The sequence below is a fragment of the Bombina bombina genome, chromosome 5 (genome assembly GCF_027579735.1).
Source record: "Bombina bombina isolate aBomBom1 chromosome 5, aBomBom1.pri, whole genome shotgun sequence".
NCBI classification, from domain to species: domain Eukaryota; kingdom Metazoa; phylum Chordata; class Amphibia; order Anura; family Bombinatoridae; genus Bombina; species Bombina bombina.
Genome location: NC_069503.1, coordinates 54,520,915 through 54,593,003, shown reverse-complemented (window position 1 = coordinate 54,593,003; position 72,089 = coordinate 54,520,915).

The window sequence follows — 72,089 nt, the reverse complement described above, 5'->3', positions numbered from 1 at the left end:
TTTTGTTTCGAATGCGCTGTTTTTAAAAACTACAAAAATCTTCTTCTCCGAAACCGCTTATGGCACAGACTTGAAATTTTGTTTATAGAGTTATCTTATGACTAACATTCAGATTTGTTCAAGAGAAGTTGATACGTCATGTTGTTTGGCAGCCATTTTGAATTGTTCAAAAATGCTTAACGATATTTTTAAATTAATAATAAAACAAAAACCGTTTTACCAAAATGCTTTATTTTTGCCATGCTTATTGACATCTATGGTGACAACTATTGTGCATAATATGGAGACTGTATATCATATATTCTGGCAGCCATTTTGTTTTTTGCGAAAATTTCGAAAATCTATTTTCTCTGCAACCACTTATGTTAGAACTGTGAAAACTTATGTATAACCTTATATTGTGACATACAGTTACATCTGTTCATGTTGAAAGTATTGGTCACATGGTATGGCCGCCATCTTGAATAGCGCAAACATTTCGAAAATGTGTTTTCTTTGCAACCGCTTATGTTAAAGCTTTGAAATTTGCTGTATAACCATATAATGTGACCTAGAGTTACATCTGTTCATGCTGAAAGTATTGGTCATATAGTGTGGCAGCCATCTTTAAAAACACAAAAATTTCAAAAATGTGTTTTTTTTTTCCAACTGTTTATCTTAGAACTGCAAAAACGTGCTTTATAGCTATTTTTGTGACTTACCTGCTTGTATGCCATTGCATAAGCATTGCACTTGGCCACCTCTATTGCTGCTTGCAGCTATATTATATTATTTGTTATTGCTTGTACTATTATTATTATTTTTCCGCCGTTTTTTTCAAATGCTTATAATAACCACAGCATAACTCAAAAACTTATGAAACTTGGCACATTGCTAGAGGTCTATGCTGTGCATAATCCTATGCAACGTAAATCTCATAGGTCATGTGATCTAGCAGCCATATTGCTTTTTGTGACAAATTTCAACAACTGCTTGAAAATCTTCTTCTCCAGTACCGCTCATGTTACAGCTGTAAAACTTGCTGTGTGTATTGCTGTACTGACCTAGAATAAAGTTTGTTCAAGAGAAGTGATTTAGTCACATGATCTAACTGCCATTTTGAATTGTGCGAAAATCTTTAAACATCTTCTTCTCTGCAACCGCTAAGTGCAATGAAGCGCAATTTTGCACATGTGCTCCTTGCAAGGTCCTCTACCAAGTTTGTTCAAACTGCGAATTTTCCATAATCAACATGGCTGCTATGAGCCATTTGCCTTTTTATCACTGTTTAATTGCGTAAATTTGCACTTTATGCATTATGTTTACACTATTTAACTATATTACAGTGTAGCAGACACATGAATACACATAGTCATGACCCCTAAAGGCAATATTGCATTAAAAATTCGCACTGCGCAGTCGCCTTCGTGAAATAAAACATTTGCAAATTTTCATAAAACTTATGCAAATTGTAGAGGTCTATAGTAAGCATTAGTATGTGCAATTTGAAAGCCATACAATGCATAGCTTGGTGGCCATTTTGTTTCGTATGCGCGTTTTTAAAAAACTACAAAAATCTTCTTCTACGAAACCGCTTATGGCACAGACTTGAAATTTTGTTTACAGAGTTATCTTATGACTAACATTCAGATTTGTTCAAGAGAAGTTGATATGTCATGTGGTTTTGCAGCCATTTTGAATTGTTCAAAAACGCTTAACGATATTTTTAAATTAATAATAAAACAAAAACCGTTTTACAAAAATGCTTTATTTTTGCCGTGTTTATTGAGATCTATGGTGACAATTATTGTGCATAATATGGAGGCTGTATATCATAAGATCTGGCAGCCATTTTGTTTTATGCGAATATTTCGAAAATCTATTTTCTCTGCAACTGCTTATGTTAGAACTGTGAAACTTGCTATATAACCTTATATTGTGAGCTAGAGTCACAGTTATTCATGTTGAAGGAATTGGTCACAAGCTGTGGCAGCCATATTGGTTTACGAGAAAATTTCGAAAATGTGTTTTCTTTCCAACCGCTTATGTTAAAGCTGTGAAATTTGCTGTATAACCATATATTGTCACCTAGAGTTAAATCTGATCGTGATGAAAGTATTAATCATATGGTGGGGCAGCCATCTTGAAAAACGCAAACATTTTGAAAATGTGTTTTCTTTCCAACTGCTAATGTTAGAATTGTAAAAACTTCTATAAAGCTTTATATTGTGACTTAGCTGCTTGTATGTCATTGCAATGTCGATGCGCATGGCCACCTCTATCGCTGCTTGCAGCTATATTATCATTTGTTTTTGCTTGTATCATTATAATTATTTTTCCGCCGTTTTTTTCAAATGCTTATAAAAACAACAGCATAACTCAAAAACTCATGAAACTTGGCACAATGCTAGAGATCTATGCTGTGCATAATCCTATGCAACATAAATCTTATAGGTCATGTGATCTAGCAGCCATATTGCTTTTTGCGACAAATTTCGACAAACGCTTGAAAATCTTCTTCTCCAGAACCGCTTATGTTACAGCTGTGAAAAATGCTGTGTGCACTGCTGTACTGATCTAGAATAAAGTTTGTTCAAGAGAAGTGATTTAGTCACATGATCTAGCTTCCATTTTGAAATGTGCGAAAATCTTTAAACATCTTCTCCTCTGAAACCGCTATGTGCAATAAAGCGCAATTTTGCACATGTACTCTTTGCGAGGTCATCTACCAAGATTGTTAAAACTGCAAATTTTCCATAATCAACATGGCTGCTATGAGCGATTCGCCTTTTTATCGTTGTTTAATTGCGTAAATTTGCACTTTATGCATTATATTTACACTATTTAACTATATTACAGTGCAGCAGACACAGGATTACACACAGTTATGACCCCTAAAGGCAATATTGCAGGTAAAATTCGCACTGCGCAGTCGCCTTCGTGAAATAAAACATTTGCAAATTTTCATGAAACTTCTGCAAATTGTAGAGGTCTATAGTGAGCATTAGTATGTGCAATTTGAAAGCCATACATTGCATAGCTTGGCGACCATTTCGTTTAGAATGCGCTGTTTTTAAAAACTACAAAAATCTTCTTCTCCGAAACCGCTTATGGCACAGACTTGAAATTTTGTTTATAGAGTTATCTTATAAATAACATTCAGATTTGTTCAAGAGAAGTTGATACGTCATGTGGTTTGGCAGCCATTTTGAATTGTTCAAAAATGCTTAACGATATTTTTGAAGTAATAATAAAACAAAAACCGTTTTACCAAAATGCTTTATTTTTGCCATGCTTATTGACATCTATGGTGACAATTACTGTGCATAATATGGAGACTGTATATCATATATTCTGGCAGCCATTTTGTTTTTTGCGAAAATTGCGAAAATCTATTTTCTCTGCAACCACTTATGTTAGAACTGTGAAACTTTATGTATAACCTTATATTGTGACATACAGTTACATCTGTTCATGTTGAAAGTATTGGTCACATGGTATGGCCGCCATCTTGAATAGCGCATAAACTTTGAAAATGTGTTTTCTTTGCAACCGCTTATGTTAAAGCTTTGAAATTTGCTGTATAACTATATAATGTGACCTAGATTTACATCTGTTCATGCTGAAAGTATTGGTCATATAGTGTGGCAGCCATCTTTAAAAACGCAATTTCAAAAATGTGTTATCTTTCCAACTGTTTATCTTAGAACTGCAAAAACGTGCTTTATAGCTATTTTTGTGACTTCGCTGCTTGTATGCCATTGCATAGGCAATACGCTTGGCCACCTCTATTGCTGCTTGCAGCTATATTATTATTTGTTATTGCTTGTATGATTAAAATTATTTTTCCGCCGTTTTTTTCAAATGCTTATAATAACCACAGCATAACTCAAAAACGAATGAAACTTGGCACATTGCTAGAGATCTATGCTGTGCATAATCCTTTGCAACATAAATCTCATAGGTCATGTGATCTAGCAGCCATATTGTTTTTTGTGAAAAATTTCGACAAATGCTTGAAAATCTTCTTCTCCAGAACCGCTTATGTTACAGCTGTGAAACTTGCTGTGTGTACTGCTGTACTGACCTAGAATAAAGTTTGTTCAAGAGAAGTGATTTGGTCACATGATCTAGCTGCCATTTTGAAATGTGCGAAAACCTTTAAACATCATCTTCTCTGAAACCGCTAAGTGCAATAAAGCGCAATTTTGCACATGTACTCTTTGCAAGGTCATCTACCAAGATTGTTAAAACTGCAAATTTTCCATAATCAACATGGCTGCTATGAGCGATTCGCCTTTTTATCGTTGTTTAATTGCGTAAATTTGCACTTTATGCATTATATTTACACTATTTAACTATATTACAGTGCAGAAGACACATGATTACACACAGTTATGACCCCTAAAGGCAATATTGCAGGTAAAATTCGCACTGCGCAGTCGCCTTCGTGAAATAAAACATTTGCAAATTTTCATGAAACTTCTGCAAATTGTAGAGGTCTATAGTGAGCATTAGTATGTGCAATTTGAAAGCCATACATTGCATAGCTTGGCAGCCATTTTGTTTCGATTGCGCTGTTTTAAAAACTACAAAAATCTTCTTCTCCGAAACCGCTTATAGCACAGACTTGAAATTTTGTTTACAGAGTTATCTTATGACTAACATTCAGATTTGTTCAAGAGAAGTTGATACGCCATGTGGTTATGCAGCCATTTTGAATTGTTCAAAAATGCGTAACGATATTTTTAAATTAATAATAAAACAAAAACCGCTTTACCAAAATGCTTTATTTTTGCCATGCTTATTGACATCTATGGTCACAACTATTGTGCATAATATGGAGACTGTATATCATATATTCTGGCAGCCATTTTTTTTTTGCGAAAATTTCGAAAATCTATTTTCTCTGCAACCACTTATGTTAGAACTGTGAAACTTTATGTATAACCTTATATTGTGACATACAGTTACATCTGTTCATGTTGAAAGTATTGGTCACATGGTATGGCCGCCATCTTGAATAACGCAAAAACTTTGAAAATGTGTTTTCTTTGCAACCGCTTATGTTAAAGCTTTGATATTTGCTGTATAAACATATAATGTGACCTAGAGTTACATCTGTTCATGCCGACAGTATTGGTCATATAGTGTGGCAGCCATCTTTAAAAACACAATAATTTCAAAAATGTGTTTTCTTTCCAACTGTTTATCTTAGAACTGCAAAAACTTTCTTTATAGCTATTTTTGTGACTTAGCTGCTTGTATGCCATTGCATAGGCAATGCGCTTGGCCACCTCTATTGCTGCTTGCAGCTATATTTAGGTGGCCAAGCACTATAGTGCTGGACACCTATTGTTTTTGCTCAGATTATTATTATTATTATTATTTTTATTATTATTATTATTATTATTATTATTATTATTTTTCCGCCGTTTTTTTCAAATGCTTATAATAACAACAGCATAACTCAAAAACTCATGAAACTTGGCACAGTGCTAGAGATCTATGCTGTACATAATCCTATGCAATATAAATCTCATAGGTCATGTGATCTAGCAGCCATATTGTTTTTTGCGACAAATTTTGACAAACGCTTGAAAATCTTCTTCTCTGGAACCGCTTATGTCACAGTTGTGAAACTTGCTGTGTGTACTGCTGTACTGACCTACAATAAAGTTTGTTCAAGAGAAGTGATTTGGTCACATGATTTAGCTGCCATTTTGAAATGTGCGAAAATCTTTAAACATCTTCTTCTCTGAAACCGCTAAGTGCAATGAAGCGCAATTTTGCACATATACTCTTTGCGAGGTCATCTACCAAGATTGTTAAAACTGCAAATTTTCCATAATCAACATGGTTGCTATGAGCGATTCACCTTTTTATCGCTGTTTAATTGCGTAAATTTGCACTTTATGCATTATATTTACACTATTTAACTATATTACCGTGCAGCAGACACATGATTGCACAAAGTCATGCCCCCTAAAGGCAATATTGCAGGTAAAATTCGCATTGCGCAGTCGCCTTCGTGAAATAAAACATTTGCAAATTTTCATGAAACTTCTGCAAATTGTAGAGGTCTATAGTGAGCATTAGTATGTGCAATTTGAAAGCCATACATTGCATAGCTTGGCGGCCATTTTGTTTCGAATGCGCTGTTTTTAAAAACTACAAAAATCTTCTTCTCCAAAATTGCTTATGGCACAGACTTGAAATTTTGTTTATAGAGTTATCTTATGACTAACATTCAGATTTGTTCAAGAGAAGTTGATAAGTCATGTGGTTTGGCAGCCATTTTGAATTGTTCAAAAATGCTTAACAATATTTTTAAATTAATAATAAAACAAAAACTATTTTACCAAAATGCTTTATTTTTGCCATGCTTATTGACATCTATGGTGACCACTATTGTGCATAATATGGAGACTGTATATCATATATTCTGGCAGCCATTTTGTTTTTTGCGAAAATTTTGAAAATCTATTTTCTCTGCAACCACTTATGTTAGAACTGGGAAACTTTATGTATAACCTTATATTGTGACATACAGTTACATCTGTTCATGTTGAAAGTATTGGTCACATGGTATGGCCGCCATTTTGAATAACGCAAAAACTTCGAAAATTTGTTTTCTTTGCAACCGCTTATGTTAAAGCTTTGAAATTTGCTGTATAACCATATAATGTGACCTAGAGTTCAATCTGTTCATGCTTAAAGTATTGACCATATAGTGTGGCAGCTATCTTTAAAAACGCAATAATTTAAAAAATGTGTTTTCTTTCCAACTTTTTAACTTAGAACTGCAAAAACTTGCTTTATAGATATATATTGTGACTTAGCTGCTTGTATGCCATTGCATAGGCAATGCGCTTGGCCACCTCTATTGCTGCTTGCAGCTATATTGTTATTTGTTATTGCTTGTACTATTTTTAATATTTTTCCGCCGTTTTTTTCAAATGCTTATAATAACAACAGCATAACTCAAAGACTCATGAAACTTGGCACAGTGCTAGAGATCTATGCTGTGCATAATCCTATGCAATATATATCTCATAAGTCATGTGATCTAGCAGCCATATTGTTTTTTGCGACAAATTTTGACAAACGCTTGAAAATCTTCTTCTCTGGAGCCGCTTATGTTACAGTTGTGAAACTTGCTGTGTGTACTGCTGTACTGACCTAGAATAAAGTTTGTTCAAGAGAAGTGATTTGGTCACATGATCTAGCTGCCATTTTGAAATGTGAGAAAATATTTTAACATCTTCTTCTCTGAAACTGCTAAGTGCAATAAAGCGCAAATTTGTACATGTGCTCCTTGCAAGGTCATCTACCACGATTGTTAAAACTGCGAATTTCTTCTGTTAAGTGTGATCAGTCCACGGGTCATCATTACTTCTGGGATATTAACTGCTCCCCTACAGGAAGTGCAAGAGGATTCACCCAGCAGAGCTGCTATATAGCTCCTCCCCTCTACGTCACCTCCAGTCATTCTCTTGCACCCAACGACTAGATAGGATGTGTGAGAGGACTATGGTGATATATTTAGTTTTTATATCTTCAATCAAAAGTTTGTTATTTTATAATAGCACCGGAGTGTGTTATTCCTTCTCTGGTAGAATTTGAAGAAGAATCTACCTGAGTTTTTTCTATGATTTTAGCCGGAGTAGTTAAGATCATATTGCTGTTTCTCGGCCATCTGAGGAGAGGTAAACTTCAGATCAGGGGACAGCAGGCAGATTAATCTGCAAAGAGGTATGTAGCAGTTTATTATTTTCTGACATGGAATTGATGAGAAAATCCTGCCATACTGTTATAATGTAAACTCAGCCTTGAATGCAGTAGATGTAACTGATATCAGGCTGTCATGTATGTATATTTTACACTTCAGTTTTCTGGGGAATGGTTCTTCTCTGGTTTTTAGACTGTATACATAGACTTAACCTAATTTGCAGGGACTTGCAATAGGTTTTAAATGACAATTAATTATTGAGGTAAAAGTTTTTTTGCTGGCATGTAAAAACGTTTTTTTTCTCTGAGGTACTGGGTGAAAAAATGTTTTGGGCACTAATTTTCCACTTGGCAATAGTTTTGATTTAAATTAGAGCAGTTCACTGATCCCTCTCACTGTTATGTGTGTGGGGGAGGGGCCATTTTTGGCGCTTTTACTATGCATCAAAAAAACTCAGTCAGAGGTTCATTTTCTTCCTGCATGATCCGGTTCATCTCTACAGAGTTCAGGGATATCCAAAGCCTTTTTTGAGGGAAGTAATCATTACAACAGAGCTGTGCTGATTGTATTGACTGTGATAAAAAAAAAAAACAAAAAAAAAAAAAACGTTTATTTGTGTATTTTTTTCTGCTGTCTGGGTTAGTTATCATTGCTGAGGGGAACAATCCTTTGCTAAAACTGTATATTCTGACAAAGATTGATGCTATAACTTAATTATTTTAACTGTTATAATTTTTTTCTGTGCTTCTTAAAGGCACAGTTCGTTTTCATATTATTTGTAAATTACTTTGTAAAGTATTTCCAAGTTGCTGTTTATTTGCTAGTGTGTTAAACATGTCTGATTCAGAGGAATATCTCTGTGCTATATGTGTTAATGCCAAGGTGGAGCCCAATAGAAATTTATGTACTAAATGTATTGATGCTACTTTAAAAAACAGTCAATCTGTACAAATTGAACATATTTCACCAAACAACGAGGGGAGAGTTATGCCGACTAACTCGCCTCACGTGTCAGTACCTGCATCTCCCGCTCAGGAGGTGCGTGATATTGTAGCGCCGAGTACATCTGGGCGGCCATTACAAATCACATTACAAGATATGGCTACTGTTATGACTGAAGTTTTGGCTAAACTACCAGAACTAAGAGGTAAACGTGATCACTCTGGGGTGAGAACAGAGTGCGCTGATAATGCAAGGGCCATGTCTGATACTGCGTCACAGTTTGCAGAGCGTGAAGACGGAGAGCTTCATTCTGTGGGTGACGGTTCTGATCCAAATAAACTGGACTCAGACATTTCAAATTTTAAATTTAAGCTTGAGAACCTCCGTGTGTTACTAGGGGAGGTATTAGCGGCTCTGAATGATTGTAACACAGTTGCAATCCCAGAGAAAATGTGTAGGTTGGATAAATATTTTGCGGTACCGACGAGTACTGACGTTTTTCCTATACCTAAGAGACTTACTGACATTGTTACTAAGGAGTGGGATAGACCCGGTGTGCCTTTCTCACCCCCTCCTATATTCAGAAAGATGTTTCCAATAGACGCTGCCACACGGGACTTATGGCAAATGGTCCCTAAGGTGGAGGGAGCAGTTTCTACTTTAGCTAAGCGTACCACTATCCCAGTGGCGGATAGCTGTGCTTTTTCAGATCCAATGGATAAAAAATTAGAGGGTTACCTTAAGAAAATGTTTGTTCAACAAGGGTTTATATTGCAACCTCTTGCATGTATTGCGCCTGTCACGGCTGCAGCAGCATTTTGGTTTGAGTCTCTGGAAGAGACACTTCAATCATCCACACTAGATGACATCACACACAAACTTAAATTCCTTAAGTTAGCTAATTCATTTATTTCAGATGCCGTAGTACATTTAACTAAACTTGCGGCTAAAAATTCAGGATTCGCCATTCAGGCACGCAGAGCTCTGTGGCTGAAATCCTGGTCAGCTGATGTTACGTCTAAATCTAAATTGCTTAATATTCCTTTCAAAGGGCAGACCTTATTCGGGCCCGGCTTGAAAGAGATTATTGCTGACATTACAGGAGGTAAAGGTCATGCCCTGCCTCAGGACAAGGCCAAAGCCAAGGCTAGACAGTCCAATTTTCGTTCCTTTCGTAATTTCAAAGCAGGAGCAGCATCAACTTCCTCTGCACCAAAACAGGAAGGAGCTGTTGCTCGCTACAGACAAGGCTGGAAATCTAACCAGTCCTGGAACAGGGGCAAACAGGCCAGGAAACCTGCTGCTGCCCCTAAGACAGCATGAATTGAGGGGGGCAGACTTTCCCTCTTCGCCCAGGCTTGGGCAAGAGATGTTCAGGATCCCTGGGCGTTAGAGATCATATCTCAGGGATACCTTCTGGACTTCAAATCCTCTCCCCCAAGAGGGAGATTTCATCTGTCAAGGTTGTCAACAAACCTAACAAAGAAGGAAGCGTTTCTACGCTGCGTACAAGATCTTTTATTAATGGGAGTGATCCATCCAGTTCCGCGGTTGGAACAAGGACAAGGGTTTTACTCAAATCTGTTTGTAGTTCCCAAGAAAGAGGGAACCTTCAGGCCAATCTTGGATTTAAAGATCCTAAACAAATTCCTAAGAGTTCCATCGTTCAAGATGGAAACTATTCGAACAATTTTGCCCATGATCCAAGAGGGTCAGTACATGACCACAGTGGAATTAAAGGATGCTTACCTTCACATACCGATTCACAGAAGTCATTACCGGTATCTAAGGTTTGCCTTTTTAGACAGGCATTACCAGTTTGTAGCTCTTCCATTCGGACTGGCTACGGCTCCAAGAATCTTCACAAAGGTTCTGGGCACTCTTCTGGCGGTACTAAGACCGCGAGGAATTTCAGTAGCTCCGTACTTAGACGACATACTGATACAAGCTTCAAGCTTTCAAACTGCCAAATCTCATACAGAGATAGTACTGGCATTTCTAAGGTCGCATGGATGGAAAGTGAACGAAGAGAAAAGTTCTCTCTTTCCACTCACAAGAGTTCCCTTCCTGGGGACTCTGATAGATTCTGTAGAAATGAAGATTTACCTGACAGAGGACAGGTTAACAAAACTTCAAAATGCATGCCGTGTCCTTCATTCCACTCTAAATCTGAATCAAGAGACCAGAAATTCTCTTCTATGGTGGCTTTATCGGCCACATCTGTCCAGGGGAATGCCATTCAGCAGGCCAGACTGGTCAATTGTAACAACAGACGCCAGCCTACTAGGTTGGGGCGCTGTCTGGAATTCTCTGAAGGCTCAGGGACTATGGAATCAGGAGGAGAGTCTCCTTCCAATAAACATTCTGGAATTGAGAGCAGTCCTCAATGCTCTTCTGGCTTGGCCCCAGTTAACAACTCGGGGGTTCATCAGGTTCCAGTCGGACAACATCACGACTGTAGCTTATATCAACCATCAGGGAGGGACAAGAAGCTCCCTAGCAATGATGGAAGTATCGAAGATAATTCGCTGGGCAGAGTCTCACTCTTGCCACCTGTCTGCAATCCACATCCCGGGAGTGGAGAACTGGGAGGCGGATTTCTTAAGTCGTCAGACTTTTCATCCGGGGGAGTGGGAACTTCATCCAGAGGTCTTTGCCCAAATACTTCGACGTTGGGGCAAACCAGAGATAGATCTCATGGCGTCTCGACAGAACGCCAAGCTTCCGCGCTACGGGTCCAGATCCAGGGATCCGGGAGCGGTCCTGATAGATGCCTTGACAGCACCATGGACTTTCAGGATGGCTTATGTGTTTCCACCTTTCCCGATGCTTCCTCGATTGATTGCCAGAATCAAACAGGAGAAAGCATCAGTGATTCTAATAGCGCCTGCATGGCCACGCAGGACTTGGTATGCAGATCTGGTGGACATGTCATTCTGTCCACCTTGGTCGTTACCTCTGAAACAGGACCTTCTGATTCAGGGTCCTTTCAAACATCAAAATCTAACTTCTCTGAAGCTGACTGCTTGGAAATTGAACGCTTGATCTTATCAAAGCGTGGTTTTTCTGAGTCAGTTATTGATACCTTAATACAGGCTAGGAAGCATGTTACCAGAAAGATTTACCATAAAATATGGCGTAAATACCTATATTGGTGCGAATCCAAAGGTTACTCTTGGAGTAAGGTTAGGATTCCTAGGATATTGTCTTTTCTACAAGAAGGTTTAGAAAAGGGGTTATCCGCTAGTTCCTTAAAGGGACAGATCTCAGCTCTGTCCATTCTGTTACACAAGCGTCTGTCAGAAGTTCCAGACGTTCAGGCTTTTTGTCAGGCTTTGGCCAGGATTAAACCTGTGTTTAAAGCTGTGGCTCCACCATGGAGTTTAAACCTTGTTCTTAACGTTTTACAGGGCGTTCCGTTTGAACCCCTTCATTCCATTGATATAAAGTTGTTATCTTGGAAAGTTCTATTTTTAATGGCTATTTCCTCGGCTCGAAGAGTCTCTGAGTTATCAGCCTTACATTGTGATTCTCCTTATTTGATTTTTCACTCGGATAAGGTAGTTCTGCGTACTAAACCTGGGTTCTTACCTAAGGTAGTCACTAACAGGAATATCAATCAGGAGATTGTTGTTCCATCCTTGTGCCCAAATCCTTCTTCGAGGAAGGAACGTCTTTTGCACAATCTGGATGTAGTTCGTGCCCTTAAATTTTATTTACAGGCAACTAAAGATTTTCGACAAACGTCTTCCCTGTTTGTCGTTTACTCTGGTCAGAGGAGAGGTCAAAAAGCTTCTGCTACCTCTCTCTCTTTTTGGCTTCGTAGCATAATTCGTTTAGCTTATGAGACTGCTGGACAGCAGCCTCCTGAAAGAATTACAGCTCATTCCACTAGAGCTGTGGCTTCCACTTGGGCCTTTAAGAATGAGGCCTCTGTTGAACAGATTTGCAAGGCTGCAACTTGGTCTTCGCTTCATACTTTTTCCAAATTTTACAAATTTGACACTTTTGCTTCTTCGGAGGCTATTTTTGGGAGAAAGGTTCTTCAGGCAGTGGTTCCTTCTGTATAAAGAGCCTGCCTATCCCTCCCGTCATCCGTGTACTTTTGCTTTGGTATTGGTATCCCAGAAGTAATGATGACCCGTGGACTGATCACACTTAACAGAAGAAAACATAATTTATGCTTACCTGATAAATTCCTTTCTTCTGTAGTGTGATCAGTCCACGGCCCGCCCTGTTTTTTAAGGCAGGTAAATATTTTTTAAATTATACTCCAGTCACCACTACACCCTTGGCTTCTCCTTTCTCGTTAGTCCTTGGTCGAATGACTGGAGGTGACGTAGAGGGGAGGAGCTATATAGCAGCTCTGCTGGGTGAATCCTCTTGCACTTCCTGTAGGGGAGCAGTTAATATCCCAGAAGTAATGATGACCCGTGGACTGATCACACTACAGAAGAAAGGAATTTATCAGGTAAGCATAAATTATGTTTTTTAGGAGGAGAGGATGGTCAACTGTATCCAAAGCTGCGGACAGGTCAAGAAGAATTAGTAAGAAGTAATGGCCTTTTGCTTTAGCTGATAACAGGTCATTTGTTACTTTAGCAAGAGCGGTTTCTGTTGAGTGTTTAGGGCGGAAACCAGATTGTAGTGGATCAAGTAAGGAGTTGGTTGTGAGAAATTGAGTTAGCCGATTATAGACTAGTCATTTCAATAATTTTGAAGCAAAGGGAAGTAAGGAGACCGGTCGAAGTTAGAAGGCGTGGAGGGGTCAAGCGAGGTTTTTTTTTAGGATTGATATGATTGACGCATGCTTGAAAGTGTCAGGAAATGTGCCAGTAGTGAGAGATTGGTTAAAGAGATGAGTTAGGGTAGGGTTTAGTGAAGCAGAGAGAGAGGGAATAAGTCATGAAGGAATAGGGTCAAGTGGGCAGGTTGTGAGATGAGCCGAGGATAGGAGTGCAGAGACTTCTTCCTCTGTTACAGGAAGGAAATAGCATAGAATTTTGTTAATAGAAGGGGTGGGTAGGATCGCTGGGTTTGCGCAGTGCGAGGTGCAGATCTCTTTTCTAATGGTGTCAATTTTATTTTTTAAGTGATCAGCAATAATTTGAGCAGTGAAGTTGGTAGTGGGCGGGGGGGCAGGCAGACGTAGAAGGGAGTTAAAGGTTGAGAACAGTTTTCTGGGGTTGGATGCGTGAGATGACACAAGGGAGGAGAAATAGACTTGTTTTGCCAGGATGAGCGCAGAGTTGTAGGACTTAAGGGTGAATTTATAATGTTGGAAATCGGCAAAGGTGCGTTATTTCTTCCACTGCCGTTCAGCAGCCCGTGAGCATCGCTGAAGATATCTGGTCTGTTTAGTGTGCCACGGTTGCCGTCGAGTGATTGATATAAGTCGAAGAGTGGAGGGTGCAGTTTTGTCAAGTGTTGATTTTAGTGCCGAATTATACTGTAGAGTCACGAGATTTGGACAAGAGAGGGCGGTCTGGAGGGTGTTCCTAGGGTTGTAGGGATGCCCCCAGACGCGATCCAATAATTGAAATCTTGCGATCGTGTGGTTTCAATTTGTCTCCATCGGAACAGTTGTTCCGATGTAGGCACTTTAGCCCTGACACGAAAGGGTTAAACTGCAGGTTCATTCTGAATCATAAAAGATTATTTTGACTTGAGTGTCCCTTTAAACTTGCCTGATTCAGATAGAGCATTTCTTTTTAAGAAACTTTTACATTAACTTCTATTTTCGGATGTGCTTCGTTTTCTTTATATCCCTTGTTGAAAAAGAATACGCACATATCCTACACTAGTGAGAGCTGGCTGCTGATTGGTGCCTGCGCACATTTATCTCTTGTTAAAAAGAATACGCACATATCCTACACTAGTGAGAGCTAGCTGCTGATTGGTGCCTGCACACATTTATCTCTTGTTAAAAAGAATACGCACATATCCTACACTAGTGAGAGCTAGCTGCTGATTGGTGCCTGCACACATTCATCTCTTGTTAAAAAGAATACACACATATCCTACACTAGTGAGAGCTAGCTGCTGATTGGTGCCTGCACACATTTATCTCTTGTTAAAAAGAATACGCACATATCCTACACTAGTGAGAGCTGCTGCTGATTGGTGCCTGCGCACATTTATTTCTTGTTAAAAAGAATACACACATATCCTACACTAGTGAGAGCTGCTGCTGATTGGTGCCTGCGCACATTTATCTCTTGTTAAAAAGAATACGCACATATCCTACACTAGTGAGAGCTAGCTGCTGATTGGTGCCTGCACACATTCATCTCTTGTTAAAAAGAATACACACATATCCTACACTAGTGAGAGCTAGCAGCTGATTGGTGCTGCACACATTTATCTCTTGTTAAAAAGAATACGCACATATCCTACACTAGTGAGAGCTAGCTGCTGATTGGTGCCTGCTCACATTTATCTCTTGTTAAAAAGAATACGCACATATCCTACACTAGTGAGAGCTAGCTGCTGATTGGTGCCTGCACACATTTAACTCTTGTTAAAAAGAATACGCACATATCCTACACTAGTGAGAGCTAGCTGCTGATTGGTGCCTGCGCATATTTATCTCTTGTTAAAAAGAATACGCACATATCCTACACTAGTGAGAGCTAGCTGCTGATTGGTGCCTGCACACATTTGTCTCTTGTTAAAAAGAATACGCACATATCCTACACTAGCGAGAGCAAGCTGCTGATGGTGCCTGCACACATTTATCTCTTGTTAAAATGAATACGCACATATCCTACACTAGTGAGAAAAAAGAATACGCACATATCCTACACTAGTGAGAGCTAGCTGCTGATTGGTGCCTGCACACATTTATCTCTTGTTAAAAAGAATACGCACATATCTTACACTAGTGAGAGCTAGCTGCTGATTGGTGCCTGCACATATTCATCTCTTGTTAAAAAGAATACACACATATCCTACACTAGTGAGAGCTAGCTGCTGATTGGTGCCTGCACACATTTATCTCTTGTTAAAAAGAATACGCACATATCCTACACTAGTGAGAGCTGCTGCTGATTGGTGCCTGCACACATTTATTTCTTGTTAAAAAGAATACGCACATATCCTACACTAGTGAGAGCTAGCTGCTGATTGGTGCCTGCTCACATTTATCTCTTGTTAAAAAGAATACGCACATATCCTACACTAGTGAGAGCTAGCTGCTGATTGGTGCCTGCACACATTTATCTCTTGTTAAAAAGAATACGCACATATCCTACACTAGTGAGAGCTAGCTGCTGATTGGTGCCTGCGCATATTTATCTCTTGTTAAAAAGAATACGCACATATCCTACACTAGTGAGAGCTAGCTACTGATTGGTGCCTGCACACAATAAAATGAATACGCACATATCCTACACTAGTGAGAGCTAGCTGCTGATTGGTGCCTGCACACATTTATCTCTTGTTAAAAAGAATACGCACATATCCTACACTAGTGAGATCTAGCTGCTGATTGGTGCCTGCGCACATTTATCTCTTGTTAAAAAGAATATGCACATAACCTACACTAGTGAGAGCTAGCTGCTGATTGGTGCCTGCGCACATTTATCTCTTGTTAAAAAGAATACGCACATATCCTACACTAGTGAGAGCTAGCTGCTGATTGGTGCCTGCACACATTTATCTCTTGTTAAAAAGAATACGCACATATCCTACACTAGTGAGAGCTAGCAGCTGATTGGTGCCTGCACACATTTATCTCTTGTTAAAAAGAATACACACAAATCCTACACTAGTGAGCGCTAGCTGCTGATTGGTGCCTGCACACAATTATCTCTTGTTAAAAAGAATACACACATATCCTACACTAGTGAGAGCTGCTGCTGATTGGTGCCTGCACACATTTATCTCTTGTTAAAAAGAATACGCACATATCCTACACTAGTGAGAGCTAGCTGCTGATTGGTGCCTGCACACATTTATCTCTTGTTAAAAAGAATAGGCACATATCCTACACTAGTGAGAGCTAGCTGCTGATTGGTGCCTGCACACATTTATCTCTTGTTAAAAAGAATACGCACATATCCTACACTAGTGAGAGCTAGCAGCTGATTGGTGCCTGCACACATTTATCCCTTGTTAAAAAGAATACGCACATATCCTACAATAGTGAGAGCTGCTGCTGATTGGTGCCTGCACACATTTATCCCTTGTTAAAAAGAATACGCACATATCCTACACTAGTGAGAGCTGCTGCTGATTGGTGCCTGCACACATTTTTCTCTTGTTAAAAAGAATACGCACATATCCTACACTAGTGAGAGCTGCTGCTGATTGGTGCCTGCACACATTTTTCTCTTGTTAAAAAGAATACGCACATATCCTACACTAGTGAGTGGTAGCTACTGATTGGTGCCTGCACACATTTATCTCTTATTAAAAAGAATACACACATATCCTACACTAGTGAGAGGTAGCTGCTGATTGGTGCTGCACACATTTCTCTCTTGTGATTGGCTATTCGATGATGAAATTTGATAATAGAAGTAAAAGTGAAAAGTTGTTTAAAATTGTTTTTTCTATCCAAATCATGAAAGTAAATTCTGGGGTTTCCTGTCCTTTTAAACACTTTATTAAATATGAATATTGCATAAATATTCACCCCCTGATGGTGATATATATATATATATATATATATATATATATACACACACACACATATTTAGATATATATGTGTATGCAATCTCAATGTTAAAGCCCATTGCCTGCCTTTTCTCTAACACCTGAGATCTCATATCTTTGAGCCCTTATAACTTTTGTGTGCAATATTTGTTTAATAATTTAAATTAGATGGTGTTATTATGAGTGTAACTGTACTGTGTAATGTATCAGCAGCTCGTGCACCAAAGTGCAGTGTAAGCTTTGCCTCAAAGGACTCCAAGTGAACAAAGCAGATTTAATAATAGATGTAAATTGGAAAGTTGTTTAAATTTGAATCATAAAAGTTTAATTTTGACTTTAATGTTCCTTTAAATGTGTTTGTAATAATTTGTGATTCCAGTGTATAAAGTGTAATGGAAATGTCACCTTTAGATTTATTTTTGTATATAAAATAGCTGTAATTGTACACAGCCTTTTAAAATACACTTTATACAGAACCAGTTCCTACTTAGCAAGTGCAAGAGGTTATATTAAATAAAATACACGCTATACGGCACCAGTTCCTACTTAGCTAGTGCAAGAGTTTATATTAAATAAAATACAGGTTATAAGGCACCAGTTCCTACTTAGCAAGTGCAAGAGTTTATATTAAATAAAATACACGTTATACGGCACCAGTTCCTACTTAGCAAGTGCAAGAGTTTATATTAAATAAAATACACGTTATACAGCACCAGTTCCTACTTAGCAAGTCCAAGAGTTTATATTAAATAAAATACAGGTTATACAACACCAGTTCCTACTTAGCAAGTGCAAGAGGTTATATTAAATAAAATACACGTTATACAGCACCAGTTCTTACTTAGCAAGTGCAAGAGTTTATAGTAAATAAAATACACGTTATACGGCACCAGTTCCTACTTAGCAAGTGCAAGAGTTTATATTAAATAAAATACACGTTATACGGCACCAGTTCCTACTTAGCAAGTGAAAGAGTTTATGTTAAATAAATTACACGTTATACAGCACCAGTTCCTACTTAGCAAGTGCAAGAGTTTATATTAAATAAAATACACGTTATACGGCACCAGTTCCTACTTAGCAAGTGCAAGAGTTTATATTAAATAAAATACACGTTATACGGCACCAGTTCCTACTTAGCAAGTGCAAGAGTTTATATTAAATAAAATACACGTTATACGGCACCAGTTCCTACTTAGCAAGTGCAAGAGTTTATATTAAATAAAATACACGTTATACGGCACCAGTTCCTACTTAGCAAGTGCAAGAGGTTATATTAAATAAAATACAGGTTATACGGCACCAGTTCCTACTTAGCAATTGCAAGAGTTTATATTAAATAAAATACACGTTATACAGCACCAGTTCTTACTTAGCAAGTGCAAGAGTTTATAGTAAATAAAATACACGTTATACGGCACCAGTTCCTACTTAGCAAGTGCAAGAGTTTATATTAAATAAAATACACGTTATACGGCACCAGTTCCTACTTAGCAAGTGAAAGAGTTTATGTTAAATAAATTACACGTTATACAGCACCAGTTCCTACTTAGCAAGTGCAAGAGTTTATATTAAATAAAATACACGTTATACGGCACCAGTTCCTACTTAGCAAGTGCAAGAGTTTATATTAAATAAAATACACGTTATACGGCACCAGTTCCTACTTAGCAAGTGCAAGAGTTTATATTAAATAAAATACACGTTATACGGCACCAGTTCCTACTTAGCAAGTGCAAGAGTTTATATTAAATAAAATACACGTTATACGGCACCAGTTCCTACTTAGCAAGTGCAAGAGGTTATATTAAATAAAATACAGGTTATACGGCACCAGTTCCTACTTAGCAATTGCAAGAGTTTATATTAAATAAAATACACGTTATACAGCACCAGTTCTTACTTAGCAAGTGCAAGAGTTTATAGTAAATAAAATACACGTTATACGGCACCAGTTCCTACTTAGCAAGTGCAAGAGTTTATATTAAATAAAATACAGGTTATACGGCACCAGTTCCTACTTAGCAAGTGCAAGAGTTTATATTAAATAAAATACACGTTATACGGCACCAGTTCCTACTTAGCAAGTGCAAGAGTTTATATTATATAAAATACAGGTTATACGGCACCAGTTCCTACTTAGCAAGTGCAAGAGTTTATATTAAATAAAATACATGTTATACAGCACCAGTTCCTACTTAGCAAGTGCAAGAGTTTATAGTAAATAAAATACACGTTATATGGCACCAGTTCCTACTTAGCAAGTGCAAGAGTTTATATTAAATAAAATACAGGTTATACAGCACCAGTTCCTACTTAGCAAGTGCAAGAGTTTATAGTAAATAAAATACAGGTTATACTGTCAGCACCAGTTCCTACTTAACAAGTACAAGAGTTTATATTAAATAAAATACAGGTTATACTGCACCAGTTCCTACTTAGCTAGTGCAAGAGGTTATATTAAATAAAATACACATTATACAGCACCAGTTCCTACTTAGGAAGTGCAAGAGTTTATATTAAATAAAATACAGGTTATACGGCACCAGTTCCTATTTAGCAAGTGCAAGAGTTTATATTAAATAAAATACAGGTTATACGGCACCAGTTCCTACTTAGCAAGTGCAAGAGTTTATATTAAATAAAATACAGGTTATACGGCACCAGTTCCTACTTATCAAGTGCAAGAGTTTATAGTAAATAAAATACAGGTTATACAGCACCAGTTCCTACTTAGCAAGTGCAAGAGTTTATATTAAATAAAATACACGTTATACAGCACCAGTTCCTACTTGGCAAGTGCAAGAGTTTATATTAAATAAAATACACGTTATACGGCACCAGTTCCTACTTAACAAGTGCAAGAGTTTATATTAAATAAAATACAGGTTATACAGCACCAGTTCCTACTTAGCAAGTGCAAGAGTTTATATTATATAAAATACAGGTTATACGGCACCAGTTCCTACTTAGCAAGTGCAAGAGTTTATATTAAATAAAATACAGGTTATACAGCACCAGTTCCTACTTAGCAAGTGCAAGAGTTTATATTAAATAAAATACAGGTTATACAGCACCAGTTCCTACTTAGCAAGTGCAAGAGTTTATATTAAATAAAATACAGGTTATACTGCACCAGTTCCTACTTAGCAAGTGCAAGAGTTTATATTAAATAAAATACAGGTTATACAGCACCAGTTCCTACTTAGCAAGTGCAAGAGTTTATATTAAATAAAATACAGGTTATACGGCACCAGTTCCTACTTAGCAAGTGCAAGAGTTTATATTAAATAAAATACAGGTTATACGGCACCAGTACCTACTTAGAAAGTGCAAGAGGTTATATTAAATAAAATACACGTGCAGGGCGGAGTCTAGCCAAGCTCTAAGATGGCAGCTTAACTTGGTAGCTCTGTGCAGCAACTAAAGCTTAAAAGTTAAAAAGCATGTTTGGAGGCTTTCTTTATATCCTAAAACACATCTGCTGGGGATATCTACAATAAGTGGTCACTTTCAGCGCAGTATCCTCAGAATAAGCGGAGGGGAAGGCTGTAAACCTGACCGGGAGACTTGGCGCACATTTTTTCCTCTGCCACGCAGCAACAGATCCGTCATCGCACAGAGGCCATCAAGGGAGCCGATGGTAATCTGGCTGGGGCGCATCTGCCTACTTAAAGAGATCTAGCGGCAGAGAGATAATTGGGACTACACCCTGAGCAACGCAGTCCGGTCCCTGGCACAGGGCCATTTTTTTTTAGCCGCGACTGCGGCCAGCACTCGGCACCCTTTGGCCTACAGGGGAGAGGGACAAGGAGGCTGTCGTTCTCCTTGTAGCAGGACAGCTGGAAGATCGACAATAGGCCTCACTGGCAGCAGCACTTGTGACACCCGGCAGAATTAGTAAGTAAAAGGCTGAGGTCATAACTCGGGCCGCACGCAACACACTAAAAACTATTGGGAACTACCCTGAAATACTAGGAAGGCCCTGCAAGGGTATACTAGATCTGACATACCATATTATAGCAGAGTGGCGGTGTAACCAGGGTTGATCAGTGACTGTTAGGTACTAAACCGCTAAGTGTGCGGAGGGGTCTTTAATTACAAAAAGGGCCTGTAACCTTCCCTGGGGTCTCTGTAAGCCTCCTATATAGCAGCTCTGACATTGGTGGCAATAAACAAGGCCCCACACAGCCTTCCCTAGTGGCACTGAGATGGCAGCCAGGAAACCTAATAAACTGGACAAAAACCTAAAGTCCACAGCACTAGAGACATATCTAAGATCTACTAAAGGGCTGGCCGCAGAGGAGGTGGATGGGGAGTTAGAGGAGAGACACCACGCTCCCACGACGAGCATGGGGGACACACCAGGGACATGTGGAGCTATGACAAAAGCGGATCTACAGGCCCTTGTCTCCAAGGAGGACATGGCAGCAGGGCTGGAAAAATTGATGAACAAAATTGATAACTTGCACTCCTCAGTCACTAATAGCCTGGCCGAGATCAAACAGGATCTATCTGACCTTGGGGACAGGGTAGAAGCGATAGAGACTGAGCATGAAATCTTGGCTGAAACCACAGCCTCCAATTCAGATTCTATAGCATCTAATCAACAACAGCTTCTGGACCTCCAAGATAAAATGGAGGATCTAGAAAATAGAAACAGAAGGAACAATGTCAGACTAAAAGGGGTTCCGGAAAGTATAGAAGCCACGGATCTACCCTCATATTTGCAGCGCCTTTTTAGAGCTATCACAGGCGGAGAAGGAGAAACAGACTTCGCGATGGAAAGAGCTCACAGGGCCCTGAAGCCAAAACCAAAGGAAGGCCTCCCACCCAGGGACGTTATAGTCAGGATGCTACGATTCCCTGACAGAGAAAGCATCATGTCAGCGTCCAGACAACACCAACCCTTCAAGTTTCAAGGACAAATTATTCAATTCTATCAAGATCTCTGTGCCCGCACACTACAAAAAAGATATGCTCTACGTCCCCTCACGTCTCTACTGAGGAAGCACAACATCCCATACAGGTGGGGATATCCTTTTGCGTTGCATATTTCCCACAACCACAAGATGTACACGATTAAATCAGCACAGGACATCCCAGAAATATGCCAATATTTGAATGTAGAACCACCAGCAATCCCTGAGGACCCCGCCTCATCACAACACTCTGCTAGTAAGGAGACACGGTCCCTGTCGGGTAGACCTCGGTGGTCCAAAGTGGTAAAAAAGAAAAAGGTGAAACCATGAACTGGACAGCTAGGTAAAGCCGCAGAGGTCTGTGTTCAATACTTTTCCCTAGGTGGGCTCTAGGGCTCGCTTCAGGAGGAGGTTTTTTCTCTTTGTTGACAAAAACTGGTGTTATTCATACCTGTATCCTGAAAGTTCTAAACATGTTTATATCATAATTACTGCACATCCCATTGTTATGCATAGATATATGCCTAGTTCTTTTAATGCTCAGAATGTTATTGTTTTAGTTCAATTTAGAGTTAAGTTTTTATTTTACTTACTGCCAATCCGTTTTTTGTTAACTGTCAGATGCAATAATAGAGATATCTATAACCTGTCATGCTTGTATGTTGTGGTGACCGACGCTTATCCAGACTTAGGACTCCTGACCATACTCCTTCCTCACTTATACCAGGTATGGTTTTTAGGTTTCAGATATGCATGTACACTAGTCAAATCTAATGGCCTTACCACAGATTAATTTAGCCTCACACAATGTGAGAGGGTTAAATTCAGACACGAAACGACGCACAGCGTTCAACCATTACAGACGCCTCCAGGCGAATGTGATATATCTGCAGGAGACTCATTTTACTAAACAACAGCTCCCTAAATACTGGTCCAGAGGCTTTTCTCAAAGCTATCACTCTACTGCAGGGGGGAAAAAAAAAAGAGGGGTGTCGATACTTTTGCACGACTCATTACACTTTGTACACCTTGACTCGGTTATTGACAGAGAGGGAAGGTATTTGTTGGTGAGGGGTCAGATCCAGGGGGTTGATATCCTGTTTTGCAACATATACGCCCCAAATGAGAAACAAGATGCATTTTTCAGGGAGATCACACGGCTGCTAACAGGCTGGTCACAAATAAGGATAATTTTAGCGGGGGATTTTAACATTGACCTCCAGGCACTCGGATACTCTGGGTCCCAACTCTCCTCTAAAAAACTAAACCACCAAAAGAAAGTAGCGAGGGCAGTTTTGAAATCACTATCCCCACATACTTTAGTAGATACATGGAACTCCTTATATGGGGCCACAACAGACACAACATTTTATTCGGCAGCACACAATAGTTACTCCAAACTAGATTATATTATGATCAGCCAGATCTTATGCCCACTATTACTCTCAGCTCAAATTCACCTGTGCACTTGGTCAGACCATTCCATTACACAGACCCTGCTCCAAGGTATTAAAAACCCCAATAGAACACAAACTTGGACATTTGATCCAACTTGCCTCCAGAATCCATTGACAAAAGAGAAATTGTCAAAGGCCATGGAAGAGTACTGGGCTCTTAATCTAGACACCACAGACAATCCAGTCTCAGTATGGGCCGCCCACAAAACGGTTATTAGAGGCTTGTTAATTAAAGAGAAGGCACAGCTTAAAAAGACTGCAACCTTGACAACTGAAAGACTGACTAGAGAAATTGGAAGCTTAGAGAGGAAACATAAACTCAATATGACCAATTCCACCCTGAAACTATTAGACCAAAAATGTTGCCAGCTTAATGAGATCCTTAACAAACAATCGATAAAATATGCACATAGATTGAAGACACATTACTTCCTTTATGCCAACAAACCGGATAAATATCTGGCCAAAAAGATCAGAGATAATTATACAGCTGTGTCCATTCCCTCTATATGTAGGGAGGATGGGGGAGAGACGAGCCACCCCCAAGAGATAGTAGATGCCTTTGCTTCATTCTATCGTGAGTTATATGATGGCAAAAAAGTTTCCCACTGTGCAACCACTGACACCCTGCTAGGTGATTTCCTCACCAAAGCAAATTTGAAAAAAATAACAGACGCAGATAGGGACTCCTTAAATTCCAAAATTACCATGATAGAGGTGGCACAAGTTATTAAGGACCTCAGGCCAGGCAAGGCCCCTGGACCTGATGGCCTATCAAGCGAATACTATAAGATGTTTGCAGGATTATTAACCCCACACCTTACGCACCTGTCAAACCATATAATGGAAGGCGGGATGTTACCTAGAGACCTGCTCCAGGCTAAAATAGTAGTCATACCTAAGCAAGGGAAAATCCCAAAACACTGCTCTAGTTACCGGCCAATATCCCTGATTAACCAGGATATCAAAATAATCACAAAAATATTAGCTAACAGGTTAAAACATATTCTCCCCACTATAATCAATCCAGATCAAGTTGGCTTTATTAAAGACAGGGAAGCCCCGGACAATATCAGACGGATGGTGTCGGTAATAGATTATCTTAAGAGCCACGGAGTGCCTTCTCTGCTCCTCTCTCTGGATGCGGAGAAGGCATTCGATAGGGTAGACTGGGGATACATGCAGACGGTACTAAAAGAAATGGGATTTGAGGGATCCTTTGTCTCCGCAATAAACACCCTATACTCCAGCCCCACCGCATGTGTGAGAGCGATTGGTCACCAATCTTGCACTTTTAACATCTTAAATGGGACCCGGCAGGGGTGCCCATTGTCGCCTTTGCTTTTCGCCATATGCATAGAGCCATTAGCAGAGTACATTCGAGGGGAGGCTGGGGTTAGTGGCCTTGACATAGAGGGAAAATCCCATAAATTAACATTATTCGCAGATGATGTCCTCCTGACCCTAACCAAGCCGACTATTTCTTTACCCATTGTTTATGACATCCTACACAAGTTTTCCACGGTTTCGGGATATAAGATCAATTCGGATAAGTGCGAGGCCCTTCCTATTGCTATCCCTGGTCCCACTATCAAATTACTAGAGATTAACTTTGATTTCAAATGGGCATATGAATATGTGAAATACTTGGGGGTTAGATTGACACCAAATTTTGAGAAACTTTACCAAGCTAACTACCCTCCTCTATACAAGTCTATAAATCAGGACATCACAAAATGGCAACAGTATAGCTTCTCATGGTATGGGAGACTGTCATCAATTAAAATGAATATTCTACCCAGGCTCCTATACCTTTTCAGGACACTGCCGATTGAGATCCCTAACAAAGATTTAGAGGCTATCCAGACTAAACTAGTTTCTTTTCTAAGGGGAGGTAAACATGCCAGGATACCTGAAGTCATACTCGCGAGACACAGACAACTAGGAGGGGTAGGACTCCCCAATTTAAAGGACTATTACCAAGCTGCCAGACTATCCCAGACTGCGACACTAGGGAGACGGAACTGTGACATTGTCTGGCCTGCTCTAGAGGCTACTATGGGGGGAATCAATTCGCCAGACGAGGTGTTGTGGCGGAAAGAGGTCCTGAGAACCGCTAAAGGTTTCACACCGCAAGCGCTATTGATATCTGGCCGACAGTGGCATAGATCAATCAACTCTCACAAGCTGGTGTCACAACATACTCTTGAAAAACCGTTAAAATACATAATCCCGGGTGACTGTTGCATTCATGTAGATAAATGGGAGAATAAGGGTCTATACAGAGTGGCAGATTTTCTACAACAGGGCTATATAGTCACTTTCACACAACTACAAAAGAAATTAGAACCATTTCCTCTGCAGTGGTTTCTTTACCTGCAGATCTCCTCGGCTATTCATACCTACATTCAAGGCGGGAGGGTAAACCATTCCACGACGCTTGGGAGACAATGTAGCGCAAAACACAGACCCAAACAAGCTATCTCACATATGTATCAAGCTATACAATCAGCTAGAATTAAGAACAAACCACCCATTGTTAGTAGATGGGAAAGAGACCTAAACATTGACCTAACGACAGAGGACTGGCATACTATAACATACGAGACGAGTAGGGGTTTGTTGAGTGCGGACCTCAGGGAAAATAGCTTAAAATTGGTGTTCCGCTGGTATTTAACCCCTGAAAGAGTGGCAAATTCTGTCAAAGGAGACACCAACTTTTGCTATAGAGGATGTAAGACTAAAGGTACATACATACATATGTGGTTGGAATGTCCCAAAGTTAAAAATATTTGGGATCAGACTTCAGATCTCTTATCTAACCTGGTAGGAGACCGAATCAGGGTCAGTGCCCCGCAAGCTTTACTAAACACTAAAATTAAGGGCTACAACTCCCACATAAACACCTTCTTCCGAATTATCTTCACTATAGTCAGGACCACAATAGCCAAACACTGGAAGACAGGAGTACCTACATGGCCAGAAATTATCAATAAAATAGCCGGAATGTATGCCATGCATGAGACAGCCTCCCATTTACAAAATACGATGGACACTTTTGGCAAAATTTGGTTCTATTGGATAATGGGGAGAGCTGGAGATAGCCTTAACTGAATCACACCACAAGGAGAGTTGGAGAGACCACATTAGATAGGATTTATAGCATACTTAGAGACATAACCGAGATATCTAACCTTAAGAGACTGGAAGCAGAGATTACAACAATCTGACAGGTTTTTTTTTACTTTACTCTTTTTTATTTATTTTTTCTTCTTATTTTTCTTGTTATTAATGTTGTCTATTTTTCTGTATATATAGATTTTCAAAAAAATGTAGAGGGCAAAAAGTCTACCGGAGGCCCAGCTGTCACTTGGGTCTTATATAATGTACTGATTATCTATATAATTTGCAATAGTTATGCACCCAATGTGGGGCGGGTCAATGGTGGCCATGACTTAAATTCTGTAATGTTTTTTCATTTATGATGTTAATTTTTGCACCCAATAAAAATCATTTCAACTAAATAAAATACGTTATACAGCACCAGTTCCTACATAGCAAGTGCAAGAGTTTATATTAAATAAAATACAGGTTATACAGCACCAGTTCCTACTTAGCAAGTGCAAGAGTTTATATTAAATAAAATACACTTTATACGGCACCAGTTCCTATTTAGCAAGTGCAAGAGTTTATATTAAATAAAATACAGATTATACAGCACCAGTTCCTACTTAGCAAGTGCAAGAGTTTATATTAAATAAAATACAGATTATACAGCACCAGTTCCTACTTAGCAAGTGCAAGAGTTTATATTAAATAAAATACAGGTTATACGGCACCAGTTCCTACTTAGCAAGTACAAGAGTTTATATTAAATAAAATACATGTTATACGGCACCAGTTCCTACTTAGCAAGTGCAAGAGTTTATATTAAATAAAATGCAGGTTATACGGCACCAGTTCCTACTTAGCAAGTGCAAGAGTTTATATTAAATAAAATACAGGTTATAAGGCACCAGTTCCTACTTAGCAAGTGCAAGAGTTTATATTAAATAAAATACACGTTATACAGCACCAGTTCCTACTTAGCAAGTGCAAGAGTTTATATTAAATAAAATACACGTTACAGGGCACCAGTTCCTACTTAGCAAGTGCAAGAGTTTATATTAAATAAAATTCAGGTTATACGGCACCAGTTCCTACTTAGCAAGTACAAGAGTTTATATTAAATAAAATACACATTATACGGCACCAGTTCCTACTTAGCAAGTACAAGAGTTTATATTAAATAAAATACACGTTATACAGCACCAGTTCCTACTTAGCAAGTACAAGAGTTTATATTAAATAAAATACACTTTATACGGCACCAGTTCCTATTTAGCAAGTGCAAGAGTTTATATTATATAAAATACACGTTATACAGCACCAGTTCCTACATAGCAAGTGCAAGAGTTTATATTAAATAAAATACAGGTTATACAGCACCAGTTCCTACTTAGCAAGTGCAAGAGTTTATATTAAATAAAATACACTTTATACGGCACCAGTTCCTATTTAGCAAGTGCAAGAGTTTATATTAAATAAAATACAGATTATACAGCACCAGTTCCTACTTAGCAAGTGCAAGAGTTTATATTAAATAAAATACAGATTATACAGCACCAGTTCCTACTTAGCAAGTGCAAGAGTTTATATTAAATAAAATACAGGTTATACGGCACCAGTTCCTACTTAGCAAGTACAAGAGTTTATATTAAATAAAATACATGTTATACGGCACCAGTTCCTACTTAGCAAGTGCAAGAGTTTATATTAAATAAAATGCAGGTTATACGGCACCAGTTCCTACTTAGCAAGTGCAAGAGTTTATATTAAATAAAATACAGGTTATAAGGCACCAGTTCCTACTTAGCAAGTGCAAGAGTTTATATTAAATAAAATACATGTTATATGGCACCAGTTCCTACTTAGCAAGTGCAAGAGTTTATATTAAATAAAATACACGTTATACAGCACCAGTTCCTACTTAGCAAGTGCAAGAGTTTATATTAAATAAAATACACGTTACAGGGCACCAGTTCCTACTTAGCAAGTGCAAGAGTTTATATTAAATAAAATTCAGGTTATACGGCACCAGTTCCTACTTAGCAAGTACAAGAGTTTATATTAAATAAAATACACATTATACGGCACCAGTTCCTACTTAGCAAGTACAAGAGTTTATATTAAATAAAATACACGTTATACAGCACCAGTTCCTACTTAGCAAGTACAAGAGTTTATATTAAATAAAATACACTTTATACGGCACCAGTTCCTATTTAGCAAGTGCAAGAGTTTATATTAAATAAAATACATGATATACAGCACCAGTTCCTACTTAGCAAGTGCAAGAGTTTATATTAAATAAAATACAGATTATACAGCACCAGTTCCTACTTAGCAAGTGCAAGAGTTTATATTAAATAAAATACAGATTATACAGCACCAGTTCCTACTTAGCAAGTGCAAGAGTTTATATTAAATAAAATACAGGTTATACGGCACCAGTTCCTACTTAGCAAGTACAAGAGTTTATATTAAATAAAATACATGTTATACGGCACCAGTTCCTACTTAGCAAGTGCAAGAGTTTATATTAAATAAAATGCAGGTTATACGGCACCAGTTCCTACTTAGCAAGTGCAAGAGTTTATATTAAATAAAATACAGGTTATACAGCACCAGTTCCTACTTAGCAAGTGCAAGAGTTTATATTAAATAAAATACAGGTTATAAGGCACCAGTTCCTACTTAGCAAGTGCAAGAGTTTATATTAAATAAAATACAGGTTATATGGCACCAGTTCCTACTTAGCAAGTGCAAGAGTTTATATTAAATAAAATACACGTTATACAGCACCAGTTCCTACTTAGCAAGTGCAAGAGTTTATATTAAATAAAATACACATTACAGGGCACCAGTTCCTACTTAGCAAGTACAAGAGTTTATATTAAATAAAATACACATTATACGGCACCAGTTCCTACTTAGCAAGTACAAGAGTTTATATTAAATAAAATACACGTTATACAGCACCAGTTCCTACTTAGCAAGTACAAGAGTTAAGATTAAATAAAATACACCTTACAGGGCACCAGTTCCTACTTAGCAAGTGCAAGAGTTTATATTAAATAAAATGCAGGTTATACGGCACCAGTTCCTACTTAGCAAGTGCAAGAGTTTATATTAAATAAAATACAGGTTATAAGGCACCAGTTCCTACTTAGCAAGTGCAAGAGTTTATATTAAATAAAATACAGGTTATATGGCACCAGTTCCTACTTAGCAAGTGCAAGAGTTTATATTAAATAAAATACACGTTATACAGCACCAATTCCTACTTAGCAAGTGCAAGAGTTTATATTAAATAAAATACACGTTATAAGGCACCAGTTCCTACTTAGCAAGTGCAAGAGTTTATAGTAAATAAAATACAGGTTATACAGCACCAGTTCCTACTTAGCAAGTGCAAGAGTTTATATTAAATAAAATACACGTTACAGGGCACCAGTTCCTACTTAGCAAGTGCAAGAGTTTATATTAAATAAAATTCAGGTTATACGGCACTAGTTCCCACTTAAAGTGCAAGCAAAGGATAGAGGTGCCAATGGTGCAGATCAATGATGGTTCAGTATCAATAATAGCCAAAGATACACAGGGTACTCACATGTGTTGAAGGCACTCACTTATGCCTATAGGGACGGGCTGGATTTTAACAGCAATCCAGCTGGCTGATCCAGAATGTAATGGTTGATTCGTGGGTATCAGAGTTTTGACACTCTAAAGTAGCATAGCAAAAAAGTACCATCCATAACGCTACGAGTGGATTAGTATAAAAATAGGTTTATTAAAACATATATAAAAAATATATTTAAAAATATTTACCACTCATCACAGTGTTAGAAAGTAAATATGATACATAAGGAATACATGCGACGCGTTTCTCAGATATACTGTTTCCTCAGGCATGTTTCTAAACAACTCTTTAGCTCCTTTATATAGGGCTATGCTACTAGAGATACACCCACATCCCACCCCCAACACTTGTCAAAAATCAGACCAATCAAAAACCCTCATTTGCAATGAATACACCCCTATTGCAATGTGATAATATATATTTCTCTGTAGGAAATATAGTAACCTATAATATATGTAGATGGACTAACTACTTCTTATATTCTGTGTTTGAATATTGCTATTTCATAGTGACATGGTGCTTTTATAATACACATTTGATAATTTTAAATGTTCGTAAATTCTGTGTTCTGTTTGGATGTCCTGGCCATCAATCATGATGTATTATGGCTGCTCATAATGATTACTTAGAGTACGTCTATTTACACGTCAATCAAACGATTTTACGCGCCAAAATACCTACAGTCATTCTGACTTCTCATCGGCTTTTACTAAGCCGGGGAACTTCCAATAGGAATGCAAATACGGGGCGCACCTCTATTTCTGCTGTTACATGCTATGTGCCGAGAATGACGCCCATTATTGTCTCGGGGAGTGTGTTGATTGGTCCCAAGTGATTGTAAACAATGCTTCCCATTGGTCCCACCCACAGAAGTAATGTTAGAGCGTAAATCACTATTGGTCCGTGGTGGGTGATAACATGGGACCCCATTGGTCACAACCCATGATGGTAATAATACCATTGTCAGTGAGATTGTCATAAGTGACATTGCAAAACCAATGTTAGTAATGATATGGAAGAGATAAACAGATCGGTAGTGTATGATAGTAATCGTGATAATTAGGGTAATGCAATGAATTGCGTGAATCAAAATGTGAAGGATTGTATCTACATGTGAAGATTAATATTTGAGAGTGACGAGATAATTATGCTCGTGTGAGTATTAAAACAACATGGATGGATTCAGTGAAAAAAATGTAGTGGGAATGGATATACTATATAGAGTATATATAAAGATGTTAAATCTATAAATAAGCTGAAATATAAACATAAATAGTACTAGTGGATTGTGCTAAAATATTAGATATATAATGCTAATCAAAATACATGTAATTGATCTTTAGTGGAAGCAAGAAGGTGCTTATACGAGTGTAAAATATGAAGGGATACAATGAAATACATTCCTTTATCCTTAATTGATTTCTATCAAGCAGATATATAATAGTGGGATTTAATAATAATTTTATAATAATGGGATATAATATAAACAATTCCTTTATCCTTAATGGATTTCTATCGAGCAAATATATAATAGTGAGATTTAATAATAATTTTATAATAATGGGAATTAATTGTAATCTTATAATACGTGGAAAAATACAGGAGTATAATTATTCCTATAAGGGGTTAGAAGTATAGGAGATAGGCACTAAAACTGTGAGTGATAAGTCGCAGATCGATAATGTGAAGAATAATGTGTATATGTTTCTTATGTATCAAAGTGTATTATATTCGAACTGAATAAATTGTGAAAGCCAGTATGAATGTCCCAAATGTCCAATCTGTAGGTTATACGGTTCCTGTGTGTGCTTAGAATGGCCCCCATATGGGGCAACCCTCTATAGTGGGGATGCAGTGAAACCTCTAGGGACCACCATATTCCAATCCAGAATGGAACTAATACTGGGGAGGTATACTAAACAATTACCATACAGTGAAGTTAGACAAATGCTATAGAGTCTATAACTTCATTGAGACCCGTAGGGAAAAGCGTTTGGAACTTAAAAATCCAATACGTTTCCCTTTGTCTCAGGCGGGTGAATCTATTGTACTGATGACTAGTGGGAACACTTTCCAAAGGTGTAATACTGAATTGGCATCTGCCTTTCATACGTTTAGTACAATTGTGCCTAGAGACACTATGTTTAGATGAATTTTTAATTATATTCCTTTTATGTTCCCCCCATCTAAGGCGCACCTTCCTAGAGGTGCGTCCAATGTACTGGACCCCACATGCACAAGTAAGTGCATAGATTACGTAGCCAGAATTACATGTCAGATGTTCTATAATCTGGTGTTCTTCCCCTGTTGCATGAGATATTATAGATTTTTTTCCATGTGTGATAACTTTACACATGTGGCACCGTCTGTGTCCACATCTATAGGTGCCAATGTTATTGTTATTCCTCTCAATCCTATGATCATGATTTCTGGGCCCATTCTTATTGTATTTAATATGTTTCTTTGTCATAACTACCTTACTAGGTGCCAACTTTTGTTTCAAAGTCGGTGCCCTCCTGTATACTATCCTAGGTTGGGGGGCCAACACTTTCTTCAGTATGGGGTCTCTGAGTAAAATATGCCAGTGTTTCTTGATAATTCTATTAACCGCCCTAAAGTTGGAGTTATATTGAGTGACAAATAAAGGTTGTCCCTGAAAACCTGTATTTTCTGTCTCCTTTTTGGATTTGGTCTCACTAGATATTAAGGCACTTCTGTCTAATAATCTTGCTCTATAATCACCATCTTCTATTAATCCCTTTGGATAGCCTTTTTCCCTAAATCTATCCTTTAATATACAGGACTGTTCATCATACATATTAATAGAACTGCAGTTACGCCTGATGCGACAAAATTGGCTATAAGGAATATTGGTTTTCCAGTTGTTATGATGGTTACTGGAGTAATGTAAAAAATTGTTACAGTCTACTGACTTGAAGTAGGTGGAGGTACAAATAGTTCCCACTTAGCAAGTGCAAGAGTTTATATTAAATAAAATACAGGTTATACTGCACCAGTTCCTACTTAGCAAGTGCAAGAGTTAAGGGGATACATTTCTTGCGGGGTCTCCAAACTGGATAGACATCGGTCCCCCAGCCAAAAGACTGTTAGTTCCGACGGGAGACCCCATACTACTATTACTGCCCCTGGGCTTACCAAGGTCCACATGACTATGCAGCCCCCTGCCAAGGGAAACTAAGCCAGCTTAAATCACGAACCGCCATCGATCTGCTTCATCGCCTGTAAAAGGAATAACATAAACCACAGGGAGGGCTGGGAGGGAAGACAAAAACAGGTTAGTGATTTACTTTCTGTTTTCCTTTCCTTTTATCACTTCTGAATCTCCTCCCCTTATTCCCACACTGTCAGCAAACTACACTCCCCATTTAACCCTTTCCACTCTTTCCTTCCTTCAGAATAAATTCCCCCTTAATTTGTTTCGTCCCTAATTAGGTCCTACACTTTTCTAAGGGGATACATTTCTTACCTGAATCCATACAAGAATAATACACAAGCCAACAACTTAATAACCCATACCCCTAAATAAAAACACAATACTCAGGGTTTGGGAAGAAAAAACCAACCTCCCCCAACGGGGGGAGGGGTTGCTTTATTAACAGAATTAACTAATTGAATCAATAACAACTGCTACTAGCTGGCAAGATACCCTGTCCTAACAACCCACTAAGGGGTGTGGCCGCCCTGGGAATGAGGACGCCCTCATTCCGCCTACTTGTTCGCTCAAGGAAGATCGCCCAGCGAGCCGACCAATCTCTAGCCCCTCGGCGACTAGGGTCCTCAACGCTCACTGTCCCTTCCCTCTATCCTTGTCCTAAAAATATCTTTGTTGCCACACCCCTTTCCGCCACCCCAAAAGAGGACACGGTACTCTTGCCCCCACTAACACACACAGGAAGCCAGGACCTGCCTGACATTTTCCAAAAACAAGTCCATACCCTTATCCAACAGATGTACTTGATCCCTCCTGAACAGACTCACATCATCAATTTTGATGTTCTCATGAGACACCACCTTACCACCTGCTGCTAATACTACCCTGCCTACGTCCCTATTCAGCTTCCGCTTCACCCGGAAACCCGCTTTCCTGGTGGCCATATGTCTCCAAACATTTCTTGAAACAATCTTAGACCATATAATAGTAACCCCTTGAAATTGAGTCTGTAACCATTTGATGTCAGACACCATTATGTCCGACAAATCCCCCATAGGCATAGTCCCTACATCGTTGCCTCCAAGATGAAGAAGAATGACGTGAGGCTTGCCCTATCTTCTCCTAGCCTCCGCTACTTGCTCAGGTAAGTGCTGCCACATCATGCCTCTCCTGCCTAACCATCTAATTGACACCCTCGCGGACGGCAGACCCAACTGCTGTCCTCCCGGCTGAGACGCAGCCCGAATAGCCGCCCAATGGATATAGGAATGTCCGACCACCCATATCCGCCTGCAAGCTGCAACCTGACCTGAAAAACATTGACAACCATAAAGTCCTGGCTTCCCAAACACCCAACCATAACACAATATTTTCGAAAACCCAAAGTAACTCTAAATCTAAACTAATGCTGACTAAGTGGCCTAATGTATTTCTTGTATTGCGCCGACGACCACCTCCCCAACGCCTTTATCTGCGCTTCAGACTGTCCTGCCATGGCCGCATCCGTGGCCGAACCTATTCGGAACGAATGCGGCGCCACGACTGCCGGGTCCCATCCCAATTCAAGCACAACTTTTCTTAAAACTGCCCTATACTGAAACTGTGACAAATAAGAGCCATCCTCATGTACCAAAAAGGGGCCACTCACATCGGGCCTAACTGCTATGAACCTACAGCATAACTGTACCGGACAAATAGACGGCTCCACCTGCGACAGCAAGTTGAGCCATCTACCCTTCCCTGCCTGATCTGTCTTTGATCTAGAAACAAAAACTAACACCGCCCCATCCTCTACTCTCACATGCTCCCTCAACAATCCTGCACCCTGTAATCTTCTGGATCTGGACACCAACTCGCTTATCCTGAGAGCCGCAAAGTATGCTAACGAAAATGCTACCGCAAACAAATAAACCTCAAACTTGGAATCACAAACACCATCTAGTTGTCCTATCAGCTGCGCCAACCTGGTCCTAGTAATTGGTTCCCTCATATCCTTGCGTCAGCCCCCTAACCTATGAACCCCTTTTAATGCAGTCCTAGCTATAAAGTTCCTGGTTACATCCTCCACCCCATATAATTTTGAGAAAAACGCAACTGCAGCCACCTTACCTCCTATGACTCCCGCCGAAACCCCTGCTATCTCCATCGCCCCCAGCCAGCTAATAAACAACGCCACCGAAGGAGTCCTCCATGTGGCGCCATACACCCTCAAAAATTCACCCCACTCACCCCAAGCGCTGCTGTAAGCCTGCCAAGTCCTAGGAGCCAATGCGCCCTTTAGTAGCCTTAACGCTGCTCCCCAGAATTCGCCACCTGCCAGAAATACGTTTGGACAAGCATTACCTCCCTCTCCAGCGCCAGCCTATGCTACCTTTAGTCCCGGATCCCCTAAAATGAACTAAAACCCCGGCCAACAGAAGTAAACGTCAACTGCTATAAACACTCAAAAATTGACACCAGTAGTGCCTAACTGCAAACAAACCTCTGAACTTAAGGATGCCCTGTCCCCCTAAACACTAAAACTTAACTATTACTGCGGTGCCCACCGGAGAACGCACCCCTGCCTAACGCACCCTGTCTGGCCTGCTGCTCGCCACTAAAACTGTCCCTTTTCCGAGCACAATCATTCCCCGGGTGTGCCCCCCGCAATATATACATACGTGCCTAAAAAGACACTGCATACCCCTGTCACACAGCCTCTCCTGAAACCGCCAGCATTCCCTACCCCCTTTCTTCCGAAATGGGCGATTCTGTTGCCCAGAAACCGTCGGTTTCTCTGCAACCATTACTGTCCCTTCCATAAGATCAAGATTGGACTATAAGTCCATCTCCTTCATCCCAAACGTCAGGACTGGATTTGCCTCTAACGTTCTGCGAAACTGGGCGTCATATTGCCGCCAAGCTGTCCCTTTCCCCCGCTCATGGATGTCATCAATGACCTCCATGTATTTTAGTATATTCACCGCCTGGCCTGGGTTCGCTTCTATATAACATGAAGCAAGCACTCTAAAGCACCTCATCCATTCCTGATAGGTCTCAGGTCTCTTTATCTTTTTGTCACCTGTCCCATCCTCTGCCATTTCCCTAACCTGATACGCTGCCCTAGATAATTCAAAGATTTTTACATACCGCCCCTCCCTAATCTTCCTAGCTATCTTGGGTTTCAAGTGAGAATGTAACAAATTAATTATGCAGGGATACGTGTCTGCTGTCCCCGCTACCCTGGATTTCTTACCCTTACTAGGTTCCTGCCCTATTGTCAAACTGGAAGACCCCACCATTCCACTACCTGGCTGACTTTTTTCCCCACTCCCTACCTTGGGCGTCCTACCTACTAATTTACGATTTTTTTTAAACAACTGCCTATGTCCCTCGTCCTTAAGACTCGTGGAGCTATCCGAATCCCCAGAAGTGGAGGACTCGCTCTCCCTAAGGTGTGGTGCGATTAACAACTTACCAGATCCTGACGCTGCTGATGCCGCCACCTCCGTTGTTCCTGCTACTCCGCTTCCTGAGGTTCCTTCGCTGCGCCCAGGCAGCGCCCTCTCCTGCCCACCACTATTCACCTCCTCCATGGGCCTGTTATGGTTTCCAACCTGCAAAATAGAAGAAACGGAGGGAGCACCACAGGGAGTAGCAGACGGCCCAGCAGACCTCCCAGCCACTTCCTCAGAAAACCCAGTCCCTACATTACTCCTGACCCTATTCTTAGCTAGCAATCTTTTCTGAAGGTTAGACATTAGGTTCATATGACCTACTCTCACACCTGCTAGATTTCTCCTAGGCGTAACAAAATTCCCAACTGGCACCTTCCCTGCTCTTTTTCCTGTAGACACAGGCTGTTCCCTGCCTGCCACAGTTCTCAAATTACTTCCTGTTTGATACACTAAATCCCTTTCTGAAGATAAACTATCCTGTCATTGAACTGCTCGTTGCCTAGGGGAAACAGGCTTATCTACGCCTGCCACTGATCTCCTACCATCTCCTCTTAAACATCCTGCCTCCTTCTCTCCTACATTTGAAGCTCTTGGCCCCTGGAATGCTCGTTGCCCAGAGGGAACCAGGCTTATCTACGCCTGGTATAGTCTTTAACAATCCAGCCCCTTCTCCTGCTCGTTGCATAGGGGAAACCTGCTTAGCCATGCCTGATGTACAAGGTTTCTATCCTGCGACACCCTTTCCCGCCCCCCTCATACTGCCTCGACCCCTCCCACCCCAAACCCCTCCAGCCACGGCCCTAACAAAGCGGGTAAGAGACCCGCGGGACCCCCTGCCCCCCCGCGGTGCCCCACTCACCTTCCTGGTCTCCGATCCTCCTGCGACCTGCGCCACACTCACACCCGACATGCCCGCTGCCTCCCTGACACTGAACTGTGTAACCGGAAAATCCAAAATGGCGGCCGGCACAGGGAGGGGCGGAGCAATGCTGGGCGCATGTGCGAAGGAGGCAGCAGGGGAGGAGACACCCGGATCACCACGCGGCTCAAGGAAAGGAGCCCCCGGCCTACCCTCCATACCCTGCTGGCCTGAGACAAAACCAGGCGAAGGTGACCGGAGGAGGCGAAGGTGTCATCTGCTGCCCCCCTCGCCAGGTCCCCCGCAAATGCAGCTACTAGGGACCCGGGAGGGGGAACACTGGGAACCGGGAGGGAAGACCCAGGTAGCCCCACAACAGAAAAACGGGTAGGAAAACCTAGAGGCCCTTGAGTTAGCGTAGCAGCAGGAAAGGAAGTCACAGAGGATGACACCAGACTAGGAAGGGAGACAGGTGCAGAAAAAATAGGACCAGAAGGGCTAGACACAGGGATAGAATAGATAGGCAGAAAGGCAGTGGTAACAAAAGAAGCCCCAGCAGCAGAAATTACAGCAGGGGAAGAAATAGGGATAGGCACAGAAGGAAGAGTAGAGACACTAGGAGGGTCAGAAATGCCCACAACATCACCAGCTGCTGTAACAACTGTCCTCTTCTTCTTTCCAGATGCATCCTCCTCTTCATCAAACCTCCTTGGAGCCTTAGCAGACCTCTTGGATCTCTCCATGTTGCCACCTGTAAGACAAAAACAGGTTAGTGATTTACTTTCTGTTTTCCTTTCCTTTTATCACTTCTGAATCTCCTCCCCTTATTCCCACACTGTCAGCAAACTACACTCCCCATTTAACCCTTTCCACTCTTTCCTTCCTTCAGAATAAATTCCCCCTTAATTTGTTTCGTCCCTAATTAGGTCCTACACTTTTCTTATATTAAATAAAATACAGGTTATACGGCACCAGTTCCTACTTAGCAAGTGCAAGAGTTTATATTAAATAAAATACAGGTTATACTGCACCAGTTCCTACTTAGCAAGTGCAAGAGTTTATATTAAATAAAATACACGTTATACAGCACCAGTTCCTACTTAGCAAGTGCAAGAGTTTATATTAAATAAAATACACGTTATACAGCACCAGTTCCTACTTAGCAAGTGCAAGAGTTTATATTAAATAAAATACAGGTTATACGGCACCAGTTCCTACTTAGCAAGTGCAAGAGTTTATATTAAATAAAATACAGGTTATACAGCACCAGTTCCTACTTAGCAAGTGCGAGAGTTTATATTAAATAAAATATAGTTAATACGGCACCAGTAGGGTTGCCAGCTGTCCTTCAAAAAAATACTGGACAGCCAAAATTGGGGGGGGGGGGGGGTCGAAGCGTGGTAGGGTCTTGTTGTCACACCTACATCTGTATTTGATTGACTAATTTGAGATATTTATATATATATGTGTATAGTGATATATATATATATATATATATATATATATATACACACAAACACATATATAAATATATTTTATATATATATATACACAAACAGTATGTGTGTGTGTGTTTATGCGTCTATATATATATATATATATATATTTTTTTTTATATATATATATATATAATATATATATATATATATATATATATATAGTGTTACGGTACCAACAGTGTACCAAGGGTTAACAACCAGATGAACAATGTCCTGCATAGGGAATAAGCAATTCACAACCCAGCCAGTTTTTCAGGTTTAAAACAGAATGACATTTATTAAAGGCTTTGCCCTAGTATTTATGCAGGTCTGACCCCCCAGATGGGGGGGGGTTGAAAGAATGTTGTACATTACATGGAGGGACAACACCCTTTTACAGGCCACATAGATTCACATTACTTTACTTAGCAGATAACAAGTTAAACATAAGACACAATGGAGTCCTTATCACTTAGGGCGTCTTCTCTCTGAGGGTGATCAAACAATGGAATGCTGATCACTAACTAAATTATAGCTGGAGCCAGCAACTTGTATTTAGAAAATTAGCTTCTTAAAGCTAAACACAGTTAACTCCTTCAGTCCTGCCAGAAGGGTCTGTCACATAGCTCCCCCCCTTGTGGAACACTCCGGCAGACCCGGCTTGACCCTTTGGCGGGTCAACCTGGGGAGGACCGGACTAGGAGGTGGTAGGCATGTCAGTTTGCGGGACAATCCATCTGTATTCCCAGTTATGAGAGAGAATTCCTGTCCATACAAACAAGGGTTCAACTTCCTCAGTGCCCAGACTAGGGCTAAACAGTCCTTCAAAAATCCCATCAGCTTCTTTTTACGAGTTTTCTGTACCTGCTCTTTATAGGTATCCACCAATCCCTTCATACTGACATAGGGTGCCCTTGAGTTGCTGCACCTCACTATGAGCCAGCGTCAGCTTCTCCTCCAGTGTCACTAAGTTTGTCTTTAATGCTTCATGTTCCACTCTCAAGCTGGTGTTTTCTGCAGTCTGTCGGTGCAGCCTGTCTAGCAGAGATTCACGTTCTAAACATGCTTTTTCCTCTGCGCTCCTTTTCTCCTTCATCAGCGCATTGTAACGGGACTTCCACGTATCAATAGCGGATAGAGATTTACCTGAGCTCAGCGTCCTGGGGCTTAGCAGCAGGTGGGTCAGTCTCTGCTGCACGGATCTGGGCACGGGTAGTCACAGGGTTTAACATCAGCGGGACCCTTAGGAGCGTAGGCAGAAAACAAGGGGGGCCCCAAGGTATTTCCAAGGAGAACATCAGCTGGTAAATCCTTCATGACCCCCCACATTCACAGGTCTAGCGCCCCCCTCCCCAATCCAAATGTACCCTGGCAACTCGCGTAGGCGGAACACAGCGCCCCCTGCTACCTCACAGCCACAGTGTCTCCAGTGTGCTGTTTCTCAGACACCAAGTTCTTTTGAGCAAGGTCATGGTAGCACCAGTATCCGTAGACCACTGGACCTCCTTCGCATTCACTTTAACCAGTTGCCGGGTTATTCCGGTGGGCAGCTTGCTCAAGGTCTGCCTCATGTAGGATGCCCCAGCAATTCTTGCGCCTCTACGTAGCGGGGCCGCAGGCTGAGGGTTACGTGGGATTCCGCCGGCGGGTCTTCTACAGGCTGTGGCTTGGTTCGCTGCTTTTAGGGGACACTCTGGTCTTTTGTGCCCTAGTTGCTTACATCCAAAGCACCGAATAGGTTGTGAAGTAGCCCCGCAAAATTGAACCGGGCCTCTCTGAGGATAGTTCGTGGCTGGAGGCCGTGGGGTATAGCGGTGCGCCGGGGGTTGGTAACTGGCAGCTGCTAGGGTGGACTGGGGGTCTGTACTCCACTCTGGCAGGGGGCTTAGTGGTAGCAGTGTCCAGGTTTGCGGGCATCCGTATACTCATCTGCCAAGCGAGCCGCTTCATGCAGGGTGGAGGGTTTACGGTCCCGAACCCACTCTCGAACTCCTGCGGGTAACTTGTCGAATGCAATGTTCCATACAGGAATAGCTGCAGCACCTCTTCCCAGATACGGCTTGGCACCCCGCTATCCAGTGAGCCGCTGTGCGGTGCACCTTACATGCCCACTCAACGTAGGAATCTCCAGCTAATTTAACAGTGTCTCTGAACCGCCTCCGGTATGCCTCCGGTGTAACCGCATACCTGGAGAGCAGAGTCTCTTTTACAGTATATAATCCCCGACTTCCTCATCTGGAATGGCCCGAAAAAGCCTCACTGGCCCGGCCCGGATAATTTTCCGGATAATATCGTGACCCAGTCTTCTGCGGGTACCTTGTGTAGTGCACATTGCCTCTCAAAATCCGCAAGGTTACCCATCAATCTCTCCTTTTGTTTCCAGGAAGGTTTTTAAAAGCGGTTAAAATGCACTTTTCTCTTTTCCACTGGGGTTGCAGTGACTTGGACCTGCGGCAGCGGCCGGATTTGGTGAAGTAGGTTGGCCTCCACAGCTGCCTATGACCCGGTCGATAATTTTCCGCAGATGGGTTGGGGCCATAATGTGCAGTCTTATTTTGACCGCCCGGTCAAAGCTTGCTTCTTCGGGGGTTCTGTCTGACATGCTGGGTCATGGTTCCTTCGTGCCCCTGGTACTCCGTCCCATCTCAGTCAGTCTTGTAATAATCTCCCTCTTCCTGAGGTTACTGGTTTGTTTGGCCCCGTTGCTCTAGCAGGTCTTTAAGGTAGCTCTTTTTAGCCTTTCCGACGGTATTCCCATTCGGTCTGGATCCGTAGTTGCTCCTATGGGCGATAAGGATTCTCCCGTCGCTTGGCACCAATTGTTACGGTACCAACAGTGTACCAAGGGTTAACACCAGATGAACAATGTCCTGCATAAGGAATAAGCAATTCACAACCCAGCAGTTTTCAGGTTTAAAACAGAATGACATTTATTAAAAGGCTATGCCTAATATTTATGCAGGTCTGACCCCCCAGATGGGGGGGTTGGTTGAAAGAATGTTGTACATTACCATGGAGGGACAACACCCTTTTACAGGCCACATAGATTCACATTACTTTACTTTAGGCAGATAACAAGTTAAACATAAGACACAATGGAGTCCTTATCACTTAGGCGTCTTCTCTCTGAGGGTGAGCAAACAATGGAATGCTGATCACTAACTAAAATTATAGCTGGGAGCCAGCAACTTGTATTTAGAAAAATTAGCTTCTTAAAGCTAAACACAGTTAACTCCTTCAGTCCTGCCTGAAGGGGTCTGTCACAATAAGTATTTAATAATAAATGTATAATATAATATTAAGTACATATATATATATATATATTATCTATCTATATATATATATATATATATATATATATAATATATATTACACATACACACATATATATATATATATATTTTTATACATATATATATATATATATATATGTATTTGTGTGTTTGTGTGTATATATATATATATATATATATATATATTATATATATAGATAAATATATTATATATTATATAGCTAATAAATATATTATATGGATAGATTATATAGATAATAAAATATATTATATGGATAGATATATTATATATATATATATATATACAGGTGGCCCTCGTTTTACAACGGTTCAATTTACACGTTCAGAATAAACAACTTTTTTTCCAGTCAGTGGACTGCTATTGAAAAGCATTGAGAAGCAGTGCATTAATTAAAATAGCCAGTAGGTGGAGCTGTCGCTTGTGTTGCAGCAAAGCCAAGCAAGCTGAAATTAATCAGTTTAACCAGACCCTAAGCTGTCGAGCAGATTTCAAAGGATAAAACAAAGATCTTCCTGTCTATAAATCAGTCCAGATTGGAAGCATAGAAAGAACTGTTTGCAGAAAAAATTGCAAGTGAAATCTGTTGTGTGTGATTATTTTATTAGGTTTATAATGCTGTTTAGCATTTAAAGTCCTTCATTTCAAAGCTTTAAAAATAATGTATTAGGTGTTACTTATGACGATTTTGAGAGGGCCTGGAACCTATCTCTCTCACTTCCCATTGACTTACATTATAAACTGGGTTTCAATTTACAACGGTTTCTAATTTACAACCATCCTTCTGGAACCTAACCCCGGCGTAAACTGAGGGCTACCTGTATGTATATATATATATATATAATATATATAATATATATTTATTAATTAATTGTCTGGGTGATGGTGATATAATAATTATTTAAAAAGACTAAATAGTGGACTGAGACATACCTCATTGTTTTGTTACTGGGTCTCAGTCCCTGGCTACTTCAATGGATTACGTAACAGTCACAACACTGTCTATTCCCTTGGCTGGGCAGTGGGCAGGCATGCTGGCTCTGACTGAGTAAGACAGCACAGCGTCAACCTCAGTCACTGTCTGCAGCATACAGACTGATAGCGGAGTCTTCTTGCTATGTGATATCACGTCAACCCGCGTGATCACCGTGACGACGTCCGACACAGCCACAGAAGACAGTTACACAGGCAGTCGCACAGGACTCGCAGATGGGTGGCAACTGGCAAGCAAGAAGCGCAGAGGGGAGAGGTCTGACCGCAACTCTGGCTCTGCACACTGTCAGGATCAGATAGATGATCCGATCAGCTGAGCAGAGCCTGAGTTGACACGGGCGGAAGGCGGCTGCTGTCAGGTGGCTGGGCTTGGGTAGGGTAAAGCTAAGCAGCATCATAGTAAAACAATTTTAAAGAAAACTACCTAAGACTACGTCCGGTTTTTTTAAAATAAAATTACCGGGCAGTAGCCTGAAATACCGGACAGTCCGGTCTAATAACGGACACCTGGCAACCCTAGGCACCAGTTCCTACTTAGCAAGTGCAAGAGTTTATATTAAATAAAATACACGTTATACTGCACCAGTTCCTACTTAGCAAGTGCAAGAGTTTATATTATATAAAGTACAGGTTATACGGCACCCAGTTCCTACTTAGCAAGTGCAAGAGTTTATATTAAATAAAATACACGTTATACGGCACCAGTTCCTACTTAGCAAGTGTAAGAGTTTTATATTAAATAAAATAAGGTTATACTGTCAGCACCAGTTCCTACTTAACAAGTGCAAGAGTTTATATTAAATAAAATACAGGTTATAAGGCACCAGTTCCTACTTAGCTAGTGCAAGAGGTTATATTAAATAAAATACACATTATACAGCACCAGTTCCTACTTAGGAAGTGCAAGAGTTTATATTAAATAAAATACAGGTTATACGGCACCAGTTCCTATTTAGCAAGTGCTAGAGTTTATATTAAATAAAATACAGGTTATACAGCACCAGTTCCTACTTAGCAAGTGCAAGAGTTTATATTAAATAAAATACAGGTTATACTGCACCAGTTCCTACTTAGCAAGTGCAAGAGTTCATATTAAAATAAAATACACGTTTATACTGCACCAGTTCCTACTTAGCATGTGCAAGAGTTTATATTAAATAAAATAATATGTTATAAGGCACCAGTTCCTAACTTGGCAAGTGCATGAGTTTATATTAAATAAAATACACGTTATAAGGCAAGAGGTTATATTAAAAAAATTACACATTATACAGCACCAGGTCCTACTTAGGAAGTGCAAGAGTTTATATTAAATAAAATACAGGTTATACGGCACCAGTTCCTATTGTAGAAGTGCTAGAGTTTATATTAAATAAATACAGGTTATAACATGCACCAGTTCCTACTTAGCAAGTGCAAGAGTTTATATTAAATAAATACACGTTATACAGCACCAGTTCCTACTTAGCAAGTGCAGAGTTTTATATTAAATAAAATACACATTACAGGGCACCAGTTCCTACTTAGCAAGTACAAGAGTTTATATTAATAAAATACACATTATACGGCACCAGTTCCTACTTAGCAAGTACAAGAGTTTATATTAAATAAAATAAGGTTATACTGCACCAGTTCCTACTTAGCAAGTGCAAGAGTTCATATTAAATAAAATACACGTTATACTGCACCAGTTCCTACTTAGCAAGTGCAAGAGTTTATATTAAATAAAATATATGTTATAAGGCACCAGTTCCTACTTGGCAAGTGCATGAGTTTATTATTAAATCAAATACACGTTATAAGGCACCAGTTTCCTACCTTAGCAAGTGCAAGAGTTTATATTAAATAAAATACAGGTTACAGCACCAGTTCCTACTTAGCAAGTGCAAGCGTTTATATTAAATAAAATACAGGTTATACAGCACCAGGTTCCTACTTAGCAAGTGCAAGAGTTTATATTAAATAAAATACAGGTTATACAGCACCAGTTCCTACTTAGCAAGTGCAAGAGTTTATATTAAATAAAATACACATTATACGGCACTAGTTCCTACTTAGCAAGTGCAAGAGTTCAGATTAAATAAAATACACGTTATACTGCACCAGTTCCTACCTTAGCAAGTGAAGAGTTTATATTAAATTAAATAAAGGTTATACGGCACCAGTTCCTACTTAGCAAGTGCAAGAGTTTATGTTAAATAAAATACACGTTATACTGCACCAGTTCCTACTTAGCAAGTGCAAGAGTTTATATTTATATAAAATACAGGTTATACAGCACCAGTTCCTACTTAGCAAGTGCTAGAGTTATATAAATAAAAGTGCAAGAGTTTATATTATATAAAATACATGTATACCTGCACCAGTTCCTACTTACCAAGTGCAAGAGTTTATATTATATATAAAATACAGGTTATTACGGCACCAGTTCCTACTTAGCAAGTGCAAGAGTTTATATTAACCCCTTATGGACCAAGCCTTTTTTCAATTTCTTTCCTTAAAGACCAGGGCTATTTTTACATTTTGTGTTTAGCTGTAATTTTCCTCTTATTCATTTACTGTACCCACACATATTATATACCGTTTTTCTCGCCACTAAATGGACTTTCTAAAGATACCATTATTTTCATCATATCTTATAATATTTTTAATAATAAATTATAAGATATGATGAAAATAATGGTAAAAAAACACACTTTTTCTAACTTTGACCCCCAAAATCTGTTACACATCTACAACCACCAAAAAACAACCATGCTAAATAGTTTCTAAATTTTGTCCTGAGTTTAGAAATACCCAATGTTTAACATCTTCTTTGCTTTTTTTGCAAGTTATAGGGCCATAAATACAAGTAGCACTTTGCTATTTCCAAACCACTTTTTTTTTCAAAATTAGCGCTAGTTCATTAGAAACACTGATTCTTTCAGGAATCCTGAATATCCAGTGACAGTATATATTTTTTTTTAGTAGACATCCCAAAAGTATTGATCTAGGCCAATTTTGGTATATTTCATGCCACCATTTCACCGCCAAATGCGATCAAATACAAAAAAATAGTTCACTTTTTTTCACAATTTTTTTCACAAACTTTCGGTTTCTCACTGAAAATTATTTACAAACAGCTTGTGCAATTATGGCATAAATGGTTTGTAAATTTTTCTCTGGGATCCCCTTTGTTCAGAAATAGCCAGACATATATGGCTTTGGCGTTGCTTTTTGGTAATTAGAAGGCCGCTAAATGCCACTGTGCACCACACGTGTATTATGCCCAGCAGTGCAGGGGTTAATTAGGGAGCATGTAGGGAGCTTTTTGGGGTAATTTTAGCTTTAGTGTAGTTTATTAGACAACCCCCAAGTATTGATCTAGGCCCATTTTGGTATATTTCATGCCTACCATTTCCCGACAAAAGCGATCAAATTAAAAAAAAACTTTAAATTTTTCACAATTTTAGGTTTCTCACTGAAATCATTTACAAACAGCTTGTGCAATTATGGCACAAATGGTTGTAAATGCTTCTCTGGGATCCCCTTTGTTCAGAAAATAGCAGACATATATGGCTTTGGCGTGCTTTTTGGTACTTAGAAGGCCGCTAAATGCTGCTGCGCATCACACGTGTATTTATGGCTAGCAGGTGAAGGAGTTATTAGCTTGTAGGGAGCTTGCAGGTTAATTTTAGCTTTAGTGTAGAGCTCAGCCTCCCACCTGAAACATCAGACCCCCTGATCCCTCCCAAACAGCTCTCTTGCCGCCCCCCCACACCACAATTGTCCCCGCCATCTTTAGTACTGGCAGCAACTCTGCCAGTACTAAAATAAAAAGGTATATTTAGGCTTTTTTTTTTTTTTTTTTTAAAGCATATTTACATATGCTGATGTGTAGGACCCCCCCTTAGCCCCCTAACCTGACTGATCCCCCACCAAACAGCTCTCTAACCCTCCCCCTCTTCCTTGATGGGCGCCATCTTGGGTACTGGCAGCTGTCTGCCAGAGTTCCCAGTTTAGAATAAATTGTTGTTTTTTTTAAAAAAAATTCCCATTTTCTGTAGTGTAGCTCCCCCCCACCAAAGACCCAACCCCCCCACCCCCCTCCTAGATACCTTCGATTGTATGTTTTAAAACAATAAAATACCCCTTTCTCCCACTTATATAAACACCAACTTTTCTGTAGTGCAGCGGTTTCCCACCCCGCTCCCGCCCCGTGCACGCGCCCGCCCCCCCGCCCCCCTCTACATTACCCGGCCCATCGATGCCCGCCCACACCCGCCTCCCAAGTCGGCTCCCACCCACCAACGATACCGGCCAACGATGTCCGGTGCAGAGAGGGCCACAGAGTGGCTCTCTCTGCATCTGATGGCCCAGGGGTGTTATTGCAGGATGCCTCGATATCGAGGCATCCTGCAATAACCGGAAGCGGCTGGAAGTGAGCAGGATCGCTTCCAGCCGCTTTAAACCCCTAATGTCGTACAGGGTACGTCGCTGGTCTTTTAAGACCAGGTTGTGTGCGACGTACCCTGTACGACATGTGTCGTTAAGGGGTTAAATAAAATACAGGTTATACGCACCAGTTTCTACTTAGCAAGTGCAAGAATTTATATTAAATAAAATACACGTTATACGGCACCAGTTCCTACTTAGCAAGTACAAGAGTTTATATTAAATAAAATACACGTTATACAACACCAGTTCCTACTTAGCAAGTGCAAGAGTTTATATTAAATAAAATACAGGTTATACAGCACCAGTTCCTACTTAGCAAGTGCAAGAGTTTATATTAAATAAAATACACGTTAAACGGCACCAGTTCCTACTTAGCAAGTGCAAGAGTTTATATTAAATAAAATACACGTTAAACGGCACCAGTTCCTACTTAGCAAGTGCAAGAGTTTATATTAAATAAAATACACGTTATACGGCACCAGTTCCTACTTTGCAAGTGCAAGAGTTTATATTAAATAAAATACACGTTATACGGCACCAGTTCCTACTTAGCAAGTGCAAGAGTTTATATTAAATAAAATACACGTTATACGGCACCAGTTCCTACTTAGTAAGTGCAAGAGTTTATATTAAATAAAATACACGTTATACGGCACCAGTTCCTACTTAGTAAGTGCAAGAGTTTATATTAAATAAAATACACGTTATACGGCACCAGTTCCTACTTAGCAAGTGCAAGAGTTTATATTAAATAAAATACACGTTATACAGCACCAGTTCCTACTTAGCAAGTGCTAGAGTTTATATTAAATAAAATACAGGTTATACGGCACCAGTTCCTACTTAGCAAGTGCTAGAGTTTATATTAAATAAAATATAGTTAATACGGCACCAGTAGGGTTGCCAGCTGTCCTTCAAAAAAATACTGGACAGCCAAATTGGGGGGGGGGGGGGGGTCGAAGCATGGTAGGGTCTTGTTGTCACACCTACATCTGTATTTGATTGACTAATTTGAGATATTTATATATATATGTGTGTATATATATATGTATATATATATATATATATATATATATACACACGCACACACACACATATATATATATATATATATATATATATATATATTTTTACAACTTTTAAGGAAGAAAAATCTGAAGGGATCACAGTAGTGTTCTCTCCAAAAAAGGCAGGGATTTCAGCACTCCGTATAGGTATTGTGTGCTATACACACATATAATTATTATTTAAGAAATAGGTGTTACAGGCCTCCACGCAAACAATCAACTTCTGGGTCCCCTAAACGAAAACCACACAATTTTGTTAAGAATAAAATAAGTTTATTTATGCAGACAAAAAATAAAAAGTGTAAAATTAAATCAAGAATGTATTCAGTACAATAAGTACAAAGATAAAGCTGGCCAGCTCTCTCAGGTTGATATGATGCATGGTACAAGCCATAATATAGACTTTTGAGTTATTGAGCAACACCCCTACCAGTGGGTAGCCCTGTCAGCCAACAGGAATCTGCTACCATGGATAATACTGGGGATCCATGCGTAATAACTCATATGATGCACAAAACGGAAATCACAACACCTATCTCAGAGGGTAACACTAGACAAGTCAGGAGTCTTATTACCTTGAGAAAGAAATTAGGATCTATGCCAGTTACTTTTGTGCTTGAATATAACAATGTAACAAAGAATTACATACTTATATATTTACACATTAGTATTGAGATCACAACACCCTGACCAGAGGGTAGCACCAATGTTAATAGAGGTTCCGGCTACCTTAGTACTCAATAGGGATCTATGTATCTCTAACAAAAAATGTGTAATCACAGCGTTAGTAGGAATACTTATATAATGCAAGCAGTATATACAATGTATTAAATGGAACTTGTCACATCCTCCATGATTGTATTTTAAAGCTTAAGTATATCAACTTAAGTGCATTTTCCAGAAAAGTACATTCCATTGCAGACTCGTAAGTCCATGAATACTTTACAATATCACTTTTGTGCGTCTGTAGACCTTCTCCTTTTATGCTCTTGGTGCCAGATCCGGATGCGGTGCTTGCTTGCTGTAGTTAGAAACGCTGTGTGCTGCATCGAATATCAATCAGGGGCTGGTTCTCAGCTGTGCAATGACGTCACACGCCAACGGCCGTTTCACCCCCCACGTGACCAGGTGTCATTGGGGCTTCCTCAGGGCGTATACTAAAACAACTCCATGTGCGCTTTATTTATACTCAGCCCCTTTCCTTGGATTGGTGAAAGTATCCTCAGTGCAAAATGAAACAATGTTAATTACTTCTCAGATGTAACCAATGAGATCATTGGTTCACATCATAGCCACACGAATCAGCAACATTGTGGCAACATAGCAGGTATTTCAATGCTTGTTAATATGTAGTGTCAAAATTAAAGTTTAATGTCTGCACTATATATCAAATTTCTTATCATTTCCAGGCAGGGCCAATCCCTGCGCGAGACAAACAGTGGGAGTAAGAACAAATATATATGTATGTTTTATAAATCTATCTTTCTAAGATTTTTTGTTTTTAAAAAGAAAAACCAATAAGATTTCATTATTTTATTTTACTTTTATAGAAAAGGGGCGAAGTCTAATTTTTCATTCAAGCCATTGGTGACAATGTTTTTAATCGAAAAATCCATGCCACTCCTTTCCTGAGTAGTAGATTATCAATATCTCCACCCCTACCATGTAGAGAACATCTTTCAATACCTATAACCTTTAAGTCATCAGTGGAAACAGTTATGGCATAATTTGAAATGCAGGGCTATGTTACTGTTTATAATGCCTTCTCTTGCATTAATAATGTCATTACGGTGTTCTGTCACCCTATCCTTCAAGATTCTCTTGGTTTTCCCTGTATAATACAAGGGACATGGACAGTAAAGTAGGTAAATTATATTATCAGATTTGCAATTAATAAATTGCCCTGATGTCATATATTTTTTCGCCTGTAGAAAACTTACTAGTTTTTACTATAAATTTACAAAAAACACAGTTGCCGCATTGGAAGCAGCCCTGTAGTTTTTGTCGTTTTTTCAAGCCAATTTTGTGCTTTTGGATTTCGTGAGAATCACTCTTCACCAATCTATCTTTTAAATTGGGAGCCCTTCGTGCAAACTAGTGATGGGAAATCACCCACCATGCCTTTAACATTCTCGTCTGAAAGTAAAAACTGCCACTTGCTTTTTAGAATATTTCGAATTTGATTCCAATGTCCATTATATTCTGTAATAAAACCTAATTCCTATTGTCTACTCTTTTCTCTCTTTTGTCGAAGAGCAGACAATCTCTATCAGCTTTTAATGCTTTATTCATTGCATATTTTACATTGCGTTTTGAATACCCCCCTTGCTATAAATCTATTGGCCATTTCTTGTGCATGTGCCTTGTATTTATTTCTTACTGGAAACAGTTCCTCCGAAGGTCTGAGGAACTGTCCTGTAGGAATGCCTCTAATTAGGGACGGAGGGTGGTGACTGGAAGCGACCAGCAGAGTGTTTGTTGCAGTACTTTTTCTGTAAATTTCTGTAGTGAGTTTGTTACCTTCTTTTTTAATTACAATATCCAAAAAAGGTAACTCTGATGCACTGTACTCATACGTAAGATAGATGTTAAATCTGTTCTTATTCAAATTAGAAACAAATTCTTTCAAAAGGTCAAACTGACCCCCTCCAAAGTATGAATATGTCGTCCACATAACGACGCCATACTAACACCGAGGAGGCTATCAACTCGTTAAATTCTTCAAAGACAGTAAGGAGTTCCCATAGTCCTAGATGTAGGCAGGCATATGATGGGGCGCATGTTGCCCCCCATCGCTGTGCCCCTTATTTGTTTATAAAACTTGTTATCAAATTTGAACACATTGTTTTCCAAAATAAACTTCAAAAGTATAGTCAAGAATTCAGTGTGTTTGTCAAATTGTTTTCCCCTAGATTCTAAGAAATGTTTTACTGCTGCAATCCCTACTGAATACATACATATATATTTGTTCTTACTCCCACTGTTTGTCTCGCGCAGGATTGGCCCTGCTGGAAATGATAAGAAATTTGATATATAGTGCAGACATTAAACTTTAATTTTGACAACTACATAATAACAAGCAATGAAATACCTGCTATGTTGCCACAAATGTTGCTGATTCGTGTGGCTATGATGTGAACCAATGATCTCATTGGTTACATCTGAGAAGTAATTAACATTGTTTCATTTTGCACTGAGGATACTTTCACCAATCCAAGGAAAGGGCTGAGTATAAATAAAGCGCACATGGAGTTGTTTAGTATACGCCCTGAGGAAGCCCCAATGACACCTGGTCACGTGGGGGGTGAAACGGCCGTTGGCGTGTGACGTCATTGCACAGCTGAGAACCAGCCCCTGATTGATATTCGATGCAGCACACAGCGTTTCTAACTACAGCAAGCAAGCACCGCATCCGGATCTGGCACCAAGCTTAAAAGGAGAAGGTCTACAGACGCACAAAGTGATTTGTAAAAGTATTCATGGACTTACGAGTCTGCAATGGAATGTACTTTTCTGGAAAATGCACTTAAGTTGATATACTTAAGCTTTAAAATACAATCATGGAGGATGTGACAAGTTCCATTTAATACATTGTATATACTGCTTGCATTATATAAGTATTCCTACTAACGCTGTGATTACACATTTTTTGTTAGAGATACATAGATCCCTATGAGTACTAAGGTAGCCGGAACCTCTATTAACATTGGTGCTACCCTCTGGTCAGGGTGTTGTGATCTCAATACTAATGTGTAAATATATAAGTATGTAATTCTTTGTTACATGTTATATTCAAGCACAAAAGTAACTGGCATAGATCCTAATTTCTTTCTCAAGGTAATAAGACTCCTGACTTGTCTAGTGTTACCCTCTGAGATAGGTGTTGTCATTTCCGTTTTGTGCATCATATGAGTTATTACGCATGGATCCCCAGTATTATCCATGGTAGCAGATTCCTGTTGGCTGACAGGGCTACCCACTGGTAGGGGTGTTGCTCAATAACTCAAAAGTCTATATTATGGCTTGTACCTGCATCATATCAACCTGAGAGAGCTGGCCAGCTTTATCTTTGTACTTATTGTACTGAATACATTCTTGATTTAATTTACACTTTTTATTTTTTGTCTGCATAAATAAAACTTATTTTATTCTTAACAAAATTGTGTGGTTTTGGTTTAGGGGACCCAGAAGTTGATTGTTTGCGTGGAGGCCTGTAACACCTATTTCTTAAATAATAATATATGTGTGTTATAGCACACAATACCTATACGGAGTGCTGAATCCCTGCCTTTTTGGAGAGAACACTACTGTGATCCCTTCAGATTTTTCTTCTTAAAAGTTGTAAAAATATTTGTTTACAGGGTCTGCACCCGATACTAATTAATATAAAGCAAATTTTTATACCTTCTCCTTAACATATGTAGTTTTTTGTACACTTTGAGTGATCTTTAATGGTGGATACCCTATAGATCTATTTCTTGTTTAAAGTGAGAAGGTTATATAGTATATTAATACTAATAGTATAGTACTTTGAATGGTGTTCTAGGCCTTTATGCGAACAGGTTCAGCTGAGGGGTCCCCGGCTAGAGAGCTACACAATCAATATAAACTGAAACAAAGTAATTTCCAGCATGGCCTTTTGTAGTGCTTGATGAACAGTGGGAGGCAGGAATTAGGTGAGACACTACATGATAATATAAATAATGATGGAGAAACAAATCTGAATATTTATAGTGTCTTTTAAAAATACAGAAACTTACTATCTAAACAGGTGAAATTAGGCGCAGAAAATATAGCCTAGAAAACTATATCCAATTAAAAATTGTACCTAGAGGGCTCCGCCTACATCTAGATCCCGGGTCAAAATCTAAGGGATGATGAGGATGGAGATATCTTTATGGAAGATTGGCATCAAAGTCTAACAAATTGTTCGTTAGACCTGATGCAAAAAATGGTGAATAAAAACAAAACTAAACTTGAGAAAATCAAAACAGAGTTAGATGAAACTCTACCAATACTAAATGAATTTGAAACAGATCAGAAGTTTGCTAAATTAAATGATGAGACTAAAGAAACAATATCTAAATTACAGCAAGAAATAAAAGTGAGAAAAAGACGTAAGTTGGCCCAGAGATAAAGATGATTATAAAAAGAACCAAGTATACACCTATTTTATGAATAGGGGTTCATATGACTCAGGAACTGATGGGTCTGATATAGAGACAGAGTATTCAAAAAACGATTCAAAAAATGGGATAAGGAATTCTGTAAAAAAACAAGGAGAAGGGGAGGTAGAAAGAGACAAAGGAATAGATCCACAAATGGATCATGTCACAAATTTGAACAGAGGCCAACAACGGCCATCAAGGAATCGGTATATGGGGAGAGCCAGGGGGGGGCGTGGACCATCAGAAAACAGAATGAGAACGAGAAGGGACTTCAGAGGGGGATATTAGATACTCCCAAGAAAGAGGATGAACTCCAAATAGTGAACTTGTCCAGATTTCCACTAAATCAAGCACATATTAGCCTTCTAAAAAAAGGGCTTTCTTTCTGCCCGGCTAGAAGTCTGGACAAGTTCACAATAGTAAAAGATCTACACTTATTTGCCAGAAAAGTAGTTCTCTCCCAAGTCATGACAAAGAATAAAAGAAAAAATCCTCTTAGTCTAGATCAATCTAGAATTACAGATGAGGATAGAGGATACACTTACAGTCCTTGAGAGTCTAATAGATGAGGGCGAAATAGATGAATATTCTAATGATCCTATACTTGTACCTGAAATTGGTCCAGGTGATACATCTTAATATGGTCCCTGCTACATCTAAATTTAGACCAAATTAGTTACATGCCCCCAATATCATTAGTACCAGCTGTGAACCTTTTTGTTAAGGAAGTCGAGAAAGAAATTGAAAAAACTACCCTATTACCAAATTAATTGAAGATAACCTGACTAGTCAAGAAAGAATAGCACTTCAGGAACTTATCAATACCCCTGGCCATTATAATTAAAACAGTGCGGATAAGGCGGAAATCTTGGTAATTATGAATGAGAGTAATTACGCATTAGAAGTTAAAGACAACTTAACAATAAAGAACAATATCTACCCATCCAAGAGAATCAATCACTAAAAATACAAGGTGAAATTATTGCACTTACTCAACAAAGCAAGAAAAGATGGTATCATTAGCAAAAAGGAGTTTGACTATCTGTACATAAAGTTCCGAAAATACCATGTGTTCTACTGCATTCCAAACTGCATAAAAACATGCAGGATCCCCCCAGGACGCCCCATAATCTCGGGGATAGGCAGTATTACAGAACATATTGGGAACTATGTGGACAGCTACCTAAAAACCGTTTGTTTCTTCCACTACCTACCTTTGTACTAGACAACCACCGACCTTCTAAGACAACTAGATGGGATAGAAGTTGATGAGATATACTTTTAGTATCCCTAGACGTGGAGGCACTTTACTCTTCAATCCCTCATTCAGTAGGGATTGCAGCAGTAAAACATTTCTTAGAATCTAGGGGAAAACAATTTGACAAACACACTGAATTCTTGACTATACTTTTGAAGTTTATTTTGGAAAACAATGTGTTCAAATTGATAACAAGTTTATAAACAAAATAAGGGGCACAGCGATGGGGGCAACATGCGCCCATCATATGCCTGCCTACATCTAGGACTATGGGAACTCCTTACTGTCTTTGAAGAATTTAACGAGTTGATAGCCTCCTCGGTGTTAGTATGGCGTCGTTATGTGGACGACATATTCATACTTTGGAGGGGGTCAGTTGACCTTTTGAAAGAATTTGTTTCTAATTTGAATAAGAAAGATTTAACATCTATCTTACGTATGAGTACAGTGCATCAGAGTTACCTTTTTTGGATATTGTAATTAAAAAAGAAGGTAACAAACTCACTACAGAAATTTACAGAAAAAGTACTGCACCAAACACTCTGCTGGTCGCTTCCAGTCACCACCCTCCGTCCCTAATTAGAGGCATTCCTACAGGACAGTTCCTCAGACTTCGGAGGAACTGTTCCAGTAAGAATAAATACAAGGCACATGCACAAGAAATGGCCAATAGATTTATAGCAAGGGGGTATTCAAAACGCAATGTAAAATATGCAATGAATAAGCATTAAAAGCTGATAGAGATTGTCTGCTCTTCGACAAAAGAGAGAAAAGAGTAGACAATAGGATTAGGTTTATTACAGAATAATAATGGGACATTGAATCAAATTCGAAATATTCTAAAAAGCAAGTGTCAGTTTTTACTTTCAGACGAGAATGTTAAAGGCATGGTGGGTGATTTCCCATCACTAGTTGCACGAAGGGCTCCCAATTTAAAAGATAGATTGGTGAAGAGTGATTTCTCACGAAATCCAAAAGCACAAAATTGGCTTGAAAAACGACAAAAACTACAGGGCTGCTTCCAATGCGGCAACTGTGTTTTTTGTAAATTTATAGTAAAAACTAGTAAGTTTTCTACAGGCAAAAAAATATATGACATCAGGCAATTTATTAATTGCAAATCTGATAATATAATTTACCTACTTTACTGTCCCATGTCCCTTGTATTATACAGGGAAAACCAAGAGAATCTTGAAGGATAGGGTGACAGAACACCGTAATGACATTATTAATGCAAGAGAAGGCATTATAAACAGTAACATAGCCCTGCATTTCAAATTATGCCATAACTGTTCCACTGATGACTTAAAGGTTATAGGTATTGAAAGATGTTCTCTACATGGTAGGGGTGGAGATATTGATAATCTACTACTCAGGAAAGAAGTGGCATGGATTTTTCGATTAAAAACATTGTCACCAAATGCTTGAATGAAAAAATTAGACTTCGCCCCTTTTCTATAAAAGTAAAATAAAATAATGAAATCTTATTGGTTTTTCTTTTTAAAAACAAAAAATCTTAGAAAGATAGATTTATAAAACATACATATATATTTGTTCTTACTCCCACTGTTTGTCTCGCGCAGGATTGGCCCTGCTGGAAATGATAAGAAATTTGATATATAGTGCAGACATTAAAACTTTAATTTTGACACTACATATTAACAAGCATTGAAATACCTGCTATGTTGCCACAATGTTGCTGATTCGTGTGGCTATGATGTGAACCAATGATCTCATTGGTTACATCTGAGAAGTAATTAACATTGTTTCATTTTGCACTGAGGATACTTTCACCAATCCAAGGAAAGGGCTGAGTATAAATAAAGCGCACATGGAGTTGTTTAGTATACGCCCTGAGGAAGCCCCAATGACACCTGGTCACGTGGGGGGTGAAACGGCCGTTGGCGTGTGACGTCATTGCACAGCTGAGAACCAGCCCCTGATTGATATTCGATGCAGCACACAGCGTTTCTAACTACAGCAAGCAAGCACCGCATCCGGATCTGCACCAAGCTTAAAAGGAGAAGGTCTACAGACGCACAAAAGTGATTTGTAAAGTATTCATGGACTTACGAGTCTGCAATGGAATGTACTTTTCTGGAAAATGCACTTAAGTTGATATACTTAAGCCTTTAAAATACAATCATGGAGGATGTGACAAGTTCCATTTAATACATTGTATATACTGCTTGCATTATATAAGTATTCCTACTAACGCTGTGATTACACATTTTTTGTTAGAGATACATAGATCCTATTGAGTACTAAGGTAGCCGGAACCTCTATTAACATTGGTGCTACCCTCTGGTCAGGGTGTTGTGATCTCAATACTAATGTGTAAATATATAAGTATGTAATTCTTTGTTACATTGTTATATTCAAGCACAAAAGTAACTGGCATAGATCCTAATTTCTTTCTCAAGGTAATAAGACTCCTGACTTGTCTAGTGTTACCCTCTGAGATAGGTGTTGTCATTTCCGTTTTGTGCATCATATGAGTTATTACGCATGGATCCCCAGTATTATCCATGGTAGCAGATTCCTGTTGGCTGACAGGGCTACCCACTGGTAGGGGTGTTGCTCAATAACTCAAAAGTCTATATTATGGCTTGTACCTGCATCATATCAACCTGAGAGAGCTGGCCAGCTTTATCTTTGTACTTATTGTACTGAATACATTCTTGATTTAATTTACACTTTTTATTTTTTGTCTGCATAAATAAACTTATTTTATTCTTAACAAAATTGTGTGGTTTTTGGTTTAGGGGACCCAGAAGTTGATTGTTTGCGTGGAGGCCTGTAACACCTATTTCTTAATAATAAACTATATGTGTGTATAGCACACAATACCTATACGGAGTGCTGAAATCCCTGCCTTTTTTGGAGAGAACACTACTGTGATCCCTTCAGATTTTTCTTCCTTAAAAGTTGTAAAAATATTTGTTTACAGGGTCTGCACCCGATACTAATTAATATAAAGCAAATTTTTATACCTTCTCCTTAACATATCTAGTTTTTTGTACACTTTGAGTGATCTTTAATGGTGGATACCCTATAGATCTATTTCTTGTTTAAAGTTGAGAAGGTTATATAGTATATTAATACTAATAGTATAGTACTTTGAATGGTGTTCTAGGCCTTTATGCGAACAGGTTCAGCTGAGGGGTCCCCGGCTAGAGCTACACAATCAATATAAACTGAAACAAAGTAATTTCCAGCATGGCCTTTGTAGTGCTTGATGAACAGTGGGAGGCAGAATTAGGTGAGACACTACATGATAATATAAATAATGATGGAGAAACAAATCTGAATATTTATAGTGCTTTTAAAAAATACAGAAACTTACTATCTAAACAGGTGAAATTAGGCGCAGAAAAATATAGCCTAGAAAACTATATCCAATTAAAAATTGTACCTAGAGGGCTCCGCCTACATCTAGATCCCGGGTCAAATCTAAGGGATGATGAGGATGGAGATATCTTTATGGAAGATTGGCATCAAAGTCTAACAAATTGTTCGTTAGACCTGATGCAAAAAATGGTGAATAAAAACAAAACTAAACTTGAGAAAATCAAAACAGAGTTAGATGAAACTCTACCAATACTAAATGAATTTGAAACAGATCAGAAGTTTGCTAAATTAAATGATGAGACTAAAGAAACAATATCTAAATTACAGCAAGAAATAAAAGTGAGAAAAAGACGTAAGTTGGCCAGAGATAAAGATGATTATAAAAAGAACACAAGTATACACCTATTTTATGAATAGGGGTTCATATGACTCAGGAACTGATGGGTCTGATATAGAGACAGAGTATTCAAAAAACGATTCAAAAAATGGGATAAGGAATTCTGTAAAAAAACAAGGAGAAGGGGAGGTAGAAAGAGACAAAGGAATAGATCCACAAATGGATCATGTCACAAATTTTGAACAGAGGCCAACAACGGCCATCAAGGAATCGGTATATGGGGAGAGCCAGGGGGGGGCGTGGACCATCAGAAAACAGAATGAGAACGAGAAGGGACTTCAGAGGGGGATATTAGATACTCCCAAGAAAGAGGATGAACTCCAAATAGTGAACTTGTCCAGATTTCCACTAAATCAAGCACATATTAGCCTTCTAAAAAAGGGCTTTCTTTCTGCCCGGCTAGAAGTCTGGACAAGTTCACAATAGTAAAAGATCTACACTTATTTGCCAGAAAAGTAGTTCTCTCCCAAGTCATGACAAAGAATAAAAGAAAAAATCCTCTTAGTCTAGATCAATCTAGAATTACAGATGAGGATAGAGATACACTTACAGTCCTTGAGAGTCTAATAGATGAGGGCGAAATAGATGAATATTCTAATGATCCTATACTTGTACCTGAAATTGGTCCAGGTGATACATCTAATATGGTCCCTGCTACATCTAAATTTAGACCAAAATCTAGTTACATGCCCCCATTATCATTAGTACCAGCTGTGAACCTTTTTGTTAAGGAAGTCGAGAAAGAAATTGAAAAACTACCTATTTACCAAATTAATTGAAGATAACCTGACTAGTCAAGAAAGAATAGCACTTCAGGAACTTATCAATACCCCTGGCATTATAATTAAACAGGCGGATAAGGGCGGAAATTGGTAATTATGAATGAGAGTAATTACGCATTAGAAGTTAAAAGACAACTTAACAATAAAGAACAATATCTAACCCATCCAAGAGAATCCAATCACTAAAATACAAGGTGAATTATTGCACTTACTCAACAAAGCAAGAAAGATGGTATCATTAGCAAAAAGGAGTTTGACTATCTGTACATAAAGTTTCCGAAAATACCAGTGTTCTACTGCATTCCAAAACTGCATAAAAACATGCAGGATCCCCCAGGACGCCCCATAATCTCGGGGATAGGCAGTATTACAGAACATATTGGGAACTATGTGGACAGCTACCTAAAACCGTTTGTTTCTTCACTACCTACCTTTGTACTAGACACCACCGACCTTCTAAGACAACTAGATGGGATAGAAGTTGATGAAGATATACTTTTAGTATCCCTAGACGTGGAGGCACTTTACTCTTCAATCCCTCATTCAGTAGGGATTGCAGCAGTAAAACATTTCTTAGAATCTAGGGGAAAACAATTTGACAAACACACTGAATTCTTGACTATACTTTTGAAGTTTATTTTGGAAAACAATGTGTTCAAATTTGATAACAAGTTTTATAAACAAATAAGGGGCACAGCGATGGGGGCAACATGCGCCCCATCATATGCCTGCCTACATCTAGGACTATGGGAACTCCTTACTGTCTTTGAAGAATTTAACGAGTTGATAGCCTCCTCGGTGTTAGTATGGCGTCGTTATGTGGACGACATATTCATACTTTGGAGGGGGTCAGTTGACCTTTTGAAAGAATTTGTTTCTAATTTGAATAAGAACAGATTTAACATCTATCTTACGTATGAGTACAGTGCATCAGAGTTACCTTTTTTGGATATTGTAATTAAAAAAGAAGGTAACAAACTCACTACAGAAATTTACAGAAAAAGTACTGCAACAAACACTCTGCTGGTCGCTTCCAGTCACCACCCTCCGTCCCTAATTAGAGGCATTCCTACAGGACAGTTCCTCAGACTTCGGAGGAACTGTTCCAGTAAGAATAAATACAAGGCACATGCACAAGAAATGGCCAATAGATTTATAGCAAGGGGGTATTCAAAACGCAATGTAAAATATGCAATGAATAAAGCATTAAAAGCTGATAGAGATTGTCTGCTCTTCGACAAAAGAGAGAAAAGAGTAGACAATAGGATTAGGTTTATTACAGAATATAATGGACATTGGAATCAAATTCGAAATATTCTAAAAAGCAAGTGTCAGTTTTTACTTTCAGACGAGAATGTTAAAGGCATGGTGGGTGATTTCCCATCACTAGTTGCACGAAGGGCTCCCAATTTAAAAGATAGATTGGTGAAGAGTGATTCTCACGAAATCCAAAAGCACAAAATTGGCTTGAAAAACGACAAAAACTACAGGGCTGCTTCCAATGCGGCAACTGTGTTTTTTGTAAATTTATAGTAAAAAACTAGTACGTTTTCTACAGGCGAAAAAATATATGACATCAGGCAATTTATTAATTGCAAATCTGATAATATAATTTACCTACTTTACTGTCCATGTCCCTTGTATTATACAGGGAAAACCAAGAGAATCTTGAAGGATAGGGTGACAGAACACCGTAATGACATTATTAATGCAAGAGAAGGCATTATAAACAGTAACATAGCCCTGCATTTCAAATTATGCCATAACTGTTCCACTGATGACTTAAAGGTTATAGGTATTGAAAGATGTTCTCTACATGGTAGGGGTGGAGATATTGATAATCTACTACTCAGGAAAGAAGTGGCATGGATTTTTTCGATTAAAAACATTGTCACCAAATGGCTTGAATGAAAAATTAGACTTCGCCCCTTTTCTATAAAAGTAAAATAAAATAATGAAATCTTATTGGTTTTTCTTTTAAAAACAAAAAATCTTAGAAAGATAGATTTATAAAACATACATATATATTTGTTCTTACTCCCACTGTTTGTCTCGCGCAGGATTGGCCCTGCTGGAAATGATAAGAAATTTGATATATAGTGCAGACATTAAACTTTAATTTTGACACTACATATTAACAAGCATTGAAATACTGCTATGTTGCCACAATGTTGCTGATTCGTGTGGCTATGATGTGAACCAATGATCTCATTGGTTACATCTGAGAAGTAATTAACATTGTTTCATTTTGCACTGAGGATACTTTCACCAATCCAAGGAAAGGGCTGAGTATAAATAAAGCGCACATGGAGTTGTTTAGTATACGCCCTGAGGAAGCCCCAATGACACCTGGTCACGTGGGGGGTGAAACGGCCGTTGGCGTGTGACGTCATTGCACAGCTGAGAACCAGCCCTGATTGATATTCGATGCAGCACACAGCGTTTCTAACTACAGCAAGCAAGCACCGCATCCGGATCTGGCACCAAGCTTAAAAGGAGAAGGTCTACAGACGCACAAAAGTGATTTGTAAAGTATTCATGGACTTACGAGTCTGCAATGGAATGTACTTTTCTGGAAAATGCACTTAAGTTGATATACTTAAGCTTTAAAATACAATCATGGAGGATGTGACAAGTTCCATTTAATACATTGTATATACTGCTTGCATTATATAAGTATTCCTACTAACGCTGTGATTACACATTTTTTGTTAGAGATACATAGATCCCTATTGAGTACTAAGGTAGCCGGAACCTCTATTAACATTGGTGCTACCCTCTGGTCAGGGTGTTGTGATCTCAATACTAATGTGTAAATATATAAGTATGTAATTCTTTGTTACATTGTTATATTCAAGCACAAAAGTAACTGGCATAGATCCTAATTCTTTCTCAAGGTAATAAGACTCCTGACTTGTCTAGTGTTTACCCTCTGAGATAGGTGTTGTCATTTCCGTTTTGTGCATCATATGAGTTATTACGCATGGATCCCCAGTATTATCCATGGTAGCAGATTCCTGTTGGCTGACAGGGCTACCCACTGGTAGGGTGTTGCTCAATAACTCAAAAGTCTATATTATGGCTTGTACCTGCATCATATCAACCTGAGAGAGCTGGCCAGCTTTATCTTTGTACTTATTGTACTGAATACATTCTTGATTTAATTTACACTTTTTATTTTTTGTCTGCATAAATAAACTTATTTTATTCTTAACAAAATTGTGTGGTTTTGGTTTAGGGGACCCAGAAGTTGATTGTTTGCGTGGAGGCCTGTAACACCTATTTCTTAAATAATAATTATATGTGTGTATAGCACACAATACCTATACGGAGTGCTGAAATCCCTGCCTTTTTTGGAGAGAACACTACTGTGATCCCTTCAGATTTTTCTTCCTTAAAAGTTGTAAAAATATTTGTTTACAGGGTCTGCACCCGATACTAATTAATATAAAGCAAATTTTTATACCTTCTCCTTAACATATGTAGTTTTTTGTACACTTTGAGTGATCTTTAATGGTGGATACCCTATAGATCTATTTCTTGTTTAAAGTTGAGAAGGTTATATAGTATATTAATACTAATAGTATAGTACTTTGAATGGTGTTCTAGGCCTTTATGCGAACAGGTTCAGCTGAGGGGTCCCCGGCTAGAGCTACACAATCAATATAAACTGAAACAAAGTAATTTCCAGCATGGCCTTTGTAGTGCTTGATGAACAGTGGGAGGCAGAATTAGGTGAGACACTACATGATAATATAAATAATGATGGAGAAACAAATCTGAATATTTATAGTGCTTTTAAAAAATACAGAAACTTACTATCTAAACAGGTGAAATTAGGCGCAGAAAAATATAGCCTAGAAAACTATATCCAATTAAAATTGTACCTAGAGGGCTCCGCCTACATCTAGATCCCGGGTCAAATCTAAGGGATGATGAGGATGGAGATATCTTTATGGAAGATTGGCATCAAAGTCTAACAAATTGTTCGTTAGACCTGATGCAAAAAATGGTGAATAAAAACAAAACTAAACTTGAGAAATCAAAACAGAGTTAGATGAAACTCTACCAATACTAAATGAATTTGAAACAGATCAGAAGTTTGCTAAATTAAATGATGAGACTAAAGAAACAATATCTAAATTACAGCAAGAAATAAAAGTGAGAAAAAGACGTAAGTTGGCCAGAGATAAAGATGATTATAAAAAGAACCAAGTATACACCTATTTTATGAATAGGGGTTCATATGACTCAGGAACTGATGGGTCTGATATAGAGACAGAGTATTCAAAAAACGATTCAAAAAATGGGATAAGGAATTCTGTAAAAAAACAAGGAGAAGGGGAGGTAGAAAGAGACAAAGGAATAGATCCACAAATGGATCATGTCACAAATTTGAACAGAGGCCAACAACGGCCATCAAGGAATCGGTATATGGGGAGAGCCAGGGGGGGGCGTGGACCATCAGAAAACAGAATGAGAACGAGAAGGGACTTCAGAGGGGGATATTAGATACTCCCAAGAAAGAGGATGAACTCCAAATAGTGAACTTGTCCAGATTTCCACTAAATCAAGCACATATTAGCCTTCTAAAAAAAGGGCTTTCTTTCTGCCCGGCTAGAAGGTCTGGACAAGTTCACAATAGTAAAAGATCTACACTTATTTGCCAGAAAAGTAGTTCTCTCCCAAGTCATGACAAAGAATAAAAGAAAAAATCCTCTTAGTCTAGATCAATCTAGAATTACAGATGAGGATAGAGATACACTTACAGTCCTTGAGAGTCTAATAGATGAGGGCGAAATAGATGAATATTCTAATGATCCTATACTTGTACCTGAAATTGGTCCAGGTGATACATCTAATATGGTCCCTGCTACATCTAAATTTAGACCAAAATCTAGTTACATGCCCCCATTATCATTAGTACCAGCTGTGAACCTTTTTGTTAAGGAAGTCGAGAAAGAAATTGAAAAACTACCTATTACCAAATTAATTGAAGATAACCTGACTAGTCAAGAAAGAATAGCACTTCAGGAACTTATCAATACCCCTGGCATTATAATTAAACAGGCGGATAAGGGCGGAAATTTGGTAATTATGAATGAGAGTAATTACGCATTAGAAGTTAAAAGACAACTTAACAATAAAGAACAATATCTACCCATCCAAGAGAATCCAATCACTAAAATACAAGGTGAATTATTGCACTTACTCAACAAAGCAAGAAAAGATGGTATCATTAGCAAAAAGGAGTTTGACTATCTGTACATAAAGTTTCCGAAAATACCAGTGTTCTACTGCATTCCAAAACTGCATAAAAACATGCAGGATCCCCCAGGACGCCCCATAATCTCGGGGATAGGCAGTATTACAGAACATATTGGGAACTATGTGGACAGCTACCTAAAACCGTTTGTTTCTTCACTACCTACCTTTGTACTAGACACCACCGACCTTCTAAGACAACTAGATGGGATAGAAGTTGATGAAGATATACTTTTAGTATCCCTAGACGTGGAGGCACTTTACTCTTCAATCCCTCATTCAGTAGGGATTGCAGCAGTAAAACATTTCTTAGAATCTAGGGGAAAACAATTTGACAAACACACTGAATTCTTGACTATACTTTTGAAGTTTATTTTGGAAAAACAATGTGTTCAAATTTGATAACAAGTTTTATAAACAAATAAGGGGCACAGCGATGGGGGCAACATGCGCCCCATCATATGCCTGCCTACATCTAGGACTATGGGAACTCCTTACTGTCTTTGAAGAATTTAACGAGTTGATAGCCTCCTCGGTGTTAGTATGGCGTCGTTATGTGGACGACATATTCATACTTTGGAGGGGGTCAGTTGACCTTTTGAAAGAATTTGTTTCTAATTTGAATAAGAACAGATTTAACATCTATCTTACGTATGAGTACAGTGCATCAGAGTTACCTTTTTTGGATATTGTAATTAAAAAAGAAGGTAACAAACTCACTACAGAAATTTACAGAAAAAGTACTGCAACAAACACTCTGCTGGTCGCTTCCAGTCACCACCCTCCGTCCCTAATTAGAGGCATTCCTACAGGACAGTTCCTCAGACTTCGGAGGAACTGTTCCAGTAAGAATAAATACAAGGCACATGCACAAGAAATGGCCAATAGATTTATAGCAAGGGGGTATTCAAAACGCAATGTAAAATATGCAATGAATAAAGCATTAAAAGCTGATAGAGATTGTCTGCTCTTCGACAAAAGAGAGAAAAGAGTAGACAATAGGATTAGGTTTATTACAGAATATAATGGACATTGGAATCAAATTCGAAATATTCTAAAAAGCAAGTGGCAGTTTTTACTTTCAGACGAGAATGTTAAAGGCATGGTGGGTGATTTCCCATCACTAGTTGCACGAAGGGCTCCCAATTTAAAAGATAGATTGGTGAAGAGTGATTTCTCACGAAATCCAAAAGCACAAAATTGGCTTGAAAAACGACAAAAACTACAGGGCTGCTTCCAATGCGGCAACTGTGTTTTTTGTAAATTTATAGTAAAAACTAGTAAGTTTTCTACAGGCGAAAAAATATATGACATCAGGCAATTTATTAATTGCAAATCTGATAATATAATTTACCTACTTTACTGTCCATGTCCCTTGTATTATACAGGGAAAACCAAGAGAATCTTGAAGGATAGGGTGACAGAACACCGTAATGACATTATTAATGCAAGAGAAGGCATTATAAACAGTAACATAGCCCTGCATTTCAAATTATGCCATAACTGTTCCACTGATGACTTAAAGGTTATAGGTATTGAAAGATGTTCTCTACATGGTAGGGGTGGAGATATTGATAATCTACTACTCAGGAAAGAAGTGGCATGGATTTTTCGATTAAAAACATTGTCACCAAATGGCTTGAATGAAAAATTAGACTTCGCCCCTTTTCTATAAAAGTAAAATAAAATAATGAAATCTTATTGGTTTTTCTTTTTAAAAACAAAAAATCTTAGAAAGATAGATTTATAAAACATACATATATATTTGTTCTTACTCCCACTGTTTGTCTCGCGCAGGATTGGCCCTGCTGGAAATGATAAGAAATTTGATATATAGTGCAGACATTAAACTTTAATTTTGACACTACATATTAACAAGCATTGAAATACCTGCTATGTTGCCACAATGTTGCTGATTCGTGTGGCTATGATGTGAACCAATGATCTCATTGGTTACATCTGAGAAGTAATTAACATTGTTTCATTTGCACTGAGGATACTTTCACCAATCCAAGGAAAGGGCTGAGTATAAATAAAGCGCACATGGAGTTGTTTAGTATACGCCCTGAGGAAGCCCCAATGACACCTGGTCACGTGGGGGGGTGAAACGGCCGTTGGCGTGTGACGTCATTGCACAGCTGAGAACCAGCCGCTGATTGATATTCGATGCAGCACACAGCGTTTCTAACTACAGCAAGCAAGCACCGCATCCGGATCTGGCACCAAGCTTAAAAGGAGAAGGTCTACAGACGCACAAAAGTGATTTGTAAAGTATTCATGGACTTACGAGTCTGCAATGGAATGTACTTTTCTGGAAAATGCACTTAAGTTGATATACTTAAGCTTTAAAATACAATCATGGAGGATGTGACAAGTTCCATTTAATACATTGTATATACTGCTTGCATATATAAGTATTCCTACTAACGCTGTGATTACACATTTTTTGTTAGAGATACATAGATCCCTATTGAGTACTAAGGTAGCCGGAACCTCTATTAACATTGGTGCTACCCTCTGGTCAGGGTGTTGTGATCTCAATACTAATGTGTAAATATATAAGTATGTAATTCTTTGTTACATTGTTATATTCAAGCACAAAAGTAACTGGCATAGATCCTAATTTCTTTCTCAAGGTAATAAGACTCCTGACTTGTCTAGTGTTACCCTCTGAGATAGGTGTTGTCATTTCCGTTTTGTGCATCATATGAGTTATTACGCATGGATCCCCAGTATTATCCATGGTAGCAGATTCCTGTTGGCTGACAGGGCTACCCACTGGTAGGGGTGTTGCTCAATAACTCAAAAGTCTATATTATGGCTTGTACCTGCATCAATATCAACCTGAGAGAGCTGGCCAGCTTTATCTTTGTACTTATTGTACTGAATACATTCTTGATTTAATTACACTTTTTATTTTTTGTCTGCATAAATAAACTTATTTTATTCTTAACAAAATTGTGTGGTTTTGGTTTAGGGGACCCAGAAGTTGATTGTTTGCGTGGAGGCCTGTAACACCTATTTCTTAAATAATAACTATATGTGTGTATAGCACACAATACCTATACGGAGTGCTGAAATCCCTGCCTTTTTTGGAGAGAACACTACTGTGATCCCTTCAGATTTTTCTTCCTTAAAAGTTGTAAAAATATTTGTTTACAGGGTCTGCACCCGATACTAATTAATATAAAGCAAATTTTTATACCTTCTCCTTAACATATCTAGTTTTTTATATATATATATATATATAATATATATATATATGTGTGATGTGTGTGTTTATGCGTCTATATATATATATATATATATATATTTATATATATATATATATATATATATAAGTATTTAATAATATATGTATAATATAATATTAAGTACATATATATATATCTCTCTATCTATATATTTATGTACATATCTATATATATTTATACATATATATGTATTTGTGTGTTTGTGTATATATAATATATATATAATAAATATATATATATATATTATATAGCTAATAAATATATTATATGGATAGATTATATAGATAATAAATATATTATATGGATAGATTATATATATATATATATATATATATATATATATATATATATATATATATATATATATATATATATATATATATATATATATATATATATATATAATTAATTGTCTGGGTGATGGTGATATAATAATTATTTAAAAAGACTAAAAGTGGACTGAGACATACCTCATTGTTTTGTTAACTGGGTCTCAGTCCCTGGCTACTTCAATGGATTACGTAACAGTCACACACTGTCTATTCCCTTGGCTGGGCAGTGGGCAGCATGCTGGCTCTGACTGAGTAAGACAGCACAGCGGTCAACTCAGTCACTGTCTGCAGCATACAGACTGATAGCGGAGTCTTCTTGCTATGTGATATCACGTCAACCGCGTGATCACGTGACGACGTCCGACACAGCCACAGAAGACAGTTACACAGGCAGTCGCGCAGGAATCGCAGATGGGTTGCAACTGGCAAGCAAGCAGCGCAGAGGGGAGAGGTCTGACCGCAACTCTGGCTCTGCACACTGTCAGGATCAGATAGATGATCCGATCAGCTGAGCAGAGCCTGAGTTGACACGGGCGGAAGGCAGCTGCTGTCAGGTGGCTGGGCTTGGGAAGGGTAAAGCTAAGCAGCATCATAGTAAAACAATTTTAAAGAAAACTACCTAAGACTACGTCCGGTTTTTTTAAAATAAAATTACCGGGCAGTAGCCTGAAATACCGGACAGTCCGGTCTAATAACGGACACCTGGCAACCCTAGGCACCAGTTCCTACTTAGCAAGTGCAAGAGTTTATATTAAATAAAATACACGTTATACTGCACCAGTTCCTACTTAGCAAGTGCAAGAGTTTATATTATATAAAGTACAGGTTATACGGCACCAGTTCCTACTTAGCAAGTGCAAGAGTTTATATTAAATAAAATACACGTTATACAGCACCAGTTCCTACTTAGCAAGTGCAAGAGTTTATATTAAATAAAATACAGGTTATACTGTCAGCACCAGTTCCTACTTAACAAGTGCAAGCGTTTATATTAAATAAAATACAGGTTATAAGGCACCAGTTCCTACTTAGCTAGTGCAAGAGGTTATATTAAATAAAATACACATTATACAGCACCAGTTCCTACTTAGGAAGTGCAAGAGTTTATATTAAATAAAATACAGGTTATACAGCACCAGTTCCTATTTAGCAAGTGGAAGAGTTTATATTAAATAAAATACAGGTTATACGGCACCAGTTCCTACTTAGCAAGTGCTAGAGTTTATATTAAATAAAATACAGGTTATACAGCACCAGTTCCTACTTAGCAAGTGCAAGAGTTTATATTAAATAAAATACAGGTTATACAGCACCAGTTCCTACTTAGCAAGTGCAAGAGGTTATATTAAATAAAATACACGTTATACTGCACCAGTTACTACTTAGCAAGTGCAAGAGGTTATATTAAATAAAATACACGTTATACAGCACCAGTTCCTACTTAGCAAGTGCAAGAGTTTGTATTAAATAAAATACACGTTATACAGCACCCATTCCTACTTAGCAAGTGCAAGAGTTTATATTAAATAAAATACAGGTTATACGGCACCAGTTCCTACTTAGCAAGTGCAAGAGTTTATATTAAATAAAATATATGTTATAAGGCACCAGTTCCTACTTGGCAAGTGCATGAGTTTATATTAAATAAAATACACGTTATACGGCACCAGTTCCTACTTAGCAAGTGCAAGAGGTTATATTAAATAAAATACATGTTATACGGCACCAGTTCCTACTTAGCAAGTGCAAGAGTTTATATTAAATAAAATACACGTTATACAGCACCAGTTCCTACTTAGCAAGTGCAAGAGTTTATATTAAATAAAATACACGTTATACAGCACCAGTTCCTACTTAGCAAGTGCAAGAGTTTATATTAAATAAAATACACGTTATACGGCACCAGTTCCTACTTAGCAAGTGCAAGAGTTTATATTAAATAAAATACAGGTTATACAGCACCAGTTCCTACTTAGCAAGTGCAAGAGTTTATATTAAATAAAATATACATTATACTGCACCAGTTCCTACTTAGCAAGTGCAAGAGTTTATATTATATAAAATACACTTTATACTGCACCAGTTCCTACTTAGCAAGTGCAAGAGTTTATAGTAAATAAAATACACGTTATACAGCACCAGTTCCTACTTAGCAAGTGCAAGAGTTTATATTAAATAAAATAAGCGTTATACAGCACCAGTTCCTACTTAGCAAGTGCAAGAGTTTATATTAAATAAAATACACGTTATACGGCACCAGTTCCTACTTAGCAAGTGCAAGAGTTTATATTAAATAAAATACACGTTATACAGCACCAGTTCCTACTTAGCAAGTGCAAGAGTTTATATTATATAAAATACAGGTTATACAGCACCAGTTCCTACTTAGCAAGTGCAAGAGTTTATATTAAATAAAATACAGGTTATACAGCACCAGTTCCTACTTAGCAAGTGCAAGAGTTTATATTAAATAAAATACACGTTATACAGCACCAGTTCCTACTTAGCAAGTGCAAGAGTTTATATTAAATAAAATATATGTTATAAGGCACCAGTTCCTACTTGGCAAGTGCATGAGTTTATATTAAATAAAATACACGTTATATGGCACCAGTTCCTACTTAGCAAGTGCAAGAGGTTATATTAAATAAAATACACGTTATACGGCACCAGTTCCTTAGCAAGTGCAAGAGTTTATATTAAATAAAATACATGTTATACGGCACCCATTCCTACTTCGCAAGTGCAAGAGTTTATATTAAATAAAATACACGTTATACGGCACCAGTTCCTACTTAGCAAGTGCAAGAGGTTATATTAAATAAAATACATATTATACGGCACCAGTTCCTACTTAGCAAGTGCAAGAGTTTATATTAAATAAAATACATGTTATACAGCACCAGTTCCTACTTAGCAAGTGCAAGAGTTTATATTAAATAAAATACACGTTATACAGCACCAGTTCCTACTTAGCAAGTGCAAGAGTTTATATTAAATAAAATACACGTTATACAGCACCAGTTCCTACTTAGCAAGTGCAAGAGTTTATATTAAATAAAATACACGTTATACGGCACCAGTTCCTACTTAG